Source organism: Falco peregrinus, chromosome 2 (assembly GCF_023634155.1).
Source record: "Falco peregrinus isolate bFalPer1 chromosome 2, bFalPer1.pri, whole genome shotgun sequence".
Taxonomy (NCBI): Eukaryota; Metazoa; Chordata; class Aves; order Falconiformes; family Falconidae; genus Falco; species Falco peregrinus.
The window spans coordinates 75,323,854-75,384,801 of NC_073722.1; the positions used below are offsets into that span (position 1 = coordinate 75,323,854).

Sequence of the window (60,948 nt, forward strand, 5' to 3'; positions counted from 1 at the left end):
CAGGAATCAAAGGGCTGACGCTTTTTAAAATTGCTTTTTATTCTTGTAAGTGCTGCAGGATTATTTTAGCAAAAGAAATGTCCCTCACATCCCTCCTGACTCCCACATCCCATCAATGCTAACCAAGCACTACCTGCAGGATCTTCATCAAGCCCAAATCTGTACCTCAGCTGCCTTAGCACCTAGGATCGAGATCATTGACAGTAACAGCTGATTTATTTGATTGTTATCATGCTTGGGAGTGGCACAGTCTCCTTTCATGTCTGTCAGCACTTAACAGACAATAACAGTTAATTGTAATTAGTAACCAGCATGTAACCTGTGCCAAAACCCAACTTGATTTCAGATTCCTGGCTGCAGGTACAACCTATGCACATTTCCGTGCTCATTCTGCCCCAAACCAGGGAGGCTTTCTGCTCCTGTGGGCAGGATCAGCTGGAGGATCCTTAGTGCTTGTGAGGTGCAATGTGATGTTAGAAGAACAGAGGAGGACAATAAAAGGACCTGGATCTTACCTGCCCTTTCTCTCTTGCCCTGCGTGCTCTGTGGGGGCACCTCAGCACCTTGTCAGCCATGGCAGCTGACAGAGGTGGGGCAGGCAGCTTTGGAAGGGCTCTCCTGCCTCACTGGCTCAACTGTCTTGGCTCTTCCAAGCTACAGCTGTAAGGAAGGAAGCAGAGTCTTCAACCCAGTTCCCAAAGGACAAAGATCAATGTCATGAGTTCTCACCATTAGCACCAAGTATTTTCTACAAAGCCAAACCCAGCTCAGGGCGTCCTCAGTGCAAGATTTAAAGTGCATCTGCCCTGTGCAATGACTTATGTGTTGCAGTGTCTCAGGGCATTAGCTCTGACAGCCGACACAGGTGCTGAGTGGGGTGCCCCATGGGGAGAACAGGGTAAGACTGACTCTCAAGCACCTCCTGCTGAAGGCCAGGCAGCCGGTAGGTTCCACGGACATGGTTCGTGTCAGTAACCTGCACTTGAAACACGCTGGCATTACAGGAGAAGCTGACATTGCATAATTAAAGCTTCCCTTCTCCCTTCCATCTGCATAGGATGGATGTTGGAAAAGACAAAGTGATGCGACTGTAGTGGGAAATACACGGGCAGGGATGCCAGCCGCCTCAAATGAAGAACCAAAACAAATGGAAATGAAAGGTGGCAAGAGCAAAAAATGTTGTGAGCAGTTCAGATGCAGGAGTGCCCGACCAGCTACCTCTGGGGAACCAGTATACACCGCCTAAATGGTATCTGCACCGTAACTCAAATATCAGTGCCTCCACAGGTTGATAGTTCGCTCAGCGATGAGTGGCATCGCTCAGGGCTTCTGAGCCACAGCGTGGAAGCGCGAAGTGAGCAGCTTGTTGTGAATGGATCCCTGTCCAGGATAACAGCCAGGAAACAATACCGCTGAGTCCACGTAGGCGGAGGCTGGACCGCTGGAAGTACACTTGAACGGCCTTGAAGGTAGCTGGCTGGGCAAGGAGTGCTGCAGCCAACGTAAGGTGTCCATCAACTCGTTTTTATAAAATTGCAGTCAGAGGCAAGAAACCTACAGCAAGCTCGGAATGCAGAGGTGTCTCTTGTTTTATTTAGTCATGGTGGTGGGCAGCAGCCTCTCATTTCTGTGGCTGCTTCTGGCCAGATCCACCTAGTACTTCTCCACCTGGAGCGCTGGTAGCTCCTGGAGGAACCTCCCACCCCCTCCAACACCAAGCACTTTGCCACCATTGTCACACACTTACTCAAACGTCTAATGCTGATTGCCCGACCTGGTGCCATCCCCCCTCTCTTTAGTCTTACTGAGAGTGTAAAAGAGAGGACTCCTATCCACAGCCTCCTCATTACGACCCACAGTATGGTGCCCTTAAATAACACCTTTTTTGTTTAGGTCTAATTGGCCAATATACAGTAGCTGCTATTGGCTCCTTTGAGTACTCACACAGCACATTGGGCATGCACGCATGTAATTTATTATGTCAAACTCGTTTTCTTTTACGTGGTATTGTTCCTGCCTTTCTTCTCTCAGAGAGTTATTATTCTGCGTGAATTTCTTTTGTAATTAAGTGGCTTGGTTGCTGTTCCCAGGTCTGGAAAAATGACAAAGGGAAAAAATGAAAAAGCCGCCGCCTCAAATTGGTTTACATTCAGCAGGGTTGCCTGCCATTTGCGGAGACCAGCAGATGTCAGCCTAAATTGAAAAACGGAAAAAGAAATACTGAATCATAACGTTAGCATCTCCCATGCCAGATGGGAGCCTTACAAGACATGGCAGGAGCCGTTAGCCAGCAGTGGTTAAAATTCAGCGTTGGAACAAGTACAGTTACGCTGCATGCACTGATAGTGTATTTTGATTATAGAACTTAATTGTATCATAGATCAATGATAGTTTAATTTATGAGGATTGATTTTGTTAATCCAAGCAGTTCAAAAGGCACTGTTAAAGCTTCAGTTCATTTAACTGTATCTGACTTAAGCTTTGCTCATGCTATCAGAAGATAAATGACTGTATATAAACTCATACCTTCATCCCCCTATTCATATAATTATCTCAGCATCCGTCACTAACTATGAGTTACATTTAAATGCAAAGTGTTAGTTGGGCAGGATACAACACTGGACTTTGAATACTTAAGATCTAGTAACAAAAGTGTCATACAGTTATTTGCACATGCACACTTACTGATCCTTGTGATGTTTTATTATTGCCATGTCCCTGAATTTCATAATAGTTAATTGTTGCACTCATATTAAACAGCAACAGGACAGTCACGAGTGCTGTGTCAGAAGAAAAAAAGGATGAGCAAGCCCTTTCAAGACGTGGCTTATGTAGACCACCGCTTACCAGCTATGGTACACAAACTTGACATGCAGTACAAGCAAACATAATGTTAAGTTTCCAAGAGTCTCACAGGACTCCTTCTTAAAGGTCCAGATCACAAAGCCAGGGTTTACATTAAAAACTTCACAGCTGCTCAAAACTGACATTTCCCACCAATCCATCCCACACATATTTCTGTCACTAATTTTTCAGGGAAAAGATCTGAGAGTTAGAAAATCCCAAACACAAACCCAAGTTCATTATTTTACACAAGTGCAGTGCATTTTTTGAGCCCTGAGAATTCTCACCCTAAACTTGAAAGTGATTTATTGAAGCAAGTCAAATCATGGGGAGGGACTGGGTTTTCAGCTTTAAATAGACTGTTTTCAAGGAAAAGCATTCATGCACTCACCTTAATTTCACACTGATTTTTGCTTCCTCCTCTGTCTCTTCCTTAACCTGATAAAATCCGTCAATACTCACTGCAAGCTTGTGCTGCCTGCGACAAGCCAGATCTACACAGGATGCACCTTGCTGCAACCTCTGCACTTCACAGTGAGTCTGAGTAGACTTTTGTCACCACAACCAGGCAATCAATAAACACAGGTTTGCACATCTTTGTTTTAATCTTAATCCCATGCTTATCCTGTACCACTTGCAATGGAGTTGGGAGAAGGAATAGAATCATAGAATAACTCCAGCTGGAAGGGACCCATGTATTGATCTCATGAAAATCCAAGAAAAGAAGACAAATTTTTCTACAGAGACCCAGTGAATCGGGAAGGCTTCACAATGTGACAAGCATGAACTATTGCAGAGATACTGGGAAAGCAAATAAATCATCTGTCTACAAAGCGTCATACCACAGGAGACTGCAAAATGGAAAGCTTTCCTAATATCTATTCTGATTCAACAGCATTGTTCAAAAAATGAGAAACAGAATCATATCTACCACTATTAAATTTGTGTTGTGATGTCAGAGGAAAGTTCCTCTTCCCTCCAGCCCCCTGCCATATCAACTCCTCAAGCCAGCTTTGCTTCACCTGTTTTGAAATCAGTTGAACAGTGCCAACTCAGACCATCTGATGCTTTCTGGAGCTTTTGGAAAGAACGGCAGAAAAAATCCATTATGTAGTTGACAATCATAGCATCGCCAAAAACACAAGTCACAAAATTAAGTCAGAGCATTAAGAGAGAAAGGCACACAGGGAAAGATTAGCCCACAAATTGCAAATTGCATTACAACGGCGATAACCAAGAAAAGGGATAAAAAGCAAAATGAAAAAAAATGATCCAAAACACATAGGTATTCATTTCTGTCCCCTGTCTATTCCTTCCATATCTTTAATAATTAAAGTCAACAAAGCCGTAGCCAAGTAAGCGTGGCTCCAGGGGTCTCTCAACCCACACAACCAGAAGGTCACCCAGGCTTTCCGCAGCCATGTCAGCCGTCAGCTCCCGCCCAGGCCACACACACCTGCCCTGCAGGGATGCTCCTGTCTCCTTCAGTCAGGGCGCAGGACACACTCTCACTGCGTGTTTGTGTTTCCTTTGCTGGTTTCAGGGGGTCTCTGACAGATTTCCATTTTACAGGACAGGTGGGAAGGGGTGATTGGACAACTCTGAACTCCCCAAAGGATGTTGTGTCTCCTCTTCAAAACGTCATGAAGAAGTGTTCTTGCTTCCTCATGAAGAACAGGTCTCCCCCACACCTCCTAAGCAGAGGGATGTTCTTTGGCTGGAAGTGGCAAACTGGAGGGGACAGAGCCAAGTAGGCAAGCTGATCTTCTCCCTGAGTGTTCCCGTTTGAGCTGAAACATCTTTTCAGCACAACCTTCAGTTTTTCCGAAACCCCACGGTGTTTCATCTTTTTCCAAGCTTTACCTGTAAGGAAGACCACCTCTTTCCACTCCACCCCCAAGACTTAACCTTGTCTCTCCCTCTTCTGCTTCACATAATACCAGCTATTACAGCGTATATCAATGGGCAAGGAACCAAGCAGCAGCAATTTGTAATAGGTTTCTACAGAATAGTACAAGGACAAATTGATCTGGCTTAAAAAAATCAGGAATGTACGAAAACGTTCTCTGCTCATCATAAAAATCTTTCAGCTCTTCCCCTCATGGTGTTATAACCAGAAAACCTGATATAAATGCTTACTTTTGGTCAAAGGGGTGTGCTGGCTGGGTACGAGGGTGCTGCCTAGCTAAAGAACGGCTGGAGTCACACAGGCAGAAAATCAGCAGTAGGACAAAAATGCTTTCTCAGTGTCTCTCCTGCTCTTTGTTGTATCTTTCTCACCAGCTGGACTCATCCCCCCTTCCCTGAAAAGACCTGTATCTGTTGTGAAGCATACCTTGAGCTGAACTTTAGCCCTCTGGAAATCATACAGATCCCATGAATCACTGGCCGCAATAATTTTTGCCTTGTATTTCCTTCTTTTCTTAATCCTGCTTTTCCCCTCCCCCCCTCCCCGTATTTTTCTCCTCTGTTTCAGTATCTCTTGTCAAATATTGCTTTTCCTTCATCACTTGCTGCTTTCCGATTTTGGATGCTTTCCTCCAGCAGCGTTCAGCCTTCGGTTCACAATACATCTTTCCCTTTACGTCCCTTTACTAGACAGAAAATTTCTCATTAAGAGCCAGTTTGAATTCTAAAGCAATTAATTAATTAAGATCAGTATAAAGGCCTTGCCCATGATGTCCAGACCACACATTGTTCATCATACAATCCAAGATGTGTGCAGCATGATACCAACAATTACAGCTGCTGACAACACTCAGCAATTTGATTTTCCCTTACTGCTGACTTCTCTCGCTCCAGAACATACTTTCACCATTATCAGGATGCATCTCACACCCAGGCTTTACAGGGTGCGGTTCTTTGCTGTTGTACATTCCCAGTATAGTTTCCCCCTTTTTTCCCACTCCCACTTTCACTTTCAAGTGACATTCCCAGACTCGGATCCTGCCGTGCAGCCACCTGTTAGGAGGCAGAGTGCGGGAACCTCTGGGGAACAGGCTGTCATAGCTCTCTCTAGCTCGGCGCTGAAGTTACAAGTTGTGGGCAGGTGGCGTGCAGCTCCTCACAGCACACGCACAATTGCATTAGACTGGTAGCAGCGTCACAACCCTTCACAGGGCGCAGACCCTGTAGGAGAGAGAAACTGGCAATCTGAAACAGAGCCACATGGCTACTGCAGGAACACGAGTGAACCCTTGACAGTGTCATTAGAATCACCAGAGCACTCAAAAATAATTGCTAGCTTTAAGAATCAAGCTGCTTGTTTTAATCTTAATGGAGAAAACTGTTTTAGATGGTACCAGTGCAAAGGAAGGAGAGGCCAGACAAAGCAAAAACTTTCCTTTTGTTTTCATTGGGTTTGTCTTCTCTGGGATTGTTACCCTTCTACATGTCTACACAATACAATAATTTGCAAATTAACTGCTGTAAAGCCCAAACTCATTCCATATGGTTGGAAAAAAGGATCATGAGGAAATATATACATGATAAATACATTTAATCTGGAGGGGTTTAGATCTGCAGGGATACCTTGCAAGCCGTGTAAAACTGGCAACACAGAAGTAAATCAGAGTGAGTTTCCAAAGCAAAATCTCAGTTTCCTGAAAGATTATAGCAGGTCAACAACCTGGATAGGTTTATGGAGGACTTGGGTTCACAGCGCCTAGGAGACTAGAGGGAAGCTTTGTGACTTCAAAAAGTGCAGTTTAGATCTGCTAGGTACAAGGAGAATGAGTCTTGTAATGCAACGGGGCCTGAAAATGAAGGGATTTTTTAAAAGGGTTGCAACTATTACTGTGAAAGCATTTTTGCGTCTATGTATTGGAGCAAAGCCTCTTTGAATTTTAAAGTGTTTAGCTTCAAATGTTTTGGGGACTCCAGAGGCATACATAGTTCCAAGCTAACCATTTGAAACGCTGTGACAAATAGTCCCACTCCAACAAGAAAGTATTGGACATGAAAGTGATCCCAGGAGGAGAGGAAAACAGAGTAATTCAATGTATTTTAAATTACTTTTCACAATCAAACTGTGTAAAGCCATGTATGACGCCAGGTTAGGAGCTAGGGTCTCTGCCGTTAGCGGTAAGTGTAGCTTTACTGAAGTTAGTTTTTATGCTGAGAGACACAGAAGTCGCAATTTGTCTTCAGCTCTGGGTGTTCGTGGCACTTTTGGGTTCCATGTGAAACCCACCAGCTGGAAATTGTCCCAGTTCACACTGCTCTCAAGCTGGGTGTCCCCGAGCTGGGCAGGAGAGCCCAGGCTGGTGACATGGAAATTGCGATTGAGATCCCTGCGTCACGGGAAGGCACGCCTGCGTGTCCCCGCTTCCACGTGAGAAGGGAAAGCTGCTCAAGGTGCAGCCCCGAGGGGAAGCCACACCAAAAGGAGAATTTAATTTTTTAAGGCCCCCGTGAGTCAGCTTTCTGGGGGTGACTGAAGTGGTATGTTCAGAGACTGGACCCTAAAGAGCTGCAGGGGAACCCAGTCGTGTTTGTAAAGTTCATAAGAAAAGAATGGATCGGAGATCACACAACACACACCTTTAAAAACAAGCATGAAACTGTGCTGAGGCAGTAGAGAGAGATGTCATTCCCAAGGGAATTCCTTTTGCACTCCTGGATCATGGAAGTAATAGGATTTGAAAGCAAATTCCCAAGCATTTGATAAATAAACTGGTGAATCATTGGCATAGCAATGATGGTGGAAATCATGTTGAGTGCTGCCTGTTCCAAAGAAATGCAGGAGCTCAGCATGGGTGCAAGAACCGAGCCCTCAAGAGAGTGTGCCTGGAGCGAACTGACAGGAAAGAAAAGCAAGTTAAAAATGTGAAACTGTGTGGGGTTCACTGCAGAAAGGTTGAAGCACCGCAGAAATACTGCTCTGATCAGTTCTGCCCGGTTTGAGAGCCCGGTCCAACAGCACCACCGCCTGCAGCACGCTGTTCTCAGCGCACACGAGCACGTGGCTGGCACTGTAATTCTGCAGAGGAGAGTCATCATGCTGGGGAAGGACCAAAACCAAAATGAAAATTTCTTATTAAAGCTGTTAGCCGGAAAGCAGCTTCATAACCAAGCTGTCGGTGCCAGCACTTTTGAAAATAATTGTGGGAAGAAAAGTAGCGCATTGGATGGTGATGCAAGATTGCTCCAAGACAGTCCTTTTGCCACCAGACATCATTATTTTAGTCGATGGTCGAGAAGCAAGAACTATCATCCCAAAGTCAGTGATCCACCCTGACACTTGGTGGCATAGGAGCAGGCTGCCAGCATTCACTAATTTTGGTCACACTCTTCACAGGTGGCAAACAGACATTGCTGTTCGCAATAATCGTGCCGGTTGCAGGCTGTGAGGCTCACGGTCATTTCTTAGAGTGGCCTCAAGGTGGAAAGGTACAAACACAACAGGAGACTTGCAAGAAAACTTGACATGAGCCGGCACCTGGCTCTTAACCTGTCAGTGTTGTCAGGCATTTCTACTTCTCTGATACTCCCCAACTTTTTATATGCTTGCTGTAAATGCTAATTTACTTCTGCCAGACGTGTTGCTCTTTTCAGCACCGTTGCAGTAAAGTACCTGCCGTGCACATGTTGCTCCACATAGCTCTATTCCATCAGACAAGAAGAGCAACACACATACAGTTTGGTATTTGTTCATTGCTATAACCACGTAAGCCTGAGATTTTAAAAACTTTGCTGCACTAACACTGCCACTAGCGCTGCTCTCTGTATGCAAGAATCTTCCTCCCTCCTACAAGGTCAATGCAGCTAGCAGAAATAAAGGGCTACAAAACCAATTCCCCTCTTTTAGTTTCCCCAATATATATACTGAAAAGTTGTTGGACATATTTTGCTACATTTTTTTAAGTCTATCTTTGAGATTTTAACTGCGAAAAGTAATCTCATTATTTTCTCAAATATTTTTGGAAAAGGTATTATTTGGTTTAAATTCAACCAAGTGGTTCTCATTTAGATAAGGATTCAGGTTTTTTCATTATAAGTTTTGCAAAACTGTATTCAGAATTGCATGCAGCTGACATCAGGTCATTTGACAGGAGACAGACACTTCACTCAATGAGTTTATTTTTATCAGTGCTCCTAAGCCAAGGGGACATCTGCACAGCCACCTCAAGGCACAGGCTGGAGTTAGGGTTGTTACGTACCCATTTGTAAGTTATACCCCAGTTTTGATCTAATACTTGGAGATGGCACCATGAGAGCTGAGATTGCCCAAAATACCCTGGATGTCCCCAGTTTAATCATGTTCTTCCCAGTAATAAAGCGAGCATCCCACTCAGATCCGCTCAGATCCAGGTTTGCTGTTCCCATCCATAGCTTTCTTAGCAAGTTTCAGGAGTCGCATGATTCTTGTTCTCTACCTCCCTTCTGCTTTCAGATGGACATCAAGGCTTTACTCGTGTTTAAATGCTACGATGAAATCTGATTTCACAGGTTTATGTGTCTTGCAATTCATTCTCTGTCTACATTAAATAGGAAGTTTCTCCGATCACGCAGAAGAGAATTTTTCACCTGATTCTCAGCAGTGTTAAAAAGCTCTGTGGGTCTGTCCTATACACATGGCAACAATTTCACATACCAGCTCTGGAGTAACTCTTCCTGCAGAGTTTTAAATCATTCTCTAGTTTCAACTGCCCTCTTCCATTTTCACACATTTGAACCTGCTTCTAATCCCGTTACAAAAAATAGATAAGTTCTCCCTGCTGGCTACAGCTTTCTGCTGGGCAGCATTGCTGGGTGACCAACAGTTTACCTTAATCTGAAAGGATCTCCATGTATTTTTATAGCAGGTCGATTATTTTTCTCTGCCAGTACCGAGCCTTTGATGTGCACACTTTGTCTCATCAACAATCACTGGGAAAATAACCTCTGAGAGTACAATCTGCAGGCAGAGGTATGAAACAAGCTGCCAAATGAGTGGTCAGATTGTATATACATCTATAAAAATGAAAAGTGTAGCACCAAGTGGGACAAACTTTAAACCAGGGGACTACTAGATAGCTTCTCGGCCACGCACTTGCTCCTCTAACAAAAGTCTGTGTTACCTGGTTGAAAAGTTAATTTCTCCCATCAGCTTTCCTGTTACTGCCTGGAAAAGAAAAATGCACACGCAAACAACAACAGCAATGAAATACTGTGTTTCTGTACAAATAGATTAAAAGAATACTCTACCCTTTCCTCCACACAAGCTTTTGGGAGTTTTCTAGTGAAAACAACAGTAATTGGGTTGTCCATAGGACTTAGCAAACTAAAATTATTTAGGGGAAGGGGAAGATGTGGGTTTATTTTATGTCTCAGAAGAAGGCTGGTGCAAGGATATTGCATCATAATTTCCAAAGTCAGCGCTGTCGGGTCATTTTCAAAACCAGCAGGGAAGTAGAAAGAAATGCAGGGTAGGAGAGAGGAAAGGCTGGGAGTCACCAAGAATGCACAGAGGTGCTGTGCGACCTGAGGAGCACATCCTGAGCACACGTGGCAGGGGGCTGCACACACAGGAGCAGCGGTTCGAGCTCTCAGCCCCCACTCAGGTTTCTAGTGAGGCTTTGTACTTGTGTGGCAACATCACACGCCCACCCAGGAAGCTTCATATCACTCCACAGAGGTGAAGTCCCACAAGAAAATCTGCTTCTCACAGTGAAAGATTGAAATTGGTTTCCTAGACGACAACTCCATGTCCTACAATAATTCAAATATTGGGACGGACCACTATAAAAACTCGCCTTTCATACAGCCCCTTGCAGCTGGGCATCCTATTTGTTGATGAACTATCACCCATGTCAGTTGAGTATACTAAAATATCCTAGTTTTAAATTACTTTTCTCTTCACCCGTGTTTAGGAAGGTACATCACGCAAGCCAAAGGGTAAAAATTTATTTTGTGCTTTACTAGGTACAAACAAGGCCTGTGTTATTTCCCTGCTTATGCACCTGTGCCTTTCCTTCACAGTTATTTAAGCATTTGAAATTCTGTTGGGGAAAATGGTCATAGGTACTAGTTCAGTCAAAGTCCAAACCTATGCAAACAAGGCAAGCTCACAGGCAAATTGATTTAAATTCTTACAGCTCTCATAGATCTGTTTAGCTCACACACAAAAATTCAACATGTAAAGGGTTGACCTTTAGTACTTTTTGGCTAAAGGTAATGTAAAATGTACTTAATGCATTGCTGATGGCATTGCACAGTTTCCTTTGCTGCCTTTTAACTTTTAATGCGCTCTCTCTCCTTTTCCTGTAAGCATAGTTCCTCTTTTTCGAGAATTAAGTGTATTACGATAGTGTGTACCTACTGACAAGCTGCAGTAATGTCCAGCTCTTGGGGCCAAGGCAACAGGGGGATCAACTTAGACCCTAGAAATTACTGACGAAAACCATACTTGAGGTCTACTATGTTCTTCTAGAACATGTCTAATCATTGAGCCTGAAAATTGTCTCTTGCCTGTATAAGCTGGTAGTGGCACTTCCTTTGTTAGGAGTAAACAATTCTTTTACACGTATTTTTTCACTTCAGTAAGCAGCAATAAGTAGCCTAGCAATGGATGGCGGAACTTGGTTTTTTGTTCCTTTCCAAGGAAATCTGCAGTCAGATAAGTCTTGATAGAGCTGAAGATAATTCTCTGTCTAAACATGTCCATCATTTTAGTGATTTTATTTTAATTGCCACCATTCTTGACTTTGCCATCAGGTAAGAAGGAAGGATGCTCTAGCAGATGTTTCGGTCAAATATGCCATTTCATTTGAGACACATAAGCCTTCATCATGCCGAATCTGTGTGGATGTGAGACATACTGGTTTCCAATAATGGGTTCAAAGAGCTTTCAAAAGGCTTTTGGTGTTTATAAAGAACTTCTGGGCACTTCAGATCATTTGCATGGTATCTCCCAACTCCTGCAGACCCAAACAGCAAGCTTTCCGGGAGTACTTGCATGCTGTTTGTAAACAGCCACGGTCTGTTTTGTTTGCGACTTGCATTTCCTAAGATAAGAATCTTCAGCAGCAACCACCACCATCAATATTTTCAGAAACACTTCAGTTTGTTTACATGTCATATGTGAATGCAGAAGCCTGTTTTCAGCTCGCAGCCACCGCAGATTTCTGAGGGTGGGGAAGAAGGGCAAGGAAGTTCATTACGAGCCAGTGTGTTGGTTGTAACATATCTGTAGCGACTTCAGCTAGAAAGCAGCTTGCCGATAAAAGTGTTCCTACCAAACCCTCTCGACTGGACTCCCATCAAAAGACAGTGTCTCATTATATCTCACTCTCGCCAACTCTCCTGCCGCCACTGCTATTGTACAAAGCGGGAGAACGGCAGCGCTGCAAAGCGAAAATGGCTACAGCGCTGCTGCATATTTTAAATACAAAGTGGTGATAAACACTTGTACTTTGTACGGAACCCTGCGAAAAACGTGATTCCACAGGGAAGATTTAGTAAGTAAAAAACCCTGTTCAGCAATAACTAAAGAAGATTCCTGTCTTCTGGTTTTGGTAATGCTCTAGTATAACAGGAGCATGGGGGTTGGGCTTTCTAGCAGTCAGCTAAGCATTAAAAAAAATATGGGTTAAGAAAATGAAAACTGGACGAAAAAATGTAGACCTTGCTAACTCTGTGATACATCTGATGGCCTTAAGGGGTTAAAGAATTCCATGGAAGTGCTAGGCAATAGTTCCTGCACCCAAGCAGCAGCCACCAGTGAAAGACATTTAAAGCCATGTTATATATTTTTATTCTTTGGAAATGTCAAAAGTAGGGGGGGGGTGTGTGGGTGTGTGTCTTATTTTGTTTTGCACGCTCCTGCTCATCTGCCCAAATTCAGCTGTGAGGAAGATTTCGTTTTGCAGCTATCTCAATGCACTTATTATCCCACTGCCAAAGGTACTTAATCATCAGATACCCACGGCTTTCAGCGAGGTTTAGCTGCAGTGTTGCTTCTAATAGATGCTTTCAGGTCAATGCCTGAATTCCAAAATAATAGCTTTTCCCCCCACACATACTGCCAAAGTAGATGTTATTATCTTGGAGAAAAAAACGTGATTGAACAAAAATATCCCAGATGTATGGACAGACAGTGATACCTGCAAGTCAGCATCAGGCAGGCATGTGTTAGCGGGGAAGTTTGGCATCAGCTGGTGCGAAACAGGGTCGTGCTGGCTATTCAGCTAGAAAAGGTATGTGAGGAAAACAAAATGCTGATCTGAACACAAATGCTAAGCATATGAGGCGCTGGGGAATGCCTTCAGCGATAACTTGGTTGATACGTGTGAGGAAATGATAATGCAAGCTCCAGAGAAAATTGGATGGGCTTGTCAAAGCCAAACCAGACAAAATGTTGCCATGGTTATTGAGTCACCCAAATAAAGAGAACACCGCTCACTCTGAAGTACAAAGGCTCAGGATGGCTTTGTGGTCCCTTACAAGGGCTGTGGGTAGAGATGAACGTTCAGATTTGCTGCCTGCTATCATTAGGGAATGCAAATCAGAGCATGGAAATGAAAGCTGAGGGATGACAAGGTGCCTGCCTTTCCTCGTTGATGCCTAAAAAGTTATCCCGGGAGTTCAGCCTGATTGCTGTCTATTCTGCATAAAGGCGAGGCTGACTGATTTTATTGATCCTCAGTTATTTTTCAATATTGTTTGCTTCATTAGTCCAGGCAGCCAGGTACATAGTCACAGACCCATTAATAAGCCTCAGTGGCCAATGCAAACGTCCCTTCATGGCAAAGAGTCTGCATTTTAGTTTTTAACAGTAGACAAAGCCAAGTGTATTTAGTTTTATTACATCTCAGGAAAGATTTGAATGGATTATTGTACAGATTAAAAAAGGGGAGTGTACCTTTATTATATTTTCAAAATATAGTTTCTTCCATATTTTAAAAAGTACAATGAGAATTAGCTTCTGTACTATGTTCTGTTAGGGAAATTATTTTTCTGTGCGTTACTCCTGCAGATGCAGTTTTAATCAGAATTCTTACTGTACCCCAACAAATTTGGAGTTTTGTGAGGAAAAAAAAAAGGGGGGGGAAAGAAAAGAGGAAAGAAAACCAGTACAATGACAGAAAGTACGTGGCTGCCAGGGGAAAATAGCACCTGTGAAGATGGGAACCCAGCTTGAAGAACTCAGTGACAAGGGCAGCGAGGGTGAAGAAAGGTACTTTAAAACAGAGATGCAGTCTCTGGTGGGTCATTTGAATTTCATCTGCAGAGTAATTTTCATGCCATTTAGCCATAGCCACTGCAGGGATAAGGAGGACTAAATACAATTAAAATGACAAAATCATACAAGGAGGGATTTGGGCTTGTGGTCATTATACTTGATAAAATTAAATGATATGGTAGGCTAAGTTATTGTTGCATCAAAGATTTTGAGTGTTTACAGAAAAATATGGCATGCAACAGGAGAAGGATCTGTGGTGCACTCATTCAGGGTTCAGGGTACATTAAGAATCCATCAGGTACGTAGAAGAAAGGATTTCTGGCCTCAAAAACACCCAAACAAAAATACGAACAATAGCAAAACATTCCAACCTGTTACCAAGATTTGCAGTTGGCCCTTAGAGTAGCGGCTCTGCTGTTGTCAGATCCTTCATGGAACGTAGGATATTTTAATCACTATTTATGTGCTGCAAGGATTAATTTGTGAATTTATGGCTTCAGAAAATGGGCTTCGATGGAAGCTTTCATCAATTCTCAGCTGCTGTCCTTAACCACAAGCCATGGTAGGATGCCCTGCCAAAGCTGGGAGAATGCTGCATGCTGCATGGTTCAGGCAGCCACTGCACAGTCGCACGCCCACAGACACGCTTCAGCACCAATGCTCCTGGTGGAAAATGTGCACTTCAGTTTTGAACAACAAAGTGTAGCTTTATACACCTGAGGAAAAATGTTGTGGATTCTCTTATCCACACACAGTGTGGGAGAATTCAGTAATTTTATGGACGTGCATCTTAAGATCTGATAAAGTCCATGAAGTAATACTAAGAAGAGAGCTGAAGATTCTCATGTGTTTTCAAGTTCCTGATAGTGGAAAACAAAATAATTCAGAGAGCTTCAAAACATTCGGGGCTTCAATAAATTATCACAGGTCGCTGGAGCATGCTGATTAATGCTAACTGCATGTAAGGGCCATGGAAGGAGAGTGTCTGCAGCTTGAAGGATAGCTGGTCAAAGGAACCATAAAGAAGAAGGTGTAGGGAGAAGCCTGGCACATGGTAAGGGAGGCGACGATGGGAACACACCTGGTCAGTGGCACCAACTGGTAAGAACATGCAGAGTGTGAGAAAGTTTTTTCAGCTGGGAGGATAAGAAAGGGGAGGAAGACAAACACATAGAGAGATAAAATCTGATCAGTTAGTGTTAACAGGCAATAACCAGAAACAAACTCAGTCACAGCAGCTGGTAGGACATCAAGAAACTGCAGCAGCCCAGGACTTTGCAACTGATAAGGACGCAAACTTGTTGGTTTATTTGTTTTCAGGCAGTCACAGCATGAAGTAAAAATATTTTTTTTTATATTGTATTGGTGCTTGCAAATCACATTCTGGTTTATGCAGACCAATGTTCATTTCATCTTGCCTCAGTAGTTTGTGAATATAATGCAGAAACAAACAAAATCATAGATTGATAGACTTCAAACTTAGAAAGTACTATGATTATGTCATTTAACCTTGTGTACTTTATAGGCTAAAGTTTACATGCTAAAATATATGTGAAGCCAATATACCCATGTTTGCTCAAAAACATATCACCAAAAGAAAATCCAGCTGCAGTTTAAATGTTTCAAGCAACAGGGAGCCTCCACCAAATCCATTATAATGTTTTTCCCATGACTAGTTACATTCACTTCTAAAAATGAGTACCTTCTTTCTAATCTGAATGTATCAACATGCAGCTTTTAAGTATTCCTTCTCATTCTTTACTGCTAGATAATCCCCCAGTTTGTTATCATACTGGTTACGTTAAAAATAATGAATCAAATAAACACTGACATATCAAGGTAAGTGGAGAATAACACCAAGCAAAATGAAAAAGAAATATATTTTTTCCAGACAGAATATATACATGATTATCACTTGATACAATGACCTAAGTAGTAACCCAGCACCTGAGTCATCAGACTCCATCCATCACCTCTCTTATGCACTTAGGTTGAAAAAGAATAATCAAAACCAGCTTTGAGAACTGATTATCAGCAACCTTGTGTAAGTATGTTTATACAATGTAAATGTAGAACATAATTAGATTTGTGCTTCCCAATCATGCTAATATAAGGAAGATGCTTATTTTTCCCCCCATCTCCAACCTGTGGACTCTTTTTATAAGATGTGCATGTGGCTACAAACAAGCAACCTCTTGGAGAATCCACACTTTAAATGCCATCAGTATTGTTACTCTGAGAAACTTACTGCTGTTAAGGAAACAAAATATTTAAAGGCAAAGATAAATTCACATGCAGGTTGCTGCATTTAATGGTAACTATTCACATTTATGACTGACTTAGGTACGATACAACAAGTAACCACTAAATGTAGTTACTGGTGGATACTTGGCTGGAATAGAACCAGTTGCCAGTCTGAGCCAGACTTCTTGACCATAATTTAATTCTAATAAAGCATTTCCAGTAATTACTCTGTCGGTGTACTTGTTACTATTAATATTTTCAGCCTGAAAAGTGAGTTTGTCTATTCCATCAACGACCAGATAGCCAGAGGCACGTGGACTAAACGATTCGATGGTATACTCAAAAACATAGACTCCCAGATATGGAACGTGGAACTTCCCGGTTGCTGGGGCAAATGAAGCTCCGTAGTTGACATCCAGATTGTTAAATCTGATGGGTCCTGGAGTCGTCATTCCATATGTATGAGAGGCAAAAAAAGCCACCATAGGTGCATATCTGTATGATCCTTTTGAAAAATCTGGAACGGAATAAAGAACAACTTCAAGTAATGTTACATTGCACAAAGACAACTCAGACCAGCCAGAAGATCAAAAGCAGCTTTTCTGAAGACACATGATCCACTAGCTTGAGCAACTGAAACACAGTATTTCTGCATAAACACAGTTTTTCTGTATTTTATAAAAAGTAATTTTCTGTCACAATTAGTGCTAGGTGTATCCACAGAAGAATAATCTTAGAAACAGCAAGGGAACCTCATGTTTGTGTATGCTATGTTATCATTAAGGAAGCTGTTCTTTTTCTTTTCTTTCTTTTCCCATCCCCACCCCCTCCAAAAAGAAAAAAAAAAAGTTTAAAATCTTAGACAAACACCAAAAAGGTTTAGCACTCCTGATGTTAAATGAGGGAATAAAAGTATATATTATTCTCTTCAAGCTGAGCCTGCACACCATGATTCCCTTCCTCTGTACAAATTATTTTATTCACTATTCTTATACCGTCATGAGTGAGATTCAGCCAAATGGCTGCTGAAATCTGCATAAAATTGACATTTCATGTGGCCTGGGTGTAAATTATTTATTTGTTTTCTGGACTGAATAAGCAGTTTCCGTCTTTTTTTTTTTTTTTTTTTTTTAATATCTTTCAAGGGCTGCATCCTCTACTGATGAAAATCAGAGGTGTGCCTAAAATGACTCCTTGAGGCCATAGTCCCACATATCACGGTAGCTACTTGTATTTATAGAGCGTTTACGGCCATGCTGGAGGTAGTATTCCCCAGTGATGTGATTTTACCTCCCCTTTCAAATTCCATGATATCATGTTCAAATACATCTATTGCACACATTCCCGCTCTGCACAATTCAGCAGGGAGCTTTCCAGCTATTATGGCTGGTCCCAGCCCAATTTAGTCCCGTCACCTGGTCATATTAAAGAAAGACATCATGAGTCACCACAGGACACTACTACTTGAGTTGGCACTCATTAAAGTGAAATGCGGGACCTTTGACCAGCGATGCTTTCTAATTAGGCCCCAGGGCAGAGGCCCATGCCGCTCACATATTGCACTACTAAATTCTTTACTTGCCGACACTTAGAGAATTGTCGTTCACCAGCTTCGTACTGCAGTTGACTCCTCCAAAGGGGTGGCGACAAGCGCAAATAAAGCTCTGTCTGTCATTGATACAGGTTCCTCCATTCTGGCACGGGGAACTGACACAAGCTGAATTCTGCCCTGCGATAGAGAGGGAGGAAAACCAACAACCTCAGTCGCAGTGTCATGACAGTGACACTTCCCAAGTTGTCACTGTTTTGGAAAGCCTCTTCGTCAGTTCATAAAGCTGGTGGAATTTCTGCTGGGGTTCTGCTTGAAGGCCAACTTCAGATCCTGTGCAGGCTATTCAGACCCTTTTCCAGTCCAGCCTCCCTCTTTGCCTGAACACAGCACACCCTCAGCTAGCCTTCAAGATATTCAGAATTACCTGGAAATACTGAGTTCTACTTGTCTCAGAGGGTCAAGTATATGTATTAAGATGAAAGATACTACAAAGCCAGTGTCTTTGGAACATCTCACTCAACAAACACTATGAGAACCATCAAGAGATTGGGATATCTGACTAGCTGTGAATGTACAGTCCGAGAGACCTCTGTCAACAAACACCAGCCTTTCCTTGCTCATTTCTTCTCTCCTGTCCACACTAATTTAATGACCTCTCTTCCCTGCAATGTAAGTTTAAAGCCAGCAAAGCCTGGCTACAGCAAAATGTTAGGAAATTCTCCTTCTGTTGTTCCCTACACAAATCCTTCTATAATAATCTAAGGCAGGATGGTCCCACAGGTTATTTACTCCCATAGGGAGGTGTGGGGTGCGGGCAAGAACCCACCCCTACTTGCCACAGCCTGACAGAGGCCCGCAGTCCAGCCAGCACCAGCTGCTCACTTCCATCTTACAGCCGGTCGCAGCAGCAGTGGACCGCTTCTGCTGAGCCCCGCACAGCTGGCTCAGCCTCCTTCTTCCCTTCTTGTATGGCAGCTCTCAGACACCACAGCAAAACAAGAGACAAGTGAAAACCAGGTGGTCTGCAATCATGTGATTCAATAAATATGTTGGATCAGCTAATTACTCTTTACTAAGAATGGGAATGTGCCTAGAGCCTTAGGGCTGACCATAGTTCAAGGAGCCCTTCAGAAACAAACAGTAAAACTTGGAAGAGACAATACTGACGTATCCAATTATTTCCTTCTTTTAGTCAGAAAAAAGAAATAGTTATTTTCATGCTGGTTTGGGCAAATCTGTGCTTTGGTTTGGTTTTACTAATGCAGGCACAGAAGGCCGCTCTTTTCAGACAGAGCCAGCTTATCCTTGGGTGTACCAAAACACAGATTTTGTACTGCTGGTGTACAGATTGGACTGTCCTGTCTATGACATTACCCACCTAGATGTGTCACAACCATTGCGGGAGAGTCTGGCTACTGGTAATGGAAGATTTTAAATGCCATCCAAACTACATCCAGTACTTGTCCTTGCCCATAAATAAATCAATTCCTGGATATCTACCAAGATTGTTGTATAAGTTTAGTATTGCAAGCAACACAAATCAAACCGAACAGGTGGCTGTCCTTGCCTCCGTTCCTGATTATGTATGAGCTGGCCAGATCACACCCAGCCGATCCAGAAAAATCTGTTGGCCAGTGCTGCTGAGCTCTGAGATCACAATTACTGAGTGTCATCGTATCATGTGTTGTCATAGCAGTCTGGGGGGAAGAACATTCAAGCCACATGAAAAATTAAGTATAGCTGTAAAAAAGTTTGAACCTAAAGCAGTCCCAAGCCATACATTTTTCCATTCTCTTGCTTTGGTCAAATAGAAGTCAGATGTTTTAGAAAATGAACCTTTTCTTTGCCAGGAACTACCAGCAGAGTTCTGGAAAGAGAACATACAGTCCTGTGATGGTGAATCTAGATTGGTAGATGGGAACTGAAAAAGCCTTTCGCTTATTACCAGGGAAATGCTGACCTGGTTTTTCACATAGATACTTCAGTAATGCCCGCAGTTATCTTCAGCTTCCCACCCAGCCATTTCACAGACTGGTGCATTAAGGCAACCTGTTTCCATGAGAAATTTTAGTTCGGTGAGCAGCATGCTGAAGTGCATCGTACAGTGCCACTTGAATTTGCACTGATGGAATATATGGACTTCAAAACACAACAATAATTCTTTTTACAGAAAATAACGTCCATCCTGTAATGCCTGAAATAAAGTGATTTAGGACTGTCATAACCGGGGTCACAGCACAGGCAACTGGACATGAGGAAATAATGTTTTTCTTCTCAGATAATTGTTTTGCTGCACACTTAATTGAAGTTATTTTTCACTCATATTTACCAAGCATCCACAACACTTCACTCATATTTATCAAGAATCCACATATTTACAAAGTGTGAAAGGAAAGCAGAAAAGGAAGGAAAACAGCTGATTGTGCTGACTACATCATATTCCCAAAATACAAAAGCTTTGTGTAAGAGCATGGCAGTCTCTCTGCTAATTGGTCTCTTCTTATCATGAACAAGAAGTAAGTCCAAGAAGCAGGAAAAAGATCACAAAAAGGAAACGATAACGCAATTGAGACTGGAGTTTTAACAGCCTGCTGAGGGATGACTTTTCCTGAACTTAACCTTGGAGTTAAATCAAAATCAGACATAGCTTCACCTCCAATAAATTAACCCTCCAGGTGCAGCATTGCTTAACAGCAGCTGGGAAGCCTGCTCCGTCTGCTAGAACAAGGAGAAGCTGTGAAGAGATTTGAGTGAAATTAGCATTTTCAGAGTGAGAGCTAAATGCCCTGGATCTCCACTGAGCAGGTAATCTCTGTGTAACTACCACGTGATCTTACAGTAGCATGTTTTTGCTCTTGTTTCTAGCTGATGCTGCTTCTCTGCCCAGTATTTTCTTTCTCCTTGCTGAAGGACGTCCTGAGACATTATGTCTATATTCTCTGCTTGGGGTAAAGATGCCGAGAGCTTCAGATTAGGCAAGGATTTCCTACTGTAGTCCATTTCCGATTTTTAATTAATTTTTCACAACTTAGTAGATGAGTCAAAAAGAGAAGCTTTATAAATGAAAGGCTTAAATTTCAGCTATTAATAGCAGAGAATAAACCGAATGCAGGTTCTATTTACGCTCAGTATGGTAGGACTAGGGGGAGCCAGTTAATGCTAAATTTTGCTACTCTTTGGGAGGGCAAACAGCCAGAAGCTCTTTTGGGAAATAGACTGCCAATGTTGTACAAACAAATCTTCAAACAAATAATGAAGCTCTGTCAGTATCTACTGGGGTGTTGTTTAGAAGTAAATCAAATATTTAGCAATTTAATGGTCTCCTTAAGGAAAAAAGTGAGTCCAGTGGTTCAATTTGGAAATGTCTGAACAGGAAGTAACTTACCCTAATTTTCTCAATATTTAGTTATCAGTAACTGTCTCTCAGGAAGCCCTGGGAGACTGGAAGACCCTGGGAATCTACAAAACTACCCTGCTCGCACACAGTCGGGCTGACTCAGTCTACAATTATTAATCACCTCTGGCTTAGTGCTCTCAGTCTGACAGCGATTAAAGTGATGACCATCCCCAGCAGCCTAGATGCAAGGAGTGCCAGGGAGCAGTGGGAGAGAGGCAGCCCCACCAGGGCTGGCACCCTGGAACCGAGGGCAACAGCAGGGCTGGTGCCTCACCTGGCGAGGTGACAAGCAGAGCATGGCAAGTTAATCATGGTAACCAGGGTTAGTGACAGCCCAGTATGACTAAAAAAGCCTGGGATTTTGATTTGGGCTGAAACAGGGATCCCAGGGCCATGGACAGGTTGTGCAGTCGTGAGGCCAGGTCAGGATGCCCAGGGCAAATAATGCTATAATTGCACTAGGGCCCTGACAGGGAATTCAGGTATAAACACCATGTGGGGTGTTTGTGGTGCAAAAAAGCACCAAGATTCACCCGCAGCTCTTGGGCAAAAAGCAAGGAGCCTCAGCTGTGCTCGGCAGTTTTTGAGTGGTGACAGATTGCCGAGACCAATCTGAGCTACTTGGACTCTGGCAACTCTGCCTCTTTGTTAAGCAGAAGTATCTAATACTCCCAGTGTGATGATTTCAGGATCACTAAATTAAAACCAACAAAATAGTTTCATCTACTACTTTGTCTAAAGAGTAAATATCAAAATTTGATGTACGTGTCATCAAACTGACCTAGAATAACCATCAAACTTGTGCAGTTAAAACACAAGATGGAAAACATGTAAATAGGTTAATTTCGCTGCAAGCTTGAATGATAAAGTGACAATGGAATCTTGCATTTCTGTTAGGAGCCAGAAATCATGTGAAAATAAAATCAGGAATAAGACACAGAGAAAATGAGAATGAAAAGAAATTGCCTCTCTTTCACATGGATGCGCTGTTGTAAATACATAAATATAACACATCTGCAGTATCAGTTTTTCATGTTGATGGGAGGGTGGCATAATCTGAATAAAGCAAAACCTCAACGAATGCAAGACATGCAACAAGAGAGCGCATTCACCTTTGGAAAGCACAGCAGCCTCTAGATTCTCCAGCAAACAGACACAGCACTAAATGGCAACAGGAAAACGGGAACTGAGCTAAGCTGCCCTCACGCTGCAACATGTTTCTGCAATAGAACAGTGCATTGGAAGGTAGAACCAGACATAATCCATAACCAAGACTAAGAGTTTATTGTATATTTTTTCTTTAAAGGCTGACATCTCCCCTATGTTAGATACTTGAAGCTGTCTTAGACCATCACCTTCTTATTCACCCTGGGTTGCCATTACAGCTAGTATCAGGTAAAGTGTTAGATTTTTTTGTCCCTCATAGACATATTGCAGCCTCTAGCTGACTTAAACCTTTTCTTTTATTCATTCCACAGTATGGGAAGTCTCCAAACCTGTATGTTCCTGCACTCACAATGCAAACACACATTGTTTCTCCTTGATTTCAATTAACTATCTAGGAAAGTATTACCTCAGGGGTCAACTCCTGAACACATTAAACCCAATGAAAATCCTAATCTCTTAGAATGGGATCAAATATTGAACATACTGGCATCCATAAGAATCATCGTTCACCTCTTTCTAGAATTTATTCTAATATTTTTGAATTGGAAAAGATAGAAGATTGAATGCATTTTATAATTAATCAATTATGCCTTAGGGTTTCTTCTAGAAACTTTAGTGTAGTCAGCATATATCTCTGGATGGCCTCCTGGAACTTGAGAAAAAAGCTTTCCTGGAGAAGTAAAATCTACCGAGGCAGAAGATGGATACTTGTTAATTAGGATAATGGTCTTATTTCTTTAACTTACAGAAAGGTAATGTATGATTTTGCTAGGCATGAAACATCATTGAGTGCAAAAATTCATTACTGATGGAAAAGTCTGCATAAATATTGCTGTGCAGAAACCTTGCTTAAAAATAGGGTTTTTCAACATCTGCAAAAACCTGCACTTTCTGTAAGAGTGAGCATACATCCAATGTTATCAAGCTATTCGTTAAAATTCAGCATGAGATAAATAATAAATAGGAAGGACATTTATTCATTAACGTGCAGTAAAAGACAGAGCAGGTGGCAGCTTCCTGCGCTCCAGGCAGGTACACTGGTGACGTTTTCCAGGCAGAAGACTTGGGAAGGATCAAAGGCATCATATCTCATTTTCCCTGAATTTTAATTGTGAAAAAGGGTTTTGAATATCCATCCTATGCTATGGCAGGAGCAGGCAGGAAACAAAAACGGCTGAGAAAGAATTGCCATTTTTATATCAAAATATTCAAATCGCTTTGGAGTAAGAATCTGGCAAATCTTGGTGCATTTTTAAGTGTGATTGCCTGTTGTAATAGCTGTGTGTCCTCTCTAACTGAAAAGATAATCAAAGACTGAAGTCCTTCAGTGGAGATTGCTTTTGGCAGAAGCCAAGCTACTAATGGGACTGGGTCTTTACAAAGGATCCTTTCCATTGATTATTGAAAAGTGCTGTGCCTAGGACAGGAGGAGACGAAGGAGGGAGGCAGGGGAATCAGAGGGAAGAGGTGGGGAGAGGGAGAGGGAACAGGAGATTGTCCATGGTCTTAGCACACGAGCAAGAGTTGTAGCTCTTACTACCCCTATGTGCTTACAATAGGGACCAAATATGGTTTCAGAAAGGTTCATAAGTTTAGGAATGCTTTACAGAAAAGATTCAGGATTAGGACTTCAAAAGTATCTGGACATCTGTCTGCCATTTAGGAATCAGTCTCACTTATTTTTATGTGAATTAAGAGTCCTCTGAGGATTTCTAGTCACTTAAACACTCTTCATTTTTCTGTATTTTCCCAGAAAAGATATTTCCTTAAAACATTAGCTTGTGCTACTGATTTTCACTCATCTGATTCCAAAAATCATAACATAAGAGTTTGTATTTCTGTGAATAAATCCATGTGAAGTAATTTCACATTATGATGTTTAAGTCCAGAAGTGAGTCACACTCTATGTCCTTTTTAAGAATGGTAGTTTCTACTCAGCTGAGTTGTTCTCCAGATGGACTTGAGTCATAAACCTACGTTATTGACTGGGCCTCTGACTCTGCAAGAACACACTGTTGTAACTGCACTAATAATCTCAATGAAGCATTGAAAGAGCTGGCAAAAGCCTCATTACAATCGTTCAGTGTATTCACTTGCTTCAGGTTTTTGATAGTTTTCATCCCCACTGACACTGCAAAGTACTGATGCAACTCCAGATTTCCCTCCCAGCTTGCATGTTTTTTTAACTGAACTTGCTAACTGAGATGCAGGCACAAAATCCTTGCAGTTTAGATTTTGTCTAAATTGTCGGTTATGTTTTAAAGGTCATGTACTCAGCTGGGTGTGTGTGCATGCACATATATATCTTACGCTCATCAGACATTAATAAATCAAGGAAAATTAAATGGATCTTCTAGATGCCTTACCGAGAGTCTTCTCTTAAGATAAATAAATTCTCTTGTAAGCAAAAGACTGGAGTAACTCCAAGTTCCTCTGAAACACTCTTTATGGCAGTCTTCAGACTTTATATTCACCCTCACTCAAATTCTGCCCTCTGAGTTTATCACGATGGTTACATAGGCCTTTATTACAAAGGCCCTAATTTTTAGTACAGTAAAATGCATTACCTGGATCTATAGCATTATCTGTGTTTCTCTGACTTCGGCTTGCCAGGCTCATGGTGACATTTGCTGCTCCTTTTTTCACTGGGGCTGGTTTCTTTATAATTGGTTTCACTTGCTTCTGAAGTTTGGTGATATTGTTCATGGCATTTCCCACTGATATGTCAACATGATGGGTTAGATTTGTCAGGATAGCTCCCGCTTTTATTTCAAGCACAGATTCGACAAGCTCTTTGAGACCGCTCTGCAGCAGGGGGATATCTGGCTGAGCAAGTTTAATTAGCACAGGGATACTCGCATTCACTTTTTGGATGCTGCTGTTAGCATCCTGACACAGCCCCCAGGCCTCATGAGCAGTCTTGTTCAGAAGTGGAATGCTGTTTGAGAAGCGGATTGACTTGGCTTCCAGGGCCTTGATCCTGGAACTCAGGGTCTGGAGCTGAAGTGAGACCACTTGTTCTTTCTCTGTCAAGGCAGCTTTGGTTTTTTTCAGTGAGACACAGTTGTTTGCCAAAAACTTGGAAATTTTTGACTCCACATTCAGAAGGCGAACCTCATGATCCTTTGATCCCTCCACAGAGTCAAATAGTTTCTCTTCCAGACGGCTGATATCTTGTCGTTGATTTTCCACTTTTGACAATGTATCATTTAACATATAGAAAACTCTTCTGAAACTGTGGAGGATAATTTTGTCAGACTCCTCGTATGGAAGATCAGAAAGGGATGGTGCTACTTGTGAAGTGAATTCATACTTCTTGCCACTGAGCAGTGCCTGGAGGGATTCATTCAGCTGCTGGAACTGGGGAATGAAAGCCAGGAGGCTGTCCAGTTCCTCATCTCTGCCACAGCAGACTTCAGTCTCATTACTTAGAGCACGTAGCATGCTTTTCATTACATAGTTATCTTGAATAGAATCAATAGCACTGTTTATTATTATCATGGTCTTGTTTAATCCATCTTCTATTTCCATGGAGCATTCATTAACACGACTCTCAAAGAGTTCCTGATAAGCCTGAGATTCATTTTTAAGTCCTTCTTGAGTTTTGGAAAGCTCCTTAATTGCAGAACTCATTCTGTTAATGACAGTAGTGAGGTTTTCAAGCTTCTCATTGATTTCTTCAGCTTGGATTTGTTGTTCATACCCTGAAGTCAGACTAAAAGGTACCCCTTGCTCAATCAAGGGTTGCAGGATCTCCATATCATAGCACAAATCATTAATTTGCTCATTCATTTTGTCCATCTTATTGTCCAATGGAAGGACCAGGTCAGAGAGACTTTTGTTCAGGACAAGCACATTCTCTTGGGTTGCTGCCAGCTGTGTTTGGAAGTCCTTCCTGCTTTCTGACAGCATGTCATCACAGATCCCCAGAACAGAGTCTCTCTGAATTTCCAGTGCAACACTGAGATTGCTGATCTTGCTGTCTTGGACTCTTAAGTCATCAAAGATCTGCAGCACCATCATGCCTTGTTTCTTTACTTTCTCATGAAGTGTCAACATGTACTCTGTAATATTGTACTCTGTCACATTATCTGCTGAAGGGATGTGTTGGCTTGAAGACTGTTCAGCTGATAGCAGCTGTTCATGAGCATCTTTCAGTTCAGTAAGAGTCCGATTTAAAGATTCATAATAAATTACACTTCTTGACTGTTGATGCTCCAATTTATCTTCCAAGGATTTCTGCTTTTCCTGTAAAGCTTTCACAGGCTTGTCACAAGCGAGAGTTATTTCCTCTTTCATCTGCACCATATGACTCTTTAGCTCCAGAACGTCAAGCTTTGTTGGCCCACTGTCTTTCTCCTGAGCAAATTTGTGTTGGGTTTCATTCAGATGCTTGACTAATTCTTTTGTATTTTCAAGATCATCTGACAAACTAGACACAGTCTTGAAAATCTGAGCCATGCTGTCTTGCATTTCACCTTGAAATACTTTAAAGTGTTCTCTGACAATGTCTTTGACTACTTCATTAATACTTCTGGATTTGAGATCTTTGGAAAAAAAAGGAATATGGAAACAATCAAATCAATTGTGTTAGCTACATCTATTTTTTTTCAACAATGTGAGCAAACACAGTACTGTAGAGAAGTCAAACACACACATTCCTGCACCAATTCACCCCTCCACAGAACAAAATTTAAAGCTGGGAAATGTAAAGGATGGCTAACAGTGTTTGAAGACTCATCCCTGTTTCTACTGAAATCAATGGGAGTTTTGCTATTATTTTGAAAGGTCAAACTCAGAGTCTGCATGTGGTATCAACTTTGATCTCCTAGCTAAGCTGTTTCTGAGCACTGAAACAGTGTATGCTTTTGTGGATTGTTCATAAGAACATGATTTTTCCTTTCTTTGCTCGGAAAGTAAGGACAAAACTCCTGCTTTATCAACATGATGGTCAAGAAGTGAAAGCAGAGATTATTACCTTCCTGTTGTTTTATATGTGCTAAGCAATCATACACTGTAGCAAGAAAGAAGCAACGTAAAAAGAATAGCCTTATTGAACATCTAAAGTTAGTAAAACTACAACTGCTGCAAAACCCAGACATTGTAAAGATATAAATCTTTAGTTAGTCTTACATGCTACAACTCTTTCAATAGCTCCTAGGAACACTGATCCTGAAAAGCACTAGGCAGAAGTGAATGTGTGGGAATTCTGCTCCTGTGAGTAATGAAAGTACCTCCTGTATGGCCTTAGATGGGTTGAGACAGTCATAAAATAGCATTCATCAAGAATGCTGCATAACATATTTTGATTAATTACAGCAGTAGTTGTGCTCTAGTGTGAAATTAGTAGGATTCTTTTCATTTGTTCTCCAAAGGCAGCTGGTATGTCCAGCTAAAACACTGAAGCATTCTTTGCATGTTTTTTCTAAACCCGATGAACACTTGCGGCCAGCTTGTGATATAATGGCCAAACCCTTCAACCACTACAATGCCTTGATGGCCATCGGTTCTCTGATTAGAACTCTATTGATAAAGGCAGAAATTCTCGGTTGCCTTCCTCTATTTTCCTCTCAATTACTTCTACAACCTGGATTTTATTACTTCATCTCTAAAACACCAAGGCACGTTCTGAAAACTTATTTGGAAGTACATTCTCAGCAAGAGCAGTAAAAAGGCAGGAAATCAGATCCATGAAAACCAGTGCAACTTTGGGCTCCAAGGGTGAAAAAGGATTCCAAATAAAAATTGTTTTGTTCAGCAAGCGAGAAAGACACATAGTATTTTTTTCTATTTAGGGGATTCATTTGAATTGTGCCTGTTTCCAGCTGGAAACAGAGATATAAATTAGCTGATAATATTTGCCTTTTATGAACTATAAATGAGTCTCAGTCTTCATTATTTGTGGTAAAATGGACAGTAAACACCTCTGATGCTGAGCTGAGAATACACAAGTACATTCCTGGATGTAACTCAATTTCTCTGTTGCTCATTTTGAAGTAGAAAGGCCCAAACTACCTGTGAACATTAAAAATCTCTTACACTTTTTATGAGATTATGAATTTTAACTCCCTGGCTGAAATCCAAAGTGTGTAATTACTTTGTGTCAATATATACTCCCTTTGCAGTTTCAATTATTTGAAGAATAATGTGCAAAATAAATGTATGTACACAAGAGACTGATTTAAGGCTATATATCCAGCTGTAAATGGCATCTTTGACTTGGAAGTGATTAACACTCCATCGCTGAGTTAATTTTCAAAGTGTACATTTTATTAATGAAGAGGAAAGAAGTCTATAAAAAAAGCTTGATGTGGAGTGAAAGGAGGGAGAAATAATAGCAAGAAGTGTGCAGAGTTTATTAAATTAAAGGGGGAACACCAAATTATTTTCTCTAAGAAGTAGGAACAATTTCCTAAGTACTGAAAAAAATTTTTAAAACATGCACAACAGATTTCAGTAATCAAATTAGAGGAGCATATCAGTTACTCCAGTGAGCGTTGCCCTGTATCAACAGATGACAAGTTTACGGAGTCAAAGACTATTTGTAGATGAAACCAAGAAATAAAGACTTTGTGAACTGTACTGAACTATTTGTTCACAGAAAAAGACTTCACTCCTAACAAGCCCTGATACAAAGCTGGACAGCCATTAGCATTTCCGTGATAAGAAAAAAGGTGATTAATGGGTATGAGCAAAGGACCTGGGCATCATGGGAAGAAAATGGAAAAGTAGGGGAAGAAGTCTGAATAGCATGAAACAATTATGGGCTCAACTGTGGTTTGAAAGCACATTGCTTCAGGATGTAAGTGGTAGCGGGGAAAGTTGTGGTTTACTTCAGGTGAGCTTCTAAGAGCAATTTTTAGCACGTATAATGTGCCTATACTGCACATCTGTGCCACGTTAGGGGACAGCATAGAAACTCCTTCCAGCTCCTGCTACTTTAGGATGCTCTTTGCCTGCCTGGAGCATGACTGACTGACATTGCCCGGGCAGAAACTGTATTTGCCCCATTACATCTACAAGCCAACAGAAACACTAACCTTGTTCTCTCTCCCATCCTCCCTTCTGTTTACCTACGTACATGCCAAGAATAACTTGTATTTGGAGTGAGTGCCCATAATTAGTCAAGGGAAGTAGTTAACAACAGCATTTTCATTAGAGCTACTTGATTAGGAGATGAATTGAGAGCATAAATCAAAAAAAGGTCAGCAATGGAAGATGTCATCTAAGCAGGTAAAAACAATAAAGGCTTGAAACACATTTGCAGAGCAGTGTGAAATAATGTGGGGGTTTGTACTGCACATTTTAATTAGGACTTAGACCCTTAAATATAGGTAGCAAATGGGGAAGCAGGAACATAGGATGCAGCAAAAGACCTCTTGGAATAGCATAAAAATGACAGCTATAACGAATGGAATATAAAAAAGAATGAAGAGAAAGCAGAATGGAAATTGGAAATATTCAAAGATAAATTAAATGTATGCCCAAGGGTCAAGAATGCCATCCAGCAATGTGTGGAAAGGTGAAAACAGGTCACTGAGCGAGAGATGGGATAAACTTGATCCAGGGTCCAAGAGAGCCACCTACCATGTGGCATAAGTATCTCAGGAGACAGAGGACTGAAAATGCAAGACATGGGACCATGTTTGGTAAATTTAAGAGAGATACGAAAGCACTTAATGTTTCATTTAGTTTTATCCTAATGTAAGGAGCTCCAGTTCCCCCATTCTATTTTTAGACAACAGAAAAGTCCTCTGGATTCTGGTGTGTATAATACAAACAGTTTGGGGAAAATTCCTGAAAAATTAGAAAAATATTGCAAATTAAGGAAATGAAAGCTTCAGTCCCAATCTGCTTATTAAGGACCATTTGAGGTTGGGTAATAAACAGATCTTACTGTGGGATTCAGAAAGAATGGATGCATAATTCTGCTGGCGAGAGTTTGCCTGACCTCCTGATCCCTGGCCATATCTTTCTCATCTACCAAACACGAGTACAGATGTTTATCAAATGTAGCCTAATACGATCAGAGGCAAATTATTCAGCAGGATGTTTGCCATGTTATAACTGTAAGAGCCACAGAAGTCCTCATGTTTCCCCTGCATATATGAATTACATAATAGAGAATATTACTTAGCCATAGTAGCAAAACAAATACTATGTCCTTTAGCAGCTGTCAGATAAACTAAAAACAGAGATTAGAATATTTACAGAAGCTCTAAGTAAATGAAAATATTGGCTTAAGTTACCATGTAGATGATGTAGTATCCAAGAACATAATTTTTTTGCCCCTATAACAAATGTCAGAATAAACAAATCCCCTATTATGAAATGAAACTAAAAGAGAGGTCTCCTTATAAACACTGAGCAATAGAATAGAACAGTCTACAAATGTTTTTAGCATTATTTTTTTCTGGCACCTTTAGCTGCATGAGTGATTACATTAATTTATTTTTCTTACCTTTTAGAAAAGACTGGAAGTCTTTGCCCTTATCTTCATTGATTTTGCCTTCCAAAGAAGAAAGCATCTTGCTCACATCACTCATCGCAACAGCAATGCTGTCAACATTCTTCTGTAGAAAAGTCAGTTTCATCTCCTGGCTGCTAATCTTCTCATTCATTTTTTGTGTAAGTGCTTGGTCAGAGAACAAAATGAGAAAAAAAAAAAAAAAACAACAGCAGTGTTAAAACATGGGGGGTTGGGGAGATGGGGGGAATGAAAGCATAATTGTCTTGAGATATATTAGCTGGAAGTGGGGTGGAAAGTTTCTGAATCTTTAGTCTTAAATGAATCATCTCTATTTTTGTCATGTCTCATATATTAGTGACATTCAGCAGCACAGCAGTAGCTAATTACCAAAGCATCTGTATCCATTATAAAATATTTATAATTCTACATCAGTATTTTGAGTGGTTAACGTATTTTAATCAGCATAATACCATTCTTCCTCCACCTAGCACCCTACGGCTTATGCAGTTAACTCTCATTTAGTCTATTTTCTTTAACACAATCACAAAAAGATTGAGTTTTACTTACCACTTATAACTTCATGAATTTGCAAGGCTTGTGTCTGAAGGAATACATCATCTTTTCAGTGTCGGGGTCAAAATAAAGACTCTTAAACACAGCAACAAGGCAGAAAAACAGCTAATAGATAAATGACTTTGGAATAATCATCAGCCTGTCATTAAGAAAAGATGCTCAACCTGTGAAGTTCATTTTAAAACCTGCCCAAATTGTTCCTGACACTTGTAGTCTCTTTAGGTATAAAAAAGCCTAGACGGATGCTTTTAAGACAGGTAGTGGCGAAGGCAGCCTTGATCTTGCAAATTAAGACTCCACATGACTTCAGCTAGCCATCTGATTTTACAGCTGACAGAATGGGACTTAGTCTGGGATTTTCAGAAGATGCTGATAATATTAGATGTTCTAATTCCGGTAAGCGAAGCTACAAGATCTCTTCAGTTCTTTCAACAATTTGCCTAAATAGCCTACCTTAGACACACAATATATTATCCTATATGATCCAGGCCATACTGTGACTTAATAAACTGCTATGCAAGAGATTCTTTAGCAGTACATACAAATATTTATTAGTGTAAATTTACAGTACTGCTATTGATCTTATGTCACTTTTCATTGTGGCATCAGTGTCTATTCCCAGGGCAGTAAACAGTTATACTCAGAAATCACGTAGAAGTACAGGGCCTAAAGACTACCAAAAAAAGAAAAAATCAAGTTATATGTAAAAGGGCATATTCTTTTGACTAGACTCTTATTGTTCAAAATTCTAGTATGTAAAAAATAAACATATCATACCTAATTTGACAGCATTTGGGAAAAAACAGAAAATTCACTAAATACACCCAATCAGGACAGATGAATTGAAGCAATGCCCATGAGAATACTCTTCTGTAGAGGCACATTGGTTGTAAAGTTAGTAATTGGTAGAGCCTGGTGAATAAGGCTAGCTGTTTTAGGTTAGGATGTTAGCATCTCCAGCTGCTCACTTTGCCCAGGGTGTCTACTTACACAGACATAAAATTGTTTATAACTCAGCCACCTAGTTTAGAGTCTGGCAATTCTCCCCAATGGCACTGGGGAGACAAGGTTTTGATGGATTTTCTTCATCTGAATACTCTTTTCCATAATGCTACTCTGTGACAGACAGACAGGTCTGGATACTTCTGCTCCTGGTTCAATTGTTACTCTGAGAAAGTGATTTGCATTCATTATCGGCTTATGCATAGCCACCCAAACTGATAACAAACCTGCAGGGTGCAATGGTTTCTTCAGTTTGGTTTCTGTCAGTTCCTACTGAAGGAGGAAGACAAGCTGCATAGATGAACTTGCAAGCGAGGTTTGTAAGTGGTATGACTGCACAGTGAGAGCTGGAAACAGAATCTGGCTTGGAGTCTTGGTAGCTGCTGTTGGAACAACAGACCAGGGCAGTTAGTCCTGGCCCCAGGTCATGTTTGCAGGGCTGACAGCCAGAACAGGTATCTGTCTCCTAAACTGACCCCATTTGATTTAAAAAGAACTGAAAAGCAATTAACACGGAGCTCTGAGATTCCAATTTCAGAGTTATTTTTCAGAGCAGAATTCCTACTAAGACAAGTGGCATGTTTTAATGCTCTATTGATCAAACTCACTTTCTCATATGGGTCCTGTCGTCTTTACTAGACATCCTCATCCCTCCAGACCCGGGAAGCTCAGTTGCTCGCACATTACCAAGGGGCAACAGCTTTCTCCTAACTCCCATTTGAAAATACCTTTCTATGTCTCCATACCAGGTTCAGTCTTTTTGTCTCCCACCTATGCTTTCTAATTTTTTCTATTTGTCTATTATGATTTAAAGTAAAACACATATACAGACATAAGCCCATATGTGTACTCTCTCCATAAAAACCTGTGGCAGTCTCACTTCTGACATCCTGTTCTCCCAGCATGCATGAATATCCCAGCACCAGAACAGTATATTGACACACAGAGACCTGAGAACATAATTTGACTTATTGTTTGGTTCCATAAAATGTTTTCAGATATATACCAACCCTGTGAGTGACAATAACACCATAGTGTTATAATCATCAGCTGATGATTATACAAAAAGTCAGCATAGACATCTGTAATCAAAGCATCGACAGATTCAAAAGAAAAGGGAGGTAGTAAGAATGTGCAAGGAACATGACTCGTTTCCACTGTCTTTTACATCTTGTCCATCCTCTGGGTCCTCACTATGTAAACTCAGGCTCATTTGACAGTGTGTAGAGAGTGTTGCCAAATAACTTACATATAATTTGCCACCAAAAATTTACCTGACAAGTGCAATGTCACTCAATGCTGGGGAGTATATCACAAGAAGAGAATAATTTTTTCCTTATTCAAGCATGTTTCATGTACTTATTTTGTTGTTATTTAAACACAATATGCTGATTGTTAGCAGTTCTTTGAGTACACAGTGTTTTTAAATAATTCTGCACTATCAAATGTCTTTATACCCTCAAAGACATATACACGTTCAGGTGGTACAGACTGGAATACAGTATAGTCTGTCAACTACTTGAATACCTCTACATCATGGCTACCTTTTCATGTTTCTTTATAGTGAGCAATTAATATTTGAATTCATGGACAATGATTGTTTCTGCTCCCACTTCAGTGAGTGTGCAAACAGGCCTGGCATGAATAAAATTCCATTCCCATGAATACTTATGCAGACAACTATGAAATTAATTTTCTGGAACATTTGTGCTGGTAAACTTTAAATCATACAGATGGTAATGGAAAATAAATATAAAGGGAAGTGAGCACCCCCAAGAATTCTAGAGACTACGAGGTGGAGAAGCTTTCCATGCAGCAGTCACCTAAGGGAACTTCTCAGTGTAGATCGCTACTTGAATAAAAGCATTATCGTTACCGACTACCTCTTACAATGCTGAGGTCTGTACAAGGTTTCCTGCAAGAAAACACTAACACTATGTTCCAAAACCTTACGGTGTAGAAAGGTTGAAGTAAACATAGTAGAGAGCAAATGAGTAGTGTAATAAGAAACAGTCTCAAACATCTGTGGTATAAAGCCATAAACTGTCCCTGTGTTGCTTACCTATTTGATCATCCTAGATGGAGTAGCTTAAAACACAGTTAAGCTGCCCTTGCTAAATTTTGAAGCATCATTGTACTGATTTTGAATAAAGCACTAATTTTTATAAGAAAATATTTAACAATCACACATTCAGATAATACAGTTAACATCACTACACTTTCTTTTGTGACCAGTGCTGGTCTATATTACTCCTGGGTTTGCTTTTGGGTTTGGGTTTTTTGCCTGTATTTGGGGGTTTCTTTCTTTTTTTCTGAAAATGTATTTATTTTAATAAGTAATATAATAGTTGAAATATTTCTATGCTGAATGACTTTCCTGGGTTTAGTTTAGTCACAAGACACTATAAATGCTAAGCTACTGGTACCTTTAGATTCAGTTTCTTCTACCTATCTTTATCAGAGAAGCATACTGCTGAACCATGACTGCTAGAAACTCTAACGGTTCATTCACGTCCCTTCAGCAGACAGTTTTTTCTCAAGTTATTTTTGGAGTGATCTTAATGAGTCACATGGTCAGCAACCGGGCTAGAGGTGATAGCAATCACAATAACCGACCTGGCCCACTGGGGTCCTGATGAGCTCCTGGTGTCCTCTCACTGACAGTTCTGCTGCTTTCAGCCTGGTTGCTATGTATAAGCGATGGTTGTTCTTGAGTTAAAAGAGGGAGAGAAAAAGGAAAGTGTGTGAGTGAAACAAGGAACACAACAATCAGGATTCCACAACACTTGCTTTGTCTATTCTATACGAACTTTATCAAAGCCAAATCAACTGCTATGATTCTTGTTATCTGCTTAGTCCACCTATAACACAGTGTAGAACCACACTGATGAGACTGTGAATGGTTTTAAAAATGGCTTCCTGAGGCTGGCAGGGGTTAGTGTTAATACTAAAATGTCATACCTTGCCCTCTAATGAACAGAATTTTGGAATCTCCAGGGCTAAAAATTCTATAGGAATACTTCAGATCAATATAAAACACCAGTACAACAACACAGATATTGTCAGCTGTAAAATTAATTAAGTTTTAGTACGGCTACAAAATCAGACATGTTTGTCAAAATCAATATTTTATTTTTTTACTTGTTACACAAATCTTCAAGCATGGAAATCTTCCCAGTAAAGGCAATAGTTGCTACATTGTTGTAGCACCTAAAAAAATAAAACCATTTCAAAACATAATCAAATTCCAACAAGCATCTTGCAAGATTTGTGACTGGTATGTACATTAAGAAACTTTATGAAGGTGATAAGTTTGTAAATATTTTCTCTGGTCATGGCAGATGGGATTTTCTGTGCTTATTTTACTTCTCAGCCCAAAGATCCCAAAGCTGTTTCCAGAAACCTAGATTAACATTATTCTTTCAATATTACAGCTGGGGAAACAGGTCCAGAAAAATAAAGTGCCTTCACTCACAAAAATTAGGGAACAACTAATGGAATAACTGGTGATTGAACTGAGATTTCCACCTTCCTGACTTACTGCTCTAGTCATTAGGCTTAATGGTGGTGTTTTCATTTTGTTATTGTTTTAGAAAAATGAAATATGTACTAAGTAGATTGCAAATTTGCTAGTATACATTCATAACAATTTTATATGCTTGCTCAGTTCATGAAGCATTTTGAAGTAGATGTTGTTCCAGCTAGAGCACATCTAAGGAATGCCAGTCTTTAGTACAGTACACACAGAATAATTTGGGTATGGTGACATTATTTTACAGTTCAAATATTAAAACCTTGTCTGGCCATACTGTGAGTTTCCAAGGAAACAGAATAAAATGCTGAATCAAGAAATTCCCTATGTTTCATCAGCCTCTTAACAGTGTATATGAGGATCAATAGATTACATTTAAGGATGATATAAGGTGGTTTATGTTGCAAATTAAGGGAGGGGGTGATGTAACAATTAGGACAGGAACTCAAAGGAAATTATCATATGGACCAAGAGTTCCATAGAATTTACTGAAATTGGCTGATGAATACGAAATCCTCAAATAGTTATAATTTCAATAGCTTCAGTCATCGTTCTGTAGCATAGTTATTGACAGGAGTTAAAATACTTGCATTCAGCCCAATTCATTACACAGGATTTATCAGGTAGTGATGTGATGATATAATCTATGACAAGGGAGTCAGTTACTTGCCTGTGATAAAGACCAGCTGATCGATGTCCTTTAGTTCTTTCATTTACCCATCTTTCTGTTGCTCTAAATATATTCACTGCCGGTGTTAGTGCTACAGACACCGGATATATTTTTTTTATGCTATCCATCTTACCTTTCATCCCCACTATTAAATCAATTGCCCCACTCACAGCTTAACATTGTAGAATACCCAAATCTTTACAGTTTTATTGGTTTTAGAGTTTCAAGGATATATATATTTACCACCATGTGCTTGTCTTACTAATGCTTTAAACTGTTCAGATAACTTAATCCCTGTAAGACCCAGGACATAGTATCACTCTTTTGCAGCAAACCAGCAACGGAGAAAGCCCGTAGTGCATTGTACTGCCTCTAAAAGCAGCAAGGACTGTAGCCAGTGATGCAGACAACACAAAAAAACTCACCCAGAGAGAATACCTCATATTGTACAGTTATTAAATTTCATCACTGTATAGGAAAGGGACTTCTCATGCAGCATTAGAAATGCAGGGGTTTCATTTGTGAAAAAAATTCAGAAGAGTCGCTGGCAATATAGCTTCTCCTACATCATTCTTCCAGTGTGGTTCAATCCTTTTCCAAAGAAACCACTCTGACACATATGGTGATTAAGTCTTACGTGCTCCTTGGTCCCACAGCTGAGATTCCCCATCCTAGATGCTGTATAGCAGCAGATGTGATGGGAGCACCAGACTGCAACTCTAATACATGCACTCTTCAGGGTAGAAATAGCCATCAAACAATTTACATTTGAGACCTTTTAAAAATTGGATACACTATGCTCAGTTTAAGCTAAAAATATCAAATAAATAAAAATTAGATTGCTAAACCCACCTTATACAGGCCATTTACAATAACAAAGCAGCACCACAAAAAAAAAAAAAAAAAAGAAAAAAAAGCAGCAATTCAAAACGCTGAGCAATAAGCTCTTCCAGTTCCTCCAGGAGCTTCAGCATTTCTGAATATCAGGTAACGCACACAGGAATTTAACATTAGGCTCCTATCATTGAATATATTGGCCTAGATGTATAATTTATTGTCCCATGTATTTTTAAATACACCATGCAAAATGATTTCAGGGAATATTAAAAATATGGAAATTGGATCTTTTTCTCTCAATATATTTTTGATGAAGCGGGAGTGGCTGAAGGTGAATCCCTGTGGGGAGTTTGATAGTTTCCTCCCATTCCTTGTGTTTCAACGTGAATTGCTACCTTTTGTGTCTGCAGCTCACCCACGCAGAGGCTAGCACTCACTCCTGTGTGGAACATTTTACAGCCATCTGCTGGAGAAATCCCATTACTACCCTGTGAGAGAATTCAGTGCTAACAATGGCTTTGGCATTGTCCGGAACTATGAGAACCAGCCGTTTGCTCTAAACCGCAGCCAGGGTAGATGGAAATGAATTTATCCACATTAAGTCACCTCAGCATCACTCCACAGCAAAGCTGAACTCGAACACAGCATGATCTACGTTTGAAGATGCGTCTTCAAGTTCTTGAAATAATTTGTGACCCAGAATATAGTGTTCAGGGACCATATGCACATGAACAAACTGGGATTTCTTCCCCTCAGATGTTACTACACACACATTGCTTTCTCCACCTTAAGGATGAAAAGTTAAAATAAAGCTATGTTTAGTAAAATGACATGAACTTTGCAACTCAGAACTTACAAGCCCTTTTATTTTAGCAGCTTTGCTCCCAGTTAAGCATTTGATATTCCCAAATCAAAATGATGATGTTTTATTTGTTGAAGTGCCCACATTGCGCTGTTTCATGAGACTTTAAGAAATGTCTACATGTTTCCCTTCTTAAAAAGTTTCTTGTAAAATTGGATTTTCCATACTGGACTAGGATCCATGTCTCATTCAATTTGGTCCCACATGGGAAGTAAAGTTAGAAATGGTGATCTGAACGTGTCTCTTTCCAGAGGCTCGTCTGTCTCACTCACTACATTACCTTGAGAATCAGCTGTAACCAAGCAGTTGCAATGAGGCTACCAAATACAATTTACAGATGTCTAGTAATAACTATCAGATGTTGACAAGCGTTTCCTCCTGCCTAGACTACCAGACTGAAACAGTTATGTATGATATCACTTGGTTTGAGAGAGAAGGCATTTTTAATTGGCATTTGCTATAAGCAACCCACGCCACGCTAGAAGTGCCTTCCCAGGATCTAAAACATATCATCAGAATAACCCACCCAGTTACCCCAGCACAGAAACCCTTCAATAACAGGTCTGCTGTTGAACGGATCAAGAGTGGAGAGGCCAAACAGAGGGCTCAGCAACACCGGAGAGCCGTGGTCAGAGCTTTCAATGCCTCTCCCTGTGCCTTTGCAGAAACGGAGTGCCTGAGGACAAGGCTACTGGCTTCCCAACTGTTCAAGTTCATTAGCTGACGTCCCTTCATGGGAATTGCGTAAAACAGACAGGGCTTGTGCTGGTGGTCTGCTCCTCATGGCAGGCGGGATTCCAAAGCAGGGAAGAAGAGCCTTCCTGACATAACACCTTTCATCCCAATCTCTTTAAACACTTCTACCAGCATTAATTAATTAAATACCCCAATGCCCCTGTGAGATAAGTGTCATCTCAATTTTCTAGATGGGTAAACTTGGATATGCAGATTATAAGTGGCTTCCCCAAGTTATTCAGCAAGCCAGAAGAGATTTGAAAATAGAGCCCAGGAGATGTAATTTCAAACCCACTCCTATAACACTTGACAACATTTTCCTTTATTCTTATTTTTACACAGACACCACTACAAATTGAGTTATACAGCTTTTTTTCCTGGTCAATGCTTCCCTGTTGTTTTGATGCCATTTCAATTTTATCAGCTGTAGCCTCCCCCTTCAATAAGCTTTTTTTAATCTATTTTTGCTAATGTTTGCATTTTTTAAAAGCAAACTTTTAAAACGTCTGATCTGTGCTCATTCGACGGCCTTGCTGACTGTGTCGCATGTTAATATCCAAGTCCACGCTCAGCTGCACAGGAGAGAATTTTGCACTCGCTGAGGCCCTGGTTCTTCAGCATTGAAATTTCCCTCCTGGATGTGAATATCAGTGATTTCTCTTCATTCCTCTACATTAATTTTTAATCACAGCCTCTACTTTACTACTGCTGATTGAATTCCCTACCACATCTAATGCCCTTTCTTGTAATACTCATTCATTTAAAATATGTATGCTGATGCCATATCTTATTTTTCAAGAGCTGCTTGTTTAAGGCCAGCAGCGAAGAAATAGCTATTATACAGTTGTTAAAGTACAGTATGTTGCAATATGTTTGATCACCAGGGCAGAGGTAAAACACTATTCTGTCAAAAAAGGGTACGATTATACAGGGATCATGTGTAATACTAAAATTCAGTCACTGTGGAAATGAACAGCATAACTTCTACTCAATTCAGAGGGAAACAACGTTGATACATTATATTATCATGCCTAAAAAATCTTCTTAGAGCCTGAAACTAAAAGCCAAAAGAGTCACAGTGCTGTAGATCAATTTTACAGCAAGTATTCAATAGAGGACCTGGATATAATATCCCCAGCACTGCGATACTCAAAAACTAAAAGGTCAAAAGTAGACACACTGAACGCAAACTCCCTATATTAGCAAAATGGAATAAGGCTGAAGTTTTTATGAGTTTCATGTAGACTGGAGGAAAGGAAAGGACATTCTGCTCAGCTGCTCTGGAAATTCATGTGCAGGGAAGAGTCAACATCCCAAAACATTTTAGTTTACTGACCATTTTTCCTGGTTTTTAAATTAACAGTAAGGACTGTATTGATTTTCAGCAGAGCCATTTGCTTGCAAATCAGATTTCATTGTTTTCTTTCATTAAAGTGAATAGTTTCAAATCCTTACAACTCTACTCACCTTTGGGTTGGCAGTTTTGCCCACTGTACCCAGGACAGCACTTCCACTCCAGTGATGTTACTATTTTATGTTTGATTCTGTAGGCTTGGTGTGTTGTTGCTTGGGACCTGCAAAACAAGAACATTTTAAACCTATTTTAGGTAACCAAACAGGAGTTGTAGGATACCTGTATAACTACATTACATTATCTTACATGTCAGATGTATCCTTTCATTAACTGCTTGAAACTGTAAGTGAAGTCTAACTAGTTCGGTGTTTCAATAGCAATCACAGTTTTAATATTGCAGCCTTCAGATCATCTGCATGGATTTTAAAGGAACCTGATATCTATTTAGTGTTGTCAGACTTCCTCCCTAAATATCTTATTCAGTAGTCAAATACTGCTAACTTTTATGAAAGATATTACAATTAATATCCACTAAACTGGACAGAGTGAGCCAAAAATACAATTGTGATATAACATTTTCTGTGACATCAGTGAAAAAAAGCATTCACAATGAATTTATGCCATGTCAGCACATGTTTAGTGCACACTGGAAGCCCTCCATTCTGGTTATTTTAAGCAAGATTATACAAACATTAATCCAATAAAGTTGATGAAAGGAGGGTATGGCTATGTAATTGTGATGCCTCCGTTACTACTGTTACAGTACGCAACTGCAGAGGCAGCAGCAATTTTGTTTCTGTGTTCCAACACATCCTGCACATCCTAGCTACCAAACTACTTCTTTTAACTTTCTTTACCTCATGGAGAACTCTGTTTAGAATGAGTACGCTGCAGTAGGGCATACAGAAGAAACTACAGCAAGTCTATTTGCCTCTTTTAATATGTTAAATTCAAAGTCTGAATAAAAAGAATATTGCACAGTTCTGCTAGTTCCTAAATACTAACATAAATAACACCTCAAACTTCAGAAAATGAAAATGGTTACAGAACTGTTTTGGACATACAATCCCTGTCTAAATCATTCCAGAAAGTGGGACAAATGTGAAGGCTGTTGGATAAAAAATTATCCTCCAAATAAACTAAAAAATGCCACCTTGTTTTACCCTGTAGTTAATCTTGTCACCCCTTCATGTGGGATGTAATATTATATATATTAAAATTCATAGCAGCCGGCAGGAGCTTTGCATGTGTCCCCAACCAGGTTTGCCTCTGAGAAATGGCTTTTTCAGCAGCAAGGCTCAATAAAGATTAAGGTGACTGCCAAGAGAGTTCTCGGTTATTTTGCTGTATGGATGGTCTTATTAATAATAAAACTACCGTATTTTGCATTAGCATAATCCATTCCTGAAAGAATACATGGAAATGAAGTGTCCATGAAAGGAGTTAATCAGGAATAGCCATTTTAAAAATAACTCTCCACATAGACAAGCCTCAGAAAATATTTCTAGTAGAGACTTAGTTACAGGGGCAGCACAAGGAGCTATTTTCCCTACAAAAAAGAAATCAGTTATTGTGAATCTTCTAGCCTGAATTAGAAAAAAAATGGCAACCACAGGGCCCCTCCACACTTTTGCAATACAATTGTTTATGTTTCAGAGTTGTTTATATTTCAGAGCCACCAGATCCTAAGGATACTCTATTCCTGGTTTCACCTCAAAGCTTTAAGCATGTTCTGCTGTACCATCTAGAGGACAATGCTCAGAATGGTGAAACTGACTTGTAAGAGGCTTTTGAAATTTTTCAAGGGAAAATATATGTTACAACCTCTGTTTTGTTGGTGCTGTTTGAGTTTGACATTTTCCAGGCCCATGCGTTAAAACCCATTTTAATTTACTACTGAAATCTAATGTTTGGAGAATACAATGAGGCACCCAAACCACAAAGGATAAACCGAATATGTTTAACAGTGTCATTATTTACAAGTTGTATCCAATTACTTCTCTGGGTTCGTCGCCTGACCAAAGCTGTGCCAGAAATAAGTGTCCAGCGGGGAGATAATAAAAATATTTATACCTCTCGGGGGAAGCCTTTTCCTTCAACAGTGCACAAGCCTGGAAAACTGCACAGGAAGGCTATTCTTCCCCACATGTGCTTTAAAGCTTTGTACATGTGCACCTTCCCTTGCCATACTCTGGAAGAGGGAAGCAGGCAGTGGGCTTACTTGAAGACTGAACTAATTGGAGGGTGCCGCGGTGAAGGCATGCCAAATCATGAGCCTTTACACTTGCTATAGGGACAAGTCATGAGCTTTCATACTTTTGATAAGGACACGTGACAAGCTAATCTGCTCTCTCCTGTTTTCATTTTCATTTCTAAAGTCATTGTTATATTAATTATGCATCTGGTGATAATTAAAATACTTGCAAGTACTCTTTCTTACTAGTTCTACACACCTCTGAGCACAGGATCCAATATTCCAAGTACAAGGCTTTGCTCTGCCTGATGAGAAGGTTTCCAGGTTGTCCACTACCACTGTAGGTAAGAGTCTGGTATGGACATAAGCACACCAGTTTCTGTTAAGATACAGAAGGTAAATATAATTAATAATACAAATAACATTTCCCACAATATGATGATATATGATACTTAAAGAGGAAAGTTAAACCCATAATTTAGGGATAGGACTAAGTTATGAAAATTAAGTTTGGTTTCTCTCAGACTGCCAATGTAGTCTTGGGCAATTACTTAGTCTTTGTGCTTCAGTTAAGAAAACAGACAATAATTTCGCTATCTCTACATATATTTACATTGCAAATTTAAATTTTCCTTTGTAAATGTTTGTGGAGCACCAAGTACAAAGCAGCTCTTCTAGACTGCAGTAATGACAGGTCTTAAAATGCATCTACGTTTCAGACTACAGAAACTGTTTATCCAGAACTCAAAGGATTGTCTAGTAAGGTTCTTAACCACCCATAACTTTCACTTTATGGATAGACATTTCTGCCCCTCCTTTCCCCAGCAATACCATGAGTACACAGAGACTGTTTTGCAACACACCTTGAGGTCAGAGGCACACACAGCAATAGCGTGATAGCTCCACGCTCACCTGTGCCACTGGTTATCCACCCAGAGAAGGAAGTCACGTACAAAATGATCAAACTTGTTCACTGCAGCACAGGACATAGGAGCTGGCAAGTGCAAGGATGGGCTTCGGTTTTTTAAAAAGGATTCTAAGGGGGTTGCAAGAAACCACAAACTGTTAGATCAGGCTTTGGAACCAGGCGACTTGATAGAAGCTAAAGTGGAGAACAGAATTAAGCAGAAATTATAAACTGAATAATGGCTTGGGACAGATTTCTACAGGGAAATTTTGCCTCAGAAAACTATTGGCATTCTTTGAGTCATAAGCAGATAGATAAAGGAATGATTTTCAGAGTCTTTGGCAAGGTCACTCACCAAAAGCTGTTGCGGGGGGAAGCAATCTGTCACATACTAAAAAGGATAGATCCTGTTACAGATTAATAAGCCATTAATTCAGAGAGGTGAAAGACTAGGTAGCTTTCTCATGAAACAGTTTATCAGAAGAATCCCACATGAATCTGTAATAGACATTATATTCATTAATGAGGGGGAAAGTAGGTGAATAGGGAGATGACAGAGTTATACAGAGCTGTATGAAACCATTTTGTGTAGTAAACCTAAAGCTCATCTCGAAGAATTGCAGAAATCTCATGGTACTGAATTTCCAACTAACTAAGTGCCAGAAACGGGTCTTGTAATGCAGAGTCAGACACAAATCAAGACAGGTTTTACAAACAATATGACTACCTAAGTTAACTATCATCACGAAAAAGATCTTGAAGTCACGATTAGATCTTTGAATATACCAATTTAGTATTTTGCATTAACTAAACTAGTGAATTAAATACATGACATTATTAGGGAAGGACTAAAGAACAAACAGAAATCACCTACAAATAAAAGATGAAGAGCAGGAGGGATGAGAAACCATTGTCTCATGTTTTGCTGCTAACCTTTGCTTCTGGTTGTAGTAGTTCTGCCAGCATTTCATAATCCAATATGGAGATATATATATATATATTTACCCCTGAAATCAGTATCTTTTTATAGGCTCCTTACAGTGGAAATCAAAATACAATTAAGACCAGATTAGTTCCATTTACTTAAGGGTATTCATGCCCTTAGTACAGATTCACACTGCTTCAAACAGGAACAATGGCACAGAACACAAAATAATATCATTGTCCGTCCTTAAGTGATTGCTTTTGTCTGCTGAGATCCTACCAGTGCACTTGCATTAAATTCAGTAGTTCTTTACTTGGAAAAGGATTGCCGAGAAAACAGCAGGATAAGCTGGGAATTAAGATGCTAAATAAGGCCAACAGGCTGAATTTCATCATTTCTGCTGTCAGTATTGTGGTGCTCCCTCATACAACAAGTATTGTTTAATCGATGAATAATGCGTTTCATATAAAATGGGGGTTTACTGAGTCTCTCCGATCTGATTTTGCTCACTCACTCTACTTCCTTGAGAGTTTTCATTATGATAATATTTCTTTTTAATTGGGTATAAAAAGGCTGTGCTTTTATTTGATGCTTCCTTTATGTTCTGACTCCTCTTGCTATAGCCTTTTGTCTGTGAGTATAAATTAGAGACTCTGTGAATAAATATTAGCTAAAAATTAAATGCACCTCTCACGCATAAGCTTAAAGACTAGGTACTCTTCTCACTACCTCTGTGGAAACCGGGAGCAACTCTATGCAAGTGTGAGACTCAAAATTTGGCAGAATCAGGAGATTTAAGTCTTTTGAGTTTTGCAGAGGGATCGTAAAGTTACTTACGCCACCTCTCTGTTTGGGGTATATGGGTCCTTTACAGCCTCCTGTACCACAGAGACTAGCAGTAGTAACTAAATCGTAATGACACTTGCAGCTAAACACTACCAACAGTTAGCTAGAAAGAGAGCTTGCAGCTCACAAAGAAGGACAGGCACCCCCCCTCTTGCCAAGCCCTCAGGAGGAGCAGAACATGGCAGGATACTTCGCTCCCATACAAGGGCAACCAGGAAGCGAGCTCTTCCACAGGGCTTGCTTGCCAAGCATCAGGGAGCAGCAAGAACAGAGTTTCTCTCTAACAGAAAGTGAGTCAGGAGGGGAAGGCCAGCCATACAAACTAGGCACTGACCTCACCAGCAGCATACAAGTACCACAGCACCAGAGACAGGCAACCAGCAGTAAGGAGTCAGGTATGGATCAATCACCAGCCCACAGCAACAATCAAGAAGGTACTAGGTAACAAGTCAGACCCAAGAAGACTGCTAGAGACAAGCACCTTTAGGAGGAAAACAGCCTCTAGCCTGGGCTTAAATGGTGCCCTGGCCCATGAGTGTGGGTGGAGGTTTCAGGTGAGGTTGCTTAGGGTCATCAAGGCTTGTTACCTTGCTCAGGGCATTACCACTGAGCTCCTTTTTCACTACAGGCAGGAGGTCTTTTCCATTTCACAGCTGTAGCAAGGGCTCTGGATATTCATACCTTAGATTAAAAACTGGGGTTTTTTTCTCTGAATTGTAGCCCAGAGATTAAAACAAAAAAAAAAATCTCAGTATATGAATGAGATGCTAAAAATTTCTTAACACATGTAGAAAGTGATGCTGGGCCAGACTGAGAGTGGTCTGTTCAGGTGAGCTCTGACTAAGCATGGTGGCTTGCTTATGATTGAAACTTGGTATAGAGAATGTAAACATCTAAATTCATGAATAACCCTCGGCAATTAAGTGAGGGTATATAATGTCTGATCAGAAGATATCTGTAGCGGTAACACCACCTCAAGCAGTTTTGCAGCACCACACCTCTTTTACTGTTAATATCAGCTGTCTGGAAAGTGAGGAACTAAGAGCTAACACCTGGCACAGCTGGGTGCTAAGCTTACCACCTCTGCAAATCCAGAACCCAAATATTGGAGTCGGATTTTATTTCTGGGCTACAGTGAGGTTAGGACTTGAGCTCGTCGCTTCCTAGCTTGTGCTCTAGCCTTGCATGCAGACCTGACAGCTCACCAGAGAAAAGGAATAAGCAGAAGACATATAGCAGTGTTGTCAATGACAACCTTTTCTGCAGTGCACATGGTTGGGGTATAATTTTTGGTAATTGAATGCCATTTTACATCTGAGCAAATGTGGTCAATGAAAAGATAAAACAATGAAAAAAGGCATAAAAAGCATAAAAAGCAGTTGTAACATACATTACAGCCCTGGAATGCAGAGAGTGCAGTTAAACCACTACTTTTTAAAATTCATCATGTGAATCCACTAATTATTGTTATTATTGAGGGTGGCTAGCTTCAAGGTAACAGCTATTGGAACCTGCCCGTTTGGAGGTGCCCTCCAAAGGAAAGCATGGTACAATACATTCCAAATATATCAGTTAAGTACTGCTTTTGTTTTTTAAAGATAGTCTGAACTCAGCCTCTGGTCTACCAAAAATTTAACTCAACTTGAGCAGATTGTTTCTATTTAAAATTTTTAAGTCATTCTTAAGCGACATGAGTGCAATGTCTGAAGCTGTGTTTCTCACATGGCCCAGCAATCTTTGATCAGGCTAAATTGGAGGAAATATTCACAGCAAAAGAGCCCCTGGTGTGATTCATAATTAGGTTTACACTACCAATGAAATAAGCTCATTAAGAGATGTTAAGAATGTAAATATAATTTTGAAATCAAATTGTCTGAAAAAATGTAGATTTGGAAATAGAAGATGAAGCATGGCGGAAGAACTATGACAGGCTGTGTTAATGCAAAGGCAGAACAGAAGGCAACTGATTTGCATAACAGGACTTTAAACCTGAAAATCCTCTTTACCCTCCATGGAATAATATATTCCAGATCAGCAACACAGGCTTCTAACATGCAGATTTTGTTGAAAGCTGCAGAATCCTGGTGTTTCTTTTGCATTGAGCCTGGTTTCAATCAGGAAAGCTGTATTTAAAAATAAAACAAAATCCTTGCAACGTACAACAGAAATCCAGCCTGGAGAAAGTGGTGCAAGTCCCTGACTGGTATGAAGCCTATGTGACAGATTTCATCTTCCTCTTGGCCAGGAAATGCACTGGTAGCAAGGTGAGGGAGAGTACTTCTGAGTCCTCAAGCCTTTGAAAGAGTCTCTTTGCTTGTGATATTTGCAGCAGTTTTTCCAGTTTGAATCAAAATACTGCTACCTCAGCTCTGCGTCAAATGTGGGTTGACCATATCTGAGAAGTAAGGCATAGTACAAACAGCAGCATTTGTTTCTTTTGCAAGCAATAAGCATGTCTACTCTGCAGCCTTGGCAGGCCCGAGTCCTCTGGCGTTTATGGCCATTGCAAATTCAAAGTCCTGAGCAGCTAAAGGGCCATGGAGCCTGCCCACAAAGCGGGAGCAAAGCACATACAACTAGCAGGGCATTAGTGGGACCCAGACAGTGCCTTTAAGCCTGTCTTTAGCTTTTGGGATCCTACACATCCCATAGAGTTTATTCAGACCTTGCATTAACACCCTCTCAGAGAAGTTTTCTCCTCTTCTGCTTACACCAGTTCTGTTTCTTTTCCCACAGAGAAAACGTTCTCATGAAGCATTTCTTCATTTCCACAGTTGGCCAGAAAATAGAAAGGATGCAACCTGGAGACAGCTGTGAAACAGAAGTAGCTTTGGGGTAATTGTGCGCAAGGAGTGCATGGTGTGCATGGCACGAAGCCCAGTGCCCAGCCTACATGAGTACATACCAATAATACGTGTGTTTCCCTCAGCTGGGAAAAAAAGCTGATTTCTGACAGATTACTGTAGTGTTTCTGACAGATTACTGTAGTGTTTCTGACAGATTACTGTAGTGTTTCCCTGTGTTCACCTGACATCCTCAGTGATTTACATGGTATCACAGTTTACATGGCCTCATGGTATGGGGGTATATATGGTGTGAATTACTGGCCAACATCTTGCAGCTTCAAAGGGATGCGATTCCCTGCAAAAAGCAACTTTCCCATCCACAAAATGAAACTTTGTGGCTTATGGAAACTGGCCCTGCGATGCAAGTAAATAGGTAATGTCTTAGTGGTAGTTATCTACTTATTCTTGATCCAAGCTTTCATAAACAGCAAATGCAGTTTCTTAGTTGGCTGTGCAGGTTTCTGAAGCTGGACTGGACTTCGTAAGATGAAAAAAACACCTCACTTGGTCTAAGGTAGCTGTACAAACACGTGCTGTCAGGCAGATCCCTGCCTCCCCATTCAGGGGACACTTGAATCCCTAAACCAGGGGTCCTCAAACTATGGCCCGCGGGCTGGATACGGCCCCCCAGGGTCCTCAATCCGGCCCCCAGTATTTACAGACCAAGCAGCCGCAGATGACTGCCTGCCACTTCATCCGCGCCGGCCCCCCTGGTTAAAAATTCTGAGGAGCCCTGCCCTAAACGCATCGCTTCACCGGCCTGTTGCCTGCACGCTAAAGCCCTCGGTTAGCAGGACTCATGCTCCGCCTCAGCCCCTCTCCGGCGGGCCTGGCCCGCCTAAGCTGCTCGCCCCACACCCGCAGCAGCGGCGGGAGGTCACCCCACCGCCCCCCGCGGGCTGCCACGGCCGCGCCACAGCCACCGCCGCCATCTGCCTGCTGCTGCCGCGGCTCGGCGGAGCCCTCCCCGCGCCCCAAAGCGCCGCCGGCGGGCAGCCCTGCGATGGGGCGGTGGCAGGCGCTGCGAGGCGGCGGGCGGAGAGGGGCGGGGCGGGAGGCGCTGTGGGGCGGGGCGGTGCTGTGGGGCGGGGCGGTGCTGTGGGGCGGGGCGGGGCGGGAGGCGCTGCCGGGCGGGCCCGGCAGGTGGCGGCCGTCGCTCGCTGAGGCGGGAAGCTGCCGGCGGCGGGTAACGCGCCGCGCGCGGGGCTGTGTGGGCGCGTCCGTCCGCGGTCGCCGCCCGGCTGGCGCCTGCTGAGGCGGCCGTGCCCGCCGGGGTCGGGGCCGTGTGCGGGGCCGTGTGCGGGGCCGTGTGCGCTCGGGTACTGCCCACAGCGGAGCCGGCACCAAAGGCCAAGGAGAGCCCCGCCGCCTTCTGCTGGGCTTCCCGGGGGTGACTAGGGAGGGCGGAGGGCAGCAAAAGAAAACATAGGTGTTTAACTCCGAAGAAGGAGAGCAGTGACTGCTTGCTGCTGAAGTTGTCTGGTCTGTGACAGGATGGTTCTAAATACATTTGCAGTCAATGGAAGTGTTTCCATTTAACATCAGCAGGCTTTGAGCCACCCCTCTTGACGCTGCGATACCCAATGTTGCTGAAAAGTGAAGTACAATTTACACTAACAGCAAAAATTTATCATTTCCTTCAGATGAGAAGGCAAGTAGAAGCTTTTGGGACTGCAAGCGTCCCTTCCACAGCACATTGCCGCTGTAAATTCTTCTTTGGGAACATTGCCAAGAAAACAAACAAACAATCAAACCCTCACAAAAACTGCCAGCTACCAAATATCAAGTATATCCATACAGGATTGCTTCCACTTGCTTGTAAGCGCAGATCCCTGTGAGTGAGTGGTCCTAAAACGGCTCAAGAGCAACACTGGTAGTAGTCGGGCCACAAAGGGTATAGATTTTGTTCTGCCCCTTTCATATTATATCTGAAAATGAGTTATCTTCATCTGTGAGTGAATTAGATCACCTGGCTTTTAATAGAAATGCTATTGAATCAGCCTGGCTGAACATCACTGAATCATGAAAATGAGATTATCGTGTTGCTGAAGGAATACAAAAGGACCCAGAGCTTGAGCTGTTGTTAAAGTCCATGCACAGCTTGGTGGTTAGGCCTCATTCACATTGTATGCCATTGATTTGTATTGCGCAGAATAGTTTATGCAATACTAATCTGGATTCTAGACATTTTCATTTTGTATTGACCTTTACACCTCAGCAGTGGGGATGTGGAAAGCTGCTACAAGCATCTGGAGCCAGCAGCTGCCTTGTGAGGAGAGGCAGAGGGATCAGGGCCTGTTCCGGCTGGGGAAGGGAGGACTTTGATGACACCTCACAGCAGCCCCCCAGGCCCTCCAGGGAGGCTATCGAGAAGCTGGAGTTAGGCTATTCCCAGCAGTACATGGCAGGACAAGAGGCAACAGGCCCATATTGAAACAAGAGAGTTTCAGACTGAGTATGAGAAACTTGTTTTCCCTGAGGATGTGCAGGCAGTGGAGCAGGGCCCAGAGAGGCTGTGTAATCACCAGCCCGGAGCATGGAGCTCAGTACCTGACTGGATCAAGCCTGGAGCAATCTGGTCTCATCTCACACCTGTCCCTGCTGGGAGCAGGAGGTTGGACTAGTGACCTCCAGAGATCCCTTCCAACCTGAGATCCTATGATTCTGTCTCCTTTGTGTGATATGATTTTTCTTCTGAATACAGTAGATTAAGTGCATTCATACATAAAAACATATAATGACATAGTGTGGAAGAAATCCATTTTTTCTATTATTTTTTTTTTCAGCTAATATCTTTCCCAGTCTGAAAGACTGTTACATGAAGATAAGAGTATAGGCCCTGAATTTAGGTTGTATAAAAGAACATTGCTGTGATACATTTTCAATTTGCTTTAAACAACCTGCCAAGTCTGGATGAGGAGAGATAATGTTGATGGACATAATGTAAACACTGAGATTATAAGGATAGCAAGCACCCTCACAAGGGTTTTTTACTATTACATGGGAGACCAGGTTTTGGTTTCAGCAACTTCCTTTCAACTCCACTAGGTGACTACATAGACCTCTTACCTTTTTAATACTAGTGATACAGTAAATTCTGTATCTTTATATGAACATCAGTCATGCTTCAAAAATATAAGCTCTAGTTCAAAGAGAAATTATAAGCCTGAACCAAAATCAGTTAATTTTTTTTATGTTCACTGCTTAGCTTCTGCTCTGCAGTGTATGAATCTCAGCTGAAATAAAAATTCAGTACTCACTAGGGACTGACCATAAACAAATCAAATTGGGAAATCTGTTTTACATGCTGATTGGAATGTAAAACCAGGACAGCCTCTGAAAATTGCATTGAATATGTAATATAATATAGTATGGGATGATAAAATACATTATAGGATATGTTTTTTGCCCTGAAAAAGAGCTGCCTTGTTGACATTGAAGTATCAGGTGGGGGGAATTATACAATCTGTTTAATGGTTTTTTTTCAGGACTCAGGGTCTTGACATTTTGTCCTGTCTGTTACAAAACACAAATTCTACTCTCATCATTCATTTCCTTTTTCTGTATTTACAGTGCTGAAGCCTTGGACTGTGAACAGCCTCTTTGTCTCATCCAAGTTTTTATTTACTGTTTTGACCAATTTTGTGTTCTACCTTGTGCTGCAAAAATTAATTCACAATTTCCACTTACCTAGCACTGTGCTGATCTATTTTAGTATTTAAAATGTCTTGTTGTGAACAACATCAGGTCTTTTAAACCTTATCTCTCTCTCTGTTCAGAGCCCTTCAAAACAATCAAACTTTCCCACAAACAGAACTGAGATTTTTGAGAAGATACCCATTAACCTGCCTTAAGAATCATCTGATAAAACACATTTGAAACCCCAGAAAAACTCTCTTTCAAAGGGTCTTAATTCTGCATTTTTTCCTCTGGAATATAAATGTGTTTTCCATCGTCTAATTGACCCAGAGTACACAATTCATTTAAGGTAGTTCTGGTCTAGTTTACTGTTAGTGCTTCTCAGATGACTTTCAGTGGTACTGGTTTTCATTGGTTTGTTAGTCGTTTTGTAAACTACAGAAAAGTAGATTGCAGTATGTCAGCAATGGCCTCTCCACTGTGAGAAATACCGACACACACACAAAAAAAGCCTTTTTAAGTGACAAAATGAAAATGTTAAAAAAGAAGATCCACCCCAATTCCAGGGGTGAATGTTGTTCTTTAATCTTTTCATAGTGTTATTCTGGGCAGCTTCTCTTCTCTTATTTAGGTTCACTAAATAGTCAAATGCCTTGCCTGTTGCTTTGTACCTTTGTTACTTACTCATGCAGACCTACTGCTTTATGCTGTCACTGATGGATTTCTTAGGGGGCTCTTGAACAAAAAGGATCTGAACCAAAGTCTGTGAAATTCAAGGTGATTTTTTTCTGAGACTTTTTCTCATGACCTATGGTGTTACTTACGAGGAGCGTAATTCAGAATGGTTCCTTTGAGATGTTGCAGAAAATTGTCTTTTGAAACACTTGCATTCTCTAACTAGCAGCACAGATAATGCTTTTGGAAAACATTTGGGGACACCTTGCTACTGTGCTTTTGCTTGCCAAGTCTATTCTAGGAATTAGTGTCAGTTTTCTAAAATATTGATTATATTTAGATTTGTAAGAACGCATCTTTTCTGTGCAGATTTGAGCTGGTGTTTCTGGTGTACCTTAAATGAAATGTTCCAAAGAGTCAAATGTTTGCAGTGGCTGGGAAGTAAATGGTTACACTGTGTGCAGTTTGTTACAGTAATCCTAATCTATGCAGAGGGGTGAAGAGACATGAGTAGGGATGGAAAACTGTCTGTTCCTAATCTTCGGTGTTCCCATAGCAAATGAAACAAAGAGCAAGAATAAAGATAAACATGACCATTAATGCAATAGTTGGTGTAACGAGATGTACTGAAACCATTATTACAGTCACTAAAAATTTCATAATTCATCTGTATAGTAGTGCCTTATCTGAATCTGATCACAGAAAAACTAAATAATCAGACTTGAGAAGATAAAAAGATGCTTGGCTTTTTGTCTTTTATAAGTACTTTGTGAGTGTCTCAAAAGCAACCTGGGTGGAAATCTGGGGGTTTTTTTATTTCCCAGTGCTATGTTTCCTGTGCTACTGAAAACAGTCTGTCATGACTCTGCCTAGCCATCATTACTGAAAGGCTGTCTTAGAAAACCACAACTCTGGATTGTGTTATTTCCCAATTTTTTATCTGGTTTCAAGAAATTATTATTTTATCATCTACACAACAGAATTGTATGGAGATGTGTTTACCATTTCTTCTCTCCCTGAAAGACAAAAATATCCTACAGGGTCTCTCTGGGAAGCAGTGCATGCTGAGTAAACCATCACAGCAATGACTCCTTTCCACCCCAGTACTGGATGTGATTGTAAAGTGACCACCACATTGGAGCAAACAGGTTCTTTAATTCATTCTGTGCATGAGAGATCAGAAGTGGAAAAGATTTCCTCAGTGCACGAGGTATAATAGCACTAACACAAACAAAATGTCTGTGAATTGCATGGACCTTGTGCAGCTTTTGCCTTGTACCAGGACTGCTGTACAGTGTGCAGTAGCAGCTAATCTGCAGGATGCAGTAAGGTATTTCACTACTTCACTCCAGCAGTCGCAGTCATCAATTAACTGTTTTACTTCTGTGCTCAGCAGAAGACACCAGTCACTAAATACTTGTGTTACATTTCTCTTTGGACAGTTACATTTTTTTTGGTACCACGCCACATGCATCATTATGGAACTGCATAATTATGTCATTGCCCCATTTATTCTGTGGATAAAATAGCAATAAAGTAGTGAACACCAGCACTTGAATGAACAATTTGCTTTGGTCTTTAGGACTGCAATGGGAGTAACACTGCATTCAGCATGTGTAGGAAAATTAGATTATGGGCTTATAGCCAAGTGTCAAAAGTACGTTCAAGCTGCTGCTGAACAGGAGGGGCTCATCGCAAAGGTCTTCTGCATGACTGGAATACAACATTGTGAGGGCAAAGCAAGCACTACTTGTCAAACATCCTCTGACACTTAGCCACCAAGGCAACCTAAGTACCAGTGTAAGAGGTTCCTTCTTCCAGGTCATAATGAATATACCTAGTGAGGCAGAAACCTAAGCCATGCGTGACTTTATTTATTGTAAATGCACAGTGATGCAAAATCTAAGAAATCGATTCAAGAATTGTTCTCTCTGCTCTGCTAAAAAGTGACATGATTAAAAGAGACTGTGAACCTTGCATTAACTAGGCAGTTAAACCAGGTTTCTACACAGCTTGTGTATTTGAACCATCTGCTGAGATCAACTATTCATTTTTATTTGTCAGTGCCCTAGAAATTCTACCAAGCTGATACGGGCACAGGCAGTTTCCAGGGAGAAATGCAGAGGTCTGGTCATGAGAATGAAATATTTCAGCACTCCTACCACATTTGACAGCTAAGCAAATCTGTCCCTGGTGCTGACTTTATTAAACCCTTTGGTGCTTAGTAATAAAATGCTGTTACCTCACCACTACCTCAGGTAACGGCAGAGAAAGTCTATGAAGACCCTCAGTGGATTCATGGTAATTGGAAAATGTGTAATATACACACACTAAGAGAAAAGAGTAATGCAGAACTGTCAAACAATGTGAAGATACTGTGGTTAATTTACAGCCCGAATGAATGTCTCACGTATTCAGGAGCTGCCTGGAATGGTAATTAATAAAATTGGGTTCAGAATGGAAGGATGAGTGTGCTAGTCTCAGAGATTTGCCTCAGACTTGCTCCATAGCACCAGTGTTACTTAAGCTGCTTAATACAGTGAAATACTTGCTACTGCCTCTCTCCACAGGTTAAAAGAGATGTCTCTCACATGAACTCAATTGGAAAGAATGTATCATCGATTTTCTTCTTTGATACCAAATTGATGCTCACATTTAATGTCACTGAACTTGTGAAAAACTCGTGCTCTGCTGCTGAAGCACAGCTCTAGTTTTCTAGCATGTCTTTATTCATTGATGGGGAATCCAGGAAAATTTGAAGATAGGTAGAAATAAAAAAAAATATATGTGTTTGTTTGTAGAGACATAAGCCTTACATTTCAGAGTTTAAGTTAAATTCATTATTTTATTTAGAGTGAAGAAAGGAGCTTTCCTTCAGCTCAGGCCGTTCCAGATGTGCTTCCTATGAAGTTTTGTTATCCTTCTGAAAGTTTGGGTGCAGGCCATCCTGGAAGCAGGGATAACTCACCAGAGAAATCACTCTTCTGAAATGGTTTGAGAGCAGGTAGCTACAGAATCTATAAGTTATGTCCTCCTGTACTTATTGTAAGGTTAACTATAAAATTGTTCCACCTCACTGTGACAGAACAGGACTTCATTACATTTTAACTCCAGGAAGAAAAAGGAAGAGTTTAGCGTTTTCAGAGATAAGGATATGACCAATATTTAACACGTAAAATACCACACCAGGATGTAATATAAAGAGGCTCAAAGACAAGTTTTGCCTTATTAACAGCAGGATCTTGAATCTGGAGCCTTTAGCCCTACTGACTGTACTTCTCATCAGGTAACTGCCCCCAGAAGTTCTGCTGATATATGAAAAGCCAACCTGACACAAGTTTTTAAAATAAAGCCATAGTCTTTGTCAATATGCTTGTTTCAATAGGAAAAAAAATACTAATTTATTCTGACAGTTCTAATAGTGCATTTCTTTCAATAAAATGAAACAGAAATTTGCTACAACCCTGATGGCACTTGTGGGTCTTAGTCAGCCTGACCAGCCTGACCTGGGCTCTCCACCCATACAACCTGCCCATGGGCTCAGGAGCTCCAGTGAAGTTCACCCCAGGGTGACATTGTACCTGTGCCAATCCTGACCAGCAATCTGACATCCTGTCCTGGCTTTGGCCTTTGGAGCTGCCCAGTGATCACTGGGCTGTGTTTTACCCTGGTCGCTGTCACCAGGCTCGATCCTGACTCCCTGATTTGACTTCCCAGCTTGATCTTGGCACTGCAGCATCACGACAGCTGCACCTGGCAGTTTGGGCTCTGAGGTGATGCTAGCTGCCATATCTGGGTGTGTCCTTCATGCCACACTTGGTGGTTGTCAGAAATACTCTTCAAGGTGCAGACTTTTAAAATCCATTAAATATTTCCAAATCGTGCTCTTCTGACATTTTAATGGGAATTTTGCAAAAATAGAAGGAACCAGAACATTTTTCTGATCTAGTTCTAGTATGCATATGATATGTGTACAAAATGCTGTCCTCAGGAAATCTAGGGTAGAGTTAGCAAGGGAATGATCTTTGTAATTAAGCCAGTAAGGCACACAACCTCCTTCAGAAAGGGGTATTGGGTAATTAAGTTTATACAATGGGCACGTATTGTACCTTGTGGGTAATCTGACAGCCCTGGAGACTCGCTAGCAAAGTGCATGTATTGCTATTTTAAAAATTGTAAATATATTAAAAAACAAGTGCTCGTTCTTGTTTTGTTTTCCTTCCTCTTGTCTCTCCTTGACCTCTCTCTATTGTTTCTTCTATATGGAGCCTCTTAACATCACCATCCCTGCACATATGTTAGCACAATGGGTTGCCATAAAGAATTATGGAGTCATGCAGTTCCTACAAGGTCACTCAAAAATTCAGGTTGGAATACAGACTATAACCAAAGAGTTGTTTTAATTCAAAGTAAATTCAAAAAGCAAATCGTGCTTCCAAATTTCCTCTGAGGTAGTACATTTTACAGCTATGAAATCTGCTATTGAGTCGTTCATGCTGTGTTCAGGCATTGCATGAATAAACATTTAAGATAGCTGTATGTCTTTATTGGAAGTTTTACAGCATCTCTTTCACTTTATTTGCAATAAAGATGCAAAAAAAATTTTTTTGAAAAGAAAACACATGCTAGAAATTAATTTAGGGTATAGTCAATAACACCTGCAGATAACTAAAAATGCATAGTTTCTTATGCATAGTTTCTCAGCAGCAGCTTTCCAGGTGTTTCACAGCAGTGATAGGTAACATTGAGTACACCAGACTTGGCATTTTTTCCTGACTTTACTGAAAAAAAAATATAGTCACAAGTGACTTTATTATTCATCCAGGTCTAATTCATAGGGAAAGGGAAAAAGAATACTGAAGTGACTCACTTAAGTCACAATCCAAGTCAGTGACAAAACTGAAAGAAAAGCTTAAAACCGCCTTATCTGATTGTAAAATACACTTTTATGTGGTAGGAAGAACAAGGCTTGTAACACAAGAAACTTCCTGTGGAAAGGATCAAGCTGTGCCTAGAACAGTAGACATTTGCTAGAGAGGCTATGTAACCCAGCAGTTTGAGAAAGAGAGTGGGGATTCAGCATTCTGTTTTATGCTGGGGTTTCATGCTGCTACACATTCCTGTAACTTTGATACGCAATCCTAGCTTTATCACTAACTTGTTCAATGGACTGAAAAAAAAAAAGACCTTTATGCATGTGGCACAGCAGGTTGCTCCTCAACCGCTCATGAAATAAGGTGCTAGACAGTACAAGTTTTTCTTATTTTGCCTCTCTGCAGCAACAACCCCATCCCATTATGATCAATAAAATATGAGGCCTTGTTCACCACAGACTGATTTTTTTTTTTTTTTTGCTTACTATATGTATCTTATGTAAAAGGTTAGAAACAACACCTGCCAATTGACAGAGCTTTTCTGAAGGTTAATTTCACTGGAATACTATTGTTGAAAAAGGCTAGAAAGCTAAAGACTTTAAGGTTAGCATATGTTGCAACCTGTTTTAATGGAGATGCAGTTATCAGCTTTCATGTGAGAAGACAACCCATCTAACTCAGGTTAACTCAGACACTCTGCCAAACACCATAGTAAGTCATAATGGATGACGTTCACAACTGAAGGAGTATGCTAGGAAAGCTATGTGGGAAACACAGCTCCTTACTGTGGTACCTCTTCCAAGCAGAGGCAAAGGACTCCTTTCCTTTGGGTCTTTGTGCATTATTTCATTTATGCATGATCCCAAACATGCTCAGGTCAATGGGAATTTTTTTTTTAATTTTTTTTTTTTTGAGATGAAGGAGCATTAGCTTTCAGCCACATACAGCAAGGTAACTGTAGTATTTCCAAGGGGTGATTTAGTCTCAGTGTGAATTTAAGCAAAAGTGGTTTTCCTCCTTTTGGATGCTAACATTTGGGCAAGTACTATGAAGAGGAGAAATCTGTATTCTGAAAGCTCACTTGCCATAAATACTATGGAAAACCAATCCTCTGTAGTTTTAATTTTCTACCAATATCTGAATATATATATCAGCAATTAAGTGAACCTTGCAACATCTCCAAAGTCATTATTAACATCCCCATTGAGAACTGAAGATGTTGGGGAACAAAGAAAACTTCCAGAGCTATAAAACTAGACAGTACGATTTTATACACTCTGTTATGCATAGCTGTTATATATTGAATTATGCAGTTCTGAATGCACGTTAAATTGCAATGCCACTTTTCATAAGTTTTTATCACAGAATAAGGTGTTTCAAATTATCAGATCAATGCATTTTGTACACTTAATTGCTTGTATTTTCAATCAGTGGACAAGTTTACAAACACAATCATTTTTTAATAGATTCTAAATGAAAAAGTGCATTCACAATTTCATTTACCCACAAGAAAAGAACAACAACAACAACAAAAATCAGCAAAAGTTTACTGTGCATAAAACAGGGAGACATCTATTGTATTCCTTTCCTACCAGTATATGATAATGACTTTCCTGTAGGTTTTGAGATAACTACCCTAAGGAATAAAATATTGCAGCATTTACTCTGTTACAAATGTATGGTTTTGATTGAGTAAATACTGCAGGTTTACTCCCTTGCTTTTTTAGATGGTCTTCTTTAGGCTCAGAAAACAATTTTACTGAAATTGCTAGCACTTTTGCAAATTGTTTCACTGGGAACAGGAAAACAACCATTCGTAAGCAGTACATCGGAGACAAGAAAAAATAGGTAACTTTCCTTACTTTCCCCTGGTAGTTTCAAAGCCAGATGCTTTGGAGTTGGCATCCTGCTGGGTGCTGGTGATACCAGCGCTGCGGGATGACTGCTTGAGAGATCTGTTCCCTGTAGCTGCATCCCCGCTTGTAGTGACCTCTTGCTGGAGAGTGACCTCTCTAGCATTGCGTTGTAGAGCTGTCCCTTTGCTGTTAGAGGAGTTTCCCATTTTATCTTTGTGAGGGTCACCATCACTGTGACCCTTTGACTGGCTGGCAGGGGTAGAGGTTGTAGGATTAGAGGTTTTCTTCACTGCTTCCATTCCCACAGTCTTGCCTGAAGATACAAAAGGAGGTCCCTGCGAGGCACTTGCTTCAGCAGCTTGGATCTCAGAATGGGATGACCCCACAATTGTGGTCAGAGATGGAGTCAAGTTGGAGTGACTTGCCTGGGTTTCATCACCTTGGCCTGTGGTCCAGAGCTTTCCTGAAGTATTAAATCCAATGCTGCCACTCTGTAAGTGCAACAAAAGCAGCAAGATAATTATCTCCTTCATTCTGCTGGTTTGTAAGTGCTACAAGTTATCACACATTTATTTCCCAAGCAAGAAATTCTGTAGTTTTTCCCTCCTCCTGAGCTGCTGCTCATGCAATGAGCCTACCCAGAGGATGCCCTGGCGGGCTTTATTTTTGTAGAAAGGAAACAGATTTTGGTGTTTCAAAACTGACTGAGGAAGCCTGTTTTCCTGTTTCTGTGGATTTCTCTGCAACCTGTGACCCCTCGGAGAGTGGGAGCCTGGCAGCCTTTGTGGGAGGAAGAAAGAAGTTTCTGCAGAAGGCACAGGATAAAGATAAATGGCACAATAGAAATGTGGAAAAATACGTACGGTGAAGTAATCCTGAGGGATAAAACCTGAAATGATTAGGTAATTTTCCTTTCACATGTATGTGTATGGGGAACAGAAGTGGTTTGTCACATGTGCCCTTTGGATGGTTCGTACTTGTGACCTTGTTATTAAAAAAAGAGTTGGCAAGACCGGTGTGCTACATAAAGCTGAACGTTTTCTGTGTCTTCTCTCTTTGTTTGAATGTTTAACCATACTGCTGTCAAAAGTGGGAAGATGGTAAGGAAGACATTCATGCTGTATTCATCATTGTACCACATGCCTTCAAATATAATAATTTGCCTGTAGGTCACTGGCCATTTATGTCATGTCCTATTTCTATACTTCATACAATGGTGTGTATGAACTATTTCTATAGCATAGTCCATAGGTGTCTGGCATCATTTCAGATTCTCTAGGGTATGAGAAACACCTACCTGGGTCCAGCAGATGTGGCATATGATCTATGTGAGATATGTGCTCTTCTGGGGCAGGATACTTGAGGGCATTTGAAATGGTGTTAAAAGCTCACACAGGGGCAACTGAATTCCATCCTAGATCCCCATTGACTGTAACTGGAGTTTAGACACATAGTTCACATGCAGATACATATTTATGAACCTCTAAATCTGAATCTTTAAATCTGCTAGCTCAATGCCACCCATAGACAAGACTGAAAGGAATATCCTGAATCACTGAGTCCATTCCTTCCCTTTTATTGCAAACGTTTACAGTTGATTAATTGCAATTAATATTATTGTAAAATAATACTAATCACAACCTAAAAACAATATTGGGAACTTTACATGCAGGAAAGATCTGGGGAGATGGATACTCGGTATAAAGAGTAAAGGTAATTTTGTACACCAGAAGGGTAGATGAATGCTGGAGCAGGTTACCCAGAGAGGTTATGGGATCTCCGT

General features: G+C 40.8%; 1 protein-coding gene across 2 annotated transcripts; it reads right to left on the reverse strand.

The window, feature by feature from the left end:
* Nucleotides 1–15,293: 15,293 nt before the first annotated feature.
* MMRN1 (multimerin 1) lies at nt 15,294–59,808 on the reverse strand. Of its 2 annotated transcripts, XM_055796910.1 has the most exons (9): nt 59,172–59,808; nt 42,857–42,976; nt 40,517–40,623; nt 35,030–35,122; nt 31,406–31,456; nt 30,830–31,003; nt 24,936–26,915; nt 17,835–17,981; nt 15,294–16,769 (listed from the first exon to the last, which is right to left on the reverse strand). In XM_055796910.1, the coding sequence occupies exons 1-9, from the start codon at nt 59,696–59,698 to the stop codon at nt 16,348–16,350; spliced, it is 3,621 nt and encodes a 1,206-aa protein (XP_055652885.1). In that variant the 5' UTR covers nt 59,699–59,808; the 3' UTR covers nt 15,294–16,347. The 2 variants fall into 2 exon arrangements, with proteins under 2 accessions (XP_055652885.1, XP_027635782.1); XM_027779981.2 differs by lacking the exon at nt 31,406–31,456.
* Between the last annotated feature and the right edge of the window lie 1,140 nt (nt 59,809–60,948).

What these genes read in the sequence shown, in the direction of transcription:
- MMRN1 (XM_055796910.1), bottom strand. Translation starts at nt 59,698, where the DNA reads ATGAAGGAGATAATTATCTTGCTGCTTTTGTTGCACTTACAGAGTGGC. An exon ending in GCAAAACTGCCAACCCAAAG is followed by an intron (nt 35,123 to 40,516) that starts GTGAGTAGAGTT and finishes TTTTAACTCAAG; the next exon opens with AACAACCATCGCTTATACAT. An exon ending in AATTCATGAAGTTATAAGTG is followed by an intron (nt 31,004 to 31,405) that starts GTAAGTAAAACT and finishes TCTCTGACCAAG; the next exon opens with CACTTACACAAAAAATGAAT.